The following is a 72,089-nucleotide window of genomic DNA, read 5'->3' on the forward strand; positions in this document are numbered from 1 at the left end:
CTGTGGTCATCTCTTCGCTGCTGTGGTCGTCTCCTCGCTGCTGTGGTCATCTCTTCGCTGCTGTGAACGTCTCCTTGTTGCTGTGGTCATCTCTTAGCTGCTGTGGTCGTCTCCTCGCTGCTGCGGTCATCTTTTTGCTGTGGTCGTCTCCTCGCTGCTGTGATCGTCTCCTCGCTGCTGTGGTCATCTCTTCGCTGCTGTGATCGTCTCCTCGCTGCTGTGGTCATCTCCTTGTTGCTGCGGTTGTCTTCACGTTGCTGTGATTTTCTCTTTGCTGCTATGGTCATCTCTTCGCTGCTGTGATCGTCTCCTCGCTGCTGTGATCGTCTCCTCGTTGCTGTGATCGTCTCTTCGCTGCTGTGATCGTCTCTTCGCTGCTGTGATCGTCTCTTCGCTGCTGTGATCGTCTCTTCGCTGCTGTGATCGTCTCCTCGCTGCTGCGACCGTCTCCTCGCTGCTGTGACCGTCTCCTCGCTGCTGTGATCTTCTCCTCGTTGCTGCGACCGTCTCCTCGCTGCTGCGACCGTCTCCTCGCTGCTGTGATCGTCTCCTCGCTGCTGTGATCTTCTCCTCGCTGCTGTGATCGTCTCCTCGCTGCTGTGATCGTCTCTTCGCTGCTGTGACCGTCTCCTTGTTGTTGTCATCGTCTCCTCGCTGCTGTGATCGTCTCCTCGCTGCTGCGATCGTCTCCTCGCTGCTGCGATCTTCTCCTCGCTGCTGCGATCGTCTCCTCGCTGCTGCGATCGTCTCTTCGCTGCTGTGATCGTCTCTTCGCTGCTGTGATCGTCTCCTCGCTGCTGTGATCGTCTCTTCGCTGCTGTGATCGTCTCCTCGCTGCTGTGATCGTCTCCTCGCTGCTGTGATCATCTCTTCGCTGCTGTGACCGTCTCCTTGTTGTTGTCATCGTCTCCTCGCTGCTGTGATCGTCTCTTCGCTGCTGTGATATACTGGGTGTATTTCTGCTTCCAGCTCAGTATCCGCCCAGCACTCGCTGTTCCCATCGATCAGACCGCGGAGAACAACCAGCGCCGGTTACAAACTACGCACAGACTGAGACCTCTGTGGGATTTGGGATTCAACCTGATAAGTGTCTGATAGTGAAACACACAATAGAAACTTATGGCTTTTATAGAAACGTATGGCTTTTATTAGCTGTTAACGCTTTAGTTGCTGGACGGCGTGTCCCTCAGTATTAGGCTCATGGCTTGGCTCCATATAACGTCACGTGTCGTCTACTTCCCGCTATAGAAATACTTGTAGGTGTCGTCGGACATGAGGCTGTCCGTGTCGTTGAAGGTGTCGCTCTCTCCAGACTGGTTGGCATCTTTCAGCCTCATCAGGCGGCTCTGGAGTCTTTCCTGATCGCGCTTCAGCTCGGAGTAGGAGCGCGAGAAGGTGTGGAAGATGGAGGTGGCGGGGAACGCCATGATCAAGATACCACTGAGGATGCTGCTGAGGGCCACCACCTGACCCGGGATACTTCTGGGCACCATGTCGCCGTAGCCAACTGTGGTCATGGAGATGATGGCCCACCAGTAGGACGCGGGCACGCTGGTGAATTCCTGGCATCGGCCCATTTCATTCTCCGCCAAGTGGACGAGAGGAGCAAAAAGCGTAACGGCCACGCACAGGAAGAGCAAGAGGAGGCCGAACTCCCGGGTGCAGCGGCGCACAGTGAGCCCCAGAGTCTGCAGGCCCAGCGAGTGACGGGCGAGACGCATGACATACAGGATCCTCAAGGCGCGAAGAACCCGCAGCAAAAGCCCGATCTTCTCCAGGTATGAGTTGCTGCCCGGCTTCTCCAGAGTTTTCTGCTCGTCCTCCACAATGAGAGACACGTAGTACGGTAAGATGGCCAGCACGTCGATGATGTTCAGCGGACCCCGGAAGAACTCGCACTTACTCTTGGCCTGGACGAACCTCAGTAAGAACTCTAGAGAGAACCAGGCCACGCAGACCGTCTCGATGATGAAGATGTTGTAGCATTTCTGAGAACATTCACCCTGGAGCAGAAAGAGAAGAAAGAGCGCTCAGTACAAGGGCAAAGCCAAAGAATGCAAGTCGTAGAAGAGGCATGTAACTGTCTGCCATTATATACTCCTATCCAGCACTGTCACCAGTTTCCCCCTAATCCTCAGCTTTCTCTGAGCTAGTGGGGGAGACGAGCTGCTATGATGTCTCCATACACAGCACACACAGAGATGAGGGATTCCTGCTCTGCTGTCTCCATGTACAACATGTTCAGAAGCAGCAGCAGCAGCATGGAGGACATTATACAGCAGTACTGAGCAGTGAACTGTGAATCCAGCTCTGAGGTGAGATAAAACACTTACTGGAAGCAGCATCATGAAGGACATTATACATCAGTGCTGAGCAGTATATACCAGTGAATTCAGCAGGGGAAGAGAAAACACTAACTGGAAGCAGCATCATAGAGGGCATTATACACTTTATACATCATTACTGAGAAGTGTAGCTGTGAATCCAGCACTGGGGTGAGATAAAACACTTACTGGACAGCAGCATCATGGAGTACTTTATACATCATTACTGAGAAGTGTAGCTGTGAATCCAGCACTGGGGTGAGATAAAACACTTACTGGACAGCAGCATCATGGAGTACTTTATACATCATTACTGAGAAGTGTAGCTGTGAATCCAGCACTGGGGTGAGATAAAACACTTACTGGAAGCAGCATCATGAAGGACATTATACATCAGTGCTGAGCAGTATATACCAGTGAATTCAGCAGGGGAAGAGAAAACACTAACTGGAAGCAGCATCATAGAGGACATTATACACTTTATACATCATTACTGAGAAGTGTAGCTGTGAATCCAGCACTGGGGTGAGATAAAACACTTACTGGACAGCAGCATCATGGAGTACTTTATACATCATTACTGAGAAGTGTAGCTGTGAATCCAGCACTGGGGTGAGATAAAACACTTACTGGACAGCAGCATCATGGAGTACTTTATACACTTTATACATCATTACTGAGAAGTGTAGCTGTGAATCCAGCTCTGAGGTAAGATAAAACACTTACTGGAAGCAGCATCATGGAGTACTTTATATACTTTATACATCATTACTGAGAAGTGTAGCTGTGAATCCAGCACTTGGGTGAGATAAAACAATTACTGGACAGCAGCATAGTGGACATTATACAGCAGTACTGAGCAGTATAGCTCTCAAAACAGTGCTGGGGTGAGATAAAACGCTTACTGGAAGCAGCATCATGGAGGACATTATACATCAGTACTGAGCAGTATAGCTGTGAATCTAGCACTAGGGAGAGATAAAGCCACAGAAAACAGCATGGAGAACATTGCACAGCACTACTGAGCAGCATAACTATAATTACACCTCTGAGGTGAGATAGAACTGATGATGGAGGCGACGGGCGGTCACCAGATACTGATGATGGAGGAGCCAGGTGATCACCAGATACTGATGATGGAGGAGCCAGGTGATCACCAGATACTGATGATGGAGGTGACGGGCGGTCACCAGATACTGATGATGGAGGAGCCAGGTGATCACCAGATACTGATGATGGAGGTGACGGGCGGTCACCAGACACTGATGATGGAGGAGCCAGGTGATCACCAGATACTGATGATGGAGGTGATGGGCGGTCACCAGATACTGATGATGGCGGTGACGGGCGGTCACCAGATACTGATGATGGAGGAGCCAGGTGATCACCAGATACTGATGATGGAGGTGACGGGCGGTCACCAGATACTGATGATGGAGGTGATGGGCGGTCACCAGATACTGATGATGGAGGAGCCAGGTGATCACCAGATACTGATGATGGAGGTGACGGGCGGTCACCAGATACTGATGATGGAGGTGACGGGCGGTCACCAGATACTAATGATGGAGGTGACGGGCGGTCACCAGATACTGATGATGGAGGTGACGGGCAGTCACCAGATACTGATGATGGAGGTGACATAAGGTCACCAGATACTGATGATGGAGGTGACGGGTGGGCACCAGATACTGATGATGGAGGTGACGGGCGGTCACCAGATACTGATGATGGAGGTGACGGGCGGTCACCAGATACTGATGATGGAGGTGACGGGCGGTCTCCAGATATTGATGATGGAGGTGACGGGCGGTCACCAGATACTGATGATGGAGGTGACGGGCAGTTACTAGATACTGATGATGGAGGGGATGGGTGGTCACCAGATACTGATGATGGAGGTGAAGGGCGGTCACCAGATACTGATGATGGAGGGGACAGGCTGTCACCAGACACTGAGGATGGAGGCGACGGGCGGTCACCACATACTGGTGATGGAGGTGACAGGCGGTCACCAGATACTGATGATGGAGGTGACAGGCGGTCACCAGATACTGATGATGGAGGTGACAGGCTGTCACCAGATACTGATGATGGAGGTGACGGGCGGTCACCAGATACTGATGATGGAGGTGACAGGCGGTCACCAGATACTGATGATGGAGGGGACGGGCGGTCACCAGATACTAATGATGGAGGTGACGGGCGGTCACCAGATACTGAGGATGGAGGCGACGGGCGGTCACCAGATACTGATGATGGAGGGGACAGGCAGTCACCAGATACTGATGATGGAGGAGACGGGCGGTCACTAGATACTGATGCTGGAGGGGACGGGTGGTCACCAGATACTGATGATGGAGGGGACGGGCGGTCACCAGATACTGATGATGGAGGGGACGGGCGGTCACCAGATACTGATGCTGGAGGGGACGGGCGGTCACCAGATACTGATGATGGAGGTGACGGGCGGTCACCAGATACTGATGATGGAGGTGACGGGCGGTCACCAGATACTAATGATGGAGGTGACGGGCGGTCACCAGATACTGATGATGGAGGTGACGGGCAGTCACCAGATACTGATGATGGAGGTGACATAAGGTCACCAGATACTGATGATGGAGGTGACGGGTGGGCACCAGATACTGATGATGGAGGTGACGGGCGGTCACCAGATACTGATGATGGAGGTGACGGGCGGTCACCAGATACTGATGATGGAGGTGACGGGCGGTCTCCAGATATTGATGATGGAGGTGACGGGCGGTCACCAGATACTGATGATGGAGGTGACGGGCAGTTACTAGATACTGATGATGGAGGGGATGGGTGGTCACCAGATACTGATGATGGAGGTGAAGGGCGGTCACCAGATACTGATGATGGAGGGGACAGGCTGTCACCAGACACTGAGGATGGAGGCGACGGGCGGTCACCACATACTGGTGATGGAGGTGACAGGCGGTCACCAGATACTGATGATGGAGGTGACAGGCGGTCACCAGATACTGATGATGGAGGTGACAGGCTGTCACCAGATACTGATGATGGAGGTGACGGGCGGTCACCAGATACTGATGATGGAGGTGACAGGCGGTCACCAGATACTGATGATGGAGGGGACGGGCGGTCACCAGATACTAATGATGGAGGTGACGGGCGGTCACCAGATACTGAGGATGGAGGCGACGGGCGGTCACCAGATACTGATGATGGAGGGGACAGGCAGTCACCAGATACTGATGATGGAGGAGACGGGCGGTCACTAGATACTGATGCTGGAGGGGACGGGTGGTCACCAGATACTGATGATGGAGGGGACGGGCGGTCACCAGATACTGATGATGGAGGGGACGGGCGGTCACCAGATACTGATGCTGGAGGGGACGGGCGGTCACCAGATACTGATGATGGAGGTGACGGGCGGTCACCAGATACTGATGATGGAGGGGACGGGCGGTCACCAGATACTGATGGGATTTACATTTCTCTTTTCTTCGCTCATTCTTTGGTTTGATAACAATGATCTATTAACCCTTGAATTCCTGGAAGCTTCTGACTCTGCAGTATTTATTCCTTACCTGCCTAAGACTTTTGCACAGTCCTGTACACATACACACATCATTGTGTAGCCTGGCATAGAAACACATTACTAGCGCAGCGCCCCTAGTGGGCAAAGGCTCCGACATGAGGTTTTGACTGCGGGGAACAAGGATCAGCGAAGGAGGGTAATGAAGAGCAGTAGCAGGATGATGGGGGTTGCACTTGCGGTTATTTTCGGATGGGCTGAGCACAGGATTCGGGGGACGTTTATCATCAGATGTCAGATGGAGATGAAATCTCTTCATTAGGACAAGAGAGGAATCTGGGATTTGTCGCCGCCCCTGTGGTCAGGTCTGGAGGCCGCGCGGCCGTCATTAGCGTCAGATGTCACTCGGGGTTGACAAGTTTCTCGCATCTTCACATCTGTCCGGAGATTTTTCTTCCTCCACCGACCGATGAGATTGAGATTTCACAGAAAAAAGTCTCATCCATAAATGAATCCAGATGACCGTCCGCAGTGTGCAAAGGGTTAATACAGGCGCCCAAAGAGGTGCGCAGCAGATGTCACATCTCCCTGCACCCGGGACGACTGCGGGCACATCTCCCTAACCTCCCAGAGCTGCATCAAAAGGAGAAGCAGAACAGTGACTGCAGCTCTGGAGGTGACTGGAGGATAAGACACAATGTAACAGGAGAATAGTGACTGCAGCTCTGGAGGTGACCGGAGGATAAGACACGATGTAACAGCAGAATAGTGACTGCAGCTCTGGAGGTGACTGGAGGATAAGACATGATGTAACAGCAGAATAGTGACTGCAGCTCTGGAGGAGACTGAAGGATAAGACACGATGTAACAGCAGAATAGTGACTGCAGCTCTGGAGGTGACCGGAGGATAAGACACGATGTAACAGCAGAATAGTGACTGCAGCTCTGGAGGTGACTGGAGGATAAGACATGATGTAACAGCAGAATAGTGACTGCAGCTCTGGAGGAGACTGAAGGATAAGACACGATGTAACAGCAGAATAGTGAGTGCAGCTCTGGAGGTGACTGGAGGATAAGACACGATGTAACAGCAGAATAGTGACCGCAGCTCTGGAGGTGACTGAAGGATAAGACATGCTGTAACAGCAGAATAGTGACCGCAGCTCTGGAGGTGACTGAAGGATAAGACACGATGTAACAGCAGAACAATGACTGCAGCTCTGGAGGTGACTGAAGGATAAGACACGATGTAACAGCAGAACAGTGACTGCAGCTCTGGAGGTGACTGGAGGATAAGACATGATGTAACAGCAGAATAGTGACTGCAGCTCTGGAGGATAAGACACAATGTAACAGCAGAACAGTGACTGCAGCTCTGGAGGATAAGACACAATGTAACAGCAGAACAGTGACTGCAGCTCTGGAGGTGACTGAAGGATAAGACATGATGTAACAGCAGAATAGTGAGTGCAGCTCTGGAGGTGACTGGAGGATAAGACATGATGTAACAGCAGACAAGTGACTGCAGCTCTGGAGGTGACTGGAGGATAAGACATGATGTAACAGCAGAAGAGTGACTGCAGCTCTGGAGGTGACTGAAGGATAAGACACGATGTAACAGCAGAACAGTGACTGCAGCTCTGGAGGTGACTGGAGGATAAGACATGATGTAACAGCAGAATAGTGACTGCAGCTCTGGAGGAGACTGGAGGATAATACTGATGTAACAGCAGAATAGTGACTGCAGCTCTGGAGGTGACTGGAGAATAAGACATGATGTAACAGCAGAATAGTGACTGCAGCTCTGGTGGTGACTGGAGGAGAAGACATGATGTAACAGCAGAATAGTGACTGCAGCTCTGGAGGTGACTGGAGGATAAGACATGATGTAATAGTAGAATAGTGACTGCAGCTCTGGAGGTGACTGGAGAATAAGACATGATGTAACAAAAGAACAGTGACTGCAGCTCTGGAGGTGACTGGAGAATAAGACATGATGTAAAAGCAGAATAGTGACCGCAGCTCTTGAGGTGACTGGAGGATAAGACCTGATGTAACAGCAGAATAGTGACTGCAGCTCTGGAGGTGACTGGAGGATAACATATGATATAAACAGCAGAATAGTGAGTGCAGCTCTGGAGGTGACTGGAGGATAAGACATGATGTAACAGCAGAATAGTGAGTGCAGCTCTGGAGGTGACTGGAGGATAAGACATGATGTAACAGCAGAATAGTGGCTGCAGCTCTGGAGGTGACTGGAGGATAAGACACGATGTAACAGCAGAATAGTGACCGCAGCTCTGGAGGTGACTGGAGGGTAAGACGTGATGTAACAGCAGAATAGTGACTGCAGCTCTGGAGGTGACTGGAGGATAAGACACCATGTAACAGCAGAATAGTGACCGCAGCTCTGGAGGTGACTGGAGGATATGCTGCTATGTAACAGCAGAACAGTGAGTGCAGCTCTGGAGGTGACTGGAGGATAAGACATGATGTAACAGCAGAATAGTGAGTGCAGCTCTGTAGGTGACTGGAGGATAAGACAATGTAACAGCAGAATAGTGAGTGCAGCTCTGTAGGTGACTGGAGGATAAGACAATGTAACAGCAGAATAGTTAGTGCAGCTCTGGAGGTGACTGGATGATAAGACACAATGTAACAGCAGAATAGTGACTGCAGCTCTGGAGGATAAGACACAATGTAACAGCAGAACAGTGACTGCAGCTCTGGAGGATAAGACACAATGTAACAGCAGAACAGTGACTGCAGCTCTGGAGGTGACTGAAGGATAAGACATGATGTAACAGCAGAATAGTGACTGCAGCTCTGGAGGTGACTGGAGGATAAGACATGATGTAACAGCAGACAAGTGACTGCAGCTCTGGAGGTGACTGGAGGATAAGACATGATGTAACAGCAGAAGAGTGACTGCAGCTCTGGAGGTGACTGAAGGATAAGACACGATGTAACAGCAGAACAGTGACTGCAGCTCTGGAGGTGACTGGAGGATAAGACATGATGTAACAGCAGAATAGTGACTGCAGCTCTGGAGGAGACTGGAGGATAATACTGATGTAACAGCAGAATAGTGACTGCAGCTCTGGAGGTGACTGGAGAATAAGACATGATGTAACAGCAGAATAGTGACTGCAGCTCTGGTGGTGACTGGAGGAGAAGACATGATGTAACAGCAGAATAGTGACTGCAGCTCTGGAGGTGACTGGAGGATAAGACATGATGTAATAGTAGAATAGTGACTGCAGCTCTGGAGGTGACTGGAGAATAAGACATGATGTAACAACAGAACAGTGACTGCAGCTCTGGAGGTGACTGGAGAATAAGACATGATGTAAAAGCAGAATAGTGACCGCAGCTCTTGAGGTGACTGGAGGATAAGACCTGATGTAACAGCAGAATAGTGACTGCAGCTCTGGAGGTGACTGGAGGATAACATATGATATAAACAGCAGAATAGTGAGTGCAGCTCTGGAGGTGACTGGAGGATAAGACATGATGTAACAGCAGAATAGTGAGTGCAGCTCTGGAGGTGACTGGAGGATAAGACATGATGTAACAGCAGAATAGTGGCTGCAGCTCTGGAGGTGACTGGAGGATAAGACACGATGTAACAGCAGAATAGTGACCGCAGCTCTGGAGGTGACTGGAGGGTAAGACGTGATGTAACAGCAGAATAGTGACTGCAGCTCTGGAGGTGACTGGAGGATAAGACACCATGTAACAGCAGAATAGTGACCGCAGCTCTGGAGGTGACTGGAGGATATGCTGCTATGTAACAGCAGAACAGTGAGTGCAGCTCTGGAGGTGACTGGAGGATAAGACATGATGTAACAGCAGAATAGTGAGTGCAGCTCTGTAGGTGACTGGAGGATAAGACAATGTAACAGCAGAATAGTGAGTGCAGCTCTGTAGGTGACTGGAGGATAAGACAATGTAACAGCAGAATAGTTAGTGCAGCTCTGGAGGTGACTGGATGATAAGACACAATGTAACAGCAGAATAGTGACCGCAGCTTTGGAGGTGACTGGAGGATAAGACACCATGTAACAGCAGAATAGTGGCTGCAGCTCTGGAGGTGACTGGAGGATAAGACACGATGTAACAGTAGAATAGTGACTGCAGCTCTGGAGGTGACTGGAGGATAAGACACGATGTAACAGCAGAATAGTGACTGCAGCTCTGGAGGTGACTGTAGGATAAGACATGATGTAACAGCAGAATAGTGAGTGCAGCTCTGGAGGTGACTGGAGGATAAGACATGATGTAACAGCAGAATAGTGAGTGCAGCTCTGTAGGTGACTGGAGGATAAGACACGATGTAACAGCAGAATAGTGAGTGCAGCTCTGTAGGTGACTGGAGGATAAGACATGATGTAACAGCAGAATAGCGACTGCAGCTCTGGAGGTGACTGGAGGATAAGACATGATGTAACAGCAGAATAGTGAGTGCAGCTCTGTAGGTGACTGGAGGATAAGACATGATGTAACAGCAGAATAGTGAGTGCAGCTCTGTAGGTGACTGGAGGATAAGACATGATGTAACAGCAGAATAGCGACTGCAGCTCTGGAGGTGACTGGAGGTTAAGACACAATGTAACAGCAGAATAGTGACTGCAGCTCTGGAGGTGACTGTAGGATAAGACTTGATGTAACAGCAGAATAGTGAGTGCAGCTCTGGAGGTGACTGGAGGATAAGACACGATGTAAAAGCAGAATAGTGAGTGCAGCTCTGTAGGTGACTGGAGGATAAGACATGATGTAACAGCAGAATAGTGAGTGCAGCTCTGTAGGTGACTGGAGGATAAGACATGATGTAACAGCAGAATAGTGACTGCAGCTCTGGAGGTGACTGGAGGATAAGACATGATGTAACAGCAGAATAGTGAGTGCAGCTCTGGAGGTGACTGGAGGATAAGACAATGTAACAGCAGAATAGTGAGTGCAGCTCTGTAGGTGACTGGAGGATAAGACACAATGTAACAGCAGAATAGTGAGTGCAGCTCTGGAGGTGACTGGATGATAAGACACAATGTAACAGCAGAATAGTGACCGCAGCTTTGGAGGTGACTGGAGGATAAGACACCATGTAACAGCAGAATAGTGGCTGCAGCTCTGGAGGTGACTGGAGGATAAGACATGATGTAACAGTAGAATAGTGACCGCAGCTCTGGAGGTGACTGGAGGATAAGACATGATGTAACAGTAGAATAGTGACTGCAGCTCTGGAGGTGACTGGAGGATAAGACACAATGTGACAGCAGAATAGTGACTGCAGCTCTGGAGGTGACTGTAGGATAAGACATGATGTAACAGCAGAATAGCGACTGCAGCTCTGGAGGTGACTGGAGGATAAGATGTGATGTAACAGTAGAATAGTGACTGCAGCTCTGGAGGTGACTGGAGGATAAGACATGATGTAACAGCAGAATAGTGACTGCAGCTCTGGAGGTGACTGGAGGATAAGACACCATGTAACAGCAGAATAGTGGCTGCAGCTCTGGAGGTGACTGGAGGATAAGACATGATGTAACAGCAGAATAGTGACTGCAGCTCTGGAGGTGACTGGAGGATAAGACACCATGTAACAGCAGAATAGTGGCTGCAGCTCTGGAGGTGACTGGAGGATAAGACACCATGTAACAGCAGAATAGTGACTGCAGCTCTGTAGGTGACTGGAGGATAAGACATGATGTAACAGCAGAATAGTGACTGCAGCTCTGGAGGTGACTGGAGGATAAGACATGATGTAACAGCAGAATAGTGAGTGCAGCTCTGTAGGTGACTGGAGGATAAGACAATGTAACAGCAGAATAGTGAGTGCAGCTCTGTAGGTGACTGGAGGATAAGACACAATGTAACAGCAGAATAGTGAGTGCAGCTCTGGAGGTGACTGGATGATAAGACACAATGTAAAAGCAGAATAGTGACCGCAGCTTTGGAGGTGACTGGAGGATAAGACACCATGTAACAGCAGAATAGTGACTGCAGCTCTGGAGATGACTGGAGGATAAGACATGATGTAACAGCAGAATAGTGAGTGCAGCTCTGGAGGTGACTGGAGGATAAGACATGATGTAACAGCAGAATAGTGAGTGCAGCTCTGTAGGTGACTGGAGGATAAGACACTATGTAACAGCAGAATAGTGAGTGCAGCTCTGTAGGTGTCTGGAGGATAAGACACCGTGTAACAGGAGAATAGTGAGTGCAGCTCTGGAGGTGACTGGAGGATAAGACACCATGTAACAGCAGAATAGTGGCTGCAGCTCTGGAGGTGACTGGAGGATAAGACACGATGTAACAGTAGAATAGTGACTGCAGCTCTCGAGGTGACTGGAGGATAAGACACAATGTAACAGCAGAATAGTGACTGCAGCTCTGGAGGTGACTGGAGGATAAGACATGATGTAACAGCAGAATTGTGACTGCAGCTCTGGAGGTGACTGGAGGATAAGATGTGATGTAACAGTAGAATAGTGACTGCAGCTCTGGAGGTGACTGGAGGATAAGACATGATGTAACAGCAGAATAGTGACTGCAGCTCTGGAGGTGACTGGAGGATAAGACATGATGTAACAGCAGAATAGTGACTGCAGCTTTGGAGGTGACTGGAGGATAAGACACCATGTAACAGCAGAATAGTGGCTGCAGCTCTGGAGGTGACTGGAGGATAAGACATGATGTAACAGTAGAATAGTGACTGCAGCTCTGGAGGTGACTGGAGGATAAGACACGATGTAACAGCAGAATAGTGACTGCAGCTCTGGAGGTGACTGGAGGGTAAGACATGATGTAACAGCAGAATAGTGACTGCAGCTCTGGAGGTGACTGGAGGATAAGACACGATGTAACAGCAGAATAGTGACTGCAGCTCTGGAGGTGACTGGAGGATAAGACATGATGGAACAGCAGAATAGTGACTGCAGCTCTGGAGGTGACTGGAGGATAAGACACGATGTAACAGCAGAATAGTGACTGCAGCTCTGGAGGTGACTGGAGGATAAGACCTGATGTAACAACAGAATAGTGACTGCAGCTCTGGAGGTGACTGGAGGATAAGACATGATGTAACAGTAGAATAGTGACTGCAGCTCTGGAGGTGACTGGAGGATAAGACATGATGTAACAGCAGAATAGTGACTGCAGCTCTGGAGGTGGCTGGAGGATAAGACACGATGTAACAGCAGAATAGTGACCGCAGCTCTGGAGGTGACTGGAGGATAAGACACGATGTAACAGCAGAATAGTGACCGCAGCTCTGGAGGTGACTGGAGGATATGCTGCGATGTACCTGGGAGATGAGGTGACTCCTGCGTCGTCCCTGGAATCTGATCCCCGCGATCAGTATCGGTTTCCCCGGACACAGGACTGCGCGGTGATATCTGCGGATGACGGCGCTCGCGGTTCTTGTGTGATGTAAGTGGAGCAGACGCCGGCCGTGGAGTATACGGGTGTGTGCCCACCATCAGGAGCCGCTGCGGCCCCCACACTGCGGAGCACCCCACCCCGGCGGAGCCACCAGGGAAATGGACCGGCTGCGGTGTGGAGACGCTCCTGTGCCCGCGGGTGATCCACTACACTGTCCACAGCCTTAAAGGAGCCGCAGCATCCACCGACCGCTCAGAGTCCTTCTCAGGGCCGCCATCCGCAGCCAGATTCTGAGCCGCCATCATGATACCATAATGTCAGCGGATGGCATCATAAATAACCCACAGCAGCGCAGAGGATTTCAGAGGTGTATGGAGACTGCAGTGAGGACCAGACATGAAATATTCAGGACGGATGAAATCAGAGAAATCAATTTACTGATCCGAAAGCGAAAACCCTGAGTGATCGCCGGACTAATTAATTAAGGCGTAAGGGAAACATATCGCCGCCCGCGACACCCGGCTGATGGCGGCCAGAAATGGAAACCGCAACCGGATCCGTCAGCGGGAAGCAGTGATGTAATAATATAGAGTTACAGCCCAGCTCCAGTGCCAGAAATCCTCTGTGCTGCTGCCGCTCCAGGGAAAGTATTATATTACTATACCCCTGAAATCCTCTGTGCTGCTGCCGCTCCAGGGAAAGTATTATATTACTATGCCCCTGAAATCCTCTGTGCTGCCGCCGCTCCAGGGAAAGTATTATATTACTATACCCCTGAAATCCTCTGTGCTGCTGCCGCTCCAGGGAAAGTATTATATTACTATGCCCCTGAAATCCTCTGTGCTGCCGCCGCTCCAGGGAAAGTATTATATTACTATACCCCTGAAATCCTCTGTGCTGCCGCCGCTCCAGGGAAAGTATTATATTACTATACCCCTGAAATCCTCTGTGCTGCTGCCGCTCCAGGGAAAGTATTATATTACTATGCCCCTGAAATCCTCTGTGCTGCTGCCGCTCCAGGGAAAGTATTATATTACTATGCCCCTGAAATCCTCTGTGCTGCTGCCGGTCCAGGGAAAGTATTATATTACTATGCCCCTGAAATCCTCTGTGCTGCTGCCGCTCCAGGGAAAGTATTATATTACTATGCCCCTGAAATCCTCTGTGCTGCTGCCGCTCCAGGGAAAGTATTATATTACTATGCCCCTGAAATCCTCTGTGCTGCTGCCGGTCCAGGGAAAGTATTATATTACTATGCCCCTGAAATCCTCTGTGCTGCTGCCGGTCCAGGGAAAGTATTATATTACTATACCCCTGAAATCCTCTGTGCTGCCGCCGCTCCAGGGAAAGTATTATATTACTATGCCCCTGAAATCCTCTGTGCTGCTGCCGCTCCAGGGAAAGTATTATATTACTATGCCCCTGAAATCCTCTGTGCTGCTGCCGCTCCAGGGAAAGTATTATATTACTATGCCCCTGAAATCCTCTGTGCTGCCGCCGCTCCAGGGAAAGTATTATATTACTATACCCCTGAAATCCTCTGTGCTGCCGCCGGTCCAGGGAAAGTATTATATTACTATACCCCTGAAATCCTCTGTGCTGCTGCCGCTCCAGGGAAAGTATTATATTACTATGCCCCTGAAATCCTCTGTGCTGCCGCCGCTCCAGGGAAAGTATTATATTACTATACCCCTGAAATCCTCTGTGCTGCCGCCGCTCCAGGGAAAGTATTATATTACTATACCCCTGAAATCCTCTGTGCTGCTGCCGCTCCAGGGAAAGTATTATATTACTATGCCCCTGAAATCCTCTGTGCTGCTGCCGCTCCAGGGAAAGTATTATATTACTATGCCCCTGAAATCCTCTGTGCTGCTGCCGGTCCAGGGAAAGTATTATATTACTATGCCCCTGAAATCCTCTGTGCTGCTGCCGCTCCAGGGAAAGTATTATATTACTATGCCCCTGAAATCCTCTGTGCTGCTGCCGCTCCAGGGAAAGTATTATATTACTATGCCCCTGAAATCCTCTGTGCTGCTGCCGGTCCAGGGAAAGTATTATATTACTATGCCCCTGAAATCCTCTGTGCTGCTGCCGGTCCAGGGAAAGTATTATATTACTATACCCCTGAAATCCTCTGTGCTGCCGCCGCTCCAGGGAAAGTATTATATTACTATGCCCCTGAAATCCTCTGTGCTGCTGCCGCTCCAGGGAAAGTATTATATTACTATGCCCCTGAAATCCTCTGTGCTGCTGCCGCTCCAGGGAAAGTATTATATTACTATGCCCCTGAAATCCTCTGTGCTGCCGCCGCTCCAGGGAAAGTATTATATTACTATGCCCCTGAAATCCTCTGTGCTGCTGCCGGTCCAGGGAAAGTATTATATTAATATGCCCCTGAAATCCTCTGTGCTGCTGCCGCTCCAGGGAAAGTATTATATTACTATGCCCCTGAAATCCTCTGTGCTGCCGCCGCTCCAGGGAAAGTATTATATTACTATGCCCCTGAAATCCTCTGTGCTGCTGCCGCTCCAGGAAAGTATTATATTACTATGCCCCTGAAATCCTCTGTGCTGCTGCCGGTCCAGGGAAAGTATTATATTACTATGCCCCTGAAATCCTCTGTGCTGCTGCCGGTCCAGGGAAAGTATTATATTACTATGCCCCTGAAATCCTCTGTGCTGCTGCCGCTCCAGGAAAGTATTATATTACTATGCCCCTGAAATCCTCTGTGCTGCTGCCGGTCCAGGAAAGTATTATATTACTATGCCCCTGAAATCCTCTGTGCTGCTGCCGGTCCAGGGAAAGTATTATATTACTATGCCCCTGAAATCCTCTGTGCTGCTGCCGCTCCAGGAAAGTATTATATTACTATGCCCCTGAAATCCTCTGTGCTGCTGCCGGTCCAGGAAAGTATTATATTACTATGCCCCTGAAATCCTCTGTGCTGCTGCCGCTCCAGGAAAGTATTATATTACTATGCCCCTGAAATCCTCTGTGCTGCTGCCGGTCCAGGGAAAGTATTATATTACTATGCCCCTGAAATCCTCTGTGCTGCTGCCGCTCCAGGGAAAGTATTATATTACTATGCCCCTGAAATCCTCTGTGCTGCTGCCGCTCCAGGAAAGTATTATATTACTATGCCCCTGAAATCCTCTGTGCTGCTGCCGGTCCAGGGAAAGTATTATATTACTATGCCCCTGAAATCCTCTGTGCTGCCGCCGCTCCAGGGAAAGTATTATATTACTATGCCCCTGAAATCCTCTGTGCTGCTGCCGCTCCAGGGAAAGTATTATATTACTATGCCCCTGAAATCCTCTGTGCTGCCGCCGGTCCAGGGAAAGTATTATATTACTATGCCCCTGAAATCCTCTGTGCTGCTGCCGGTCCAGGGAAAGTATTATATTACTATGCCCCTGAAATCCTCTGTGCTGCTGCCGCTCCAGGGAAAGTATTATATTACTATGCCCCTGAAATCCTCTGTGCTGCTGCCGGTCCAGGGAAAGTATTATATTACTATGCCCCTGAAATCCTCTGTGCTGCTGCCGGTCCAGGGAAAGTATTATATTACTATGCCCCTGAAATCCTCTGTGCTGCTGCCGGTCCAGGAAAGTATTATATTACTATGCCCCTGAAATCCTCTGTGCTGCTGCCGGTCCAGGAAAGTATTATATTACTATGCCCCTGAAATCCTCTGTGCTGCTGCCGCTCCAGGAAAGTATTATATTACTATGCCCCTGAAATCCTCTGTGCTGCTGCCGCTCCAGGGAAAGTATTATATTACTATACCCCTGAAATCCTCTGTGCTGCTGCCGCTCCAGGAAAGTATTATATTACTATGCCCCTGAAATCCTCTGTGCTGCTGCCGGTCCAGGAAAGTATTATATTACTATGCCCCTGAAATCCTCTGTGCTGCTGCCGCTCCAGGGAAAGTATTATATTACTATGCCCCTGAAATCCTCTGTGCTGCTGCCGCTCCAGGAAAGTATTATATTACTATGCCCCTGAAATCCTCTGTGCTGCTGCCGCTCCAGGGAAAGTATTATATTACTATGCCCCTGAAATCCTCTGTGCTGCTGCCGGTCCAGGGAAAGTATTATATTACTATGCCCCTGAAATCCTCTGTGCTGCTGCCGCTCCAGGAAAGTATTATATTACTATGCCCCTGAAATCCTCTGTGCTGCTGCCGCTCCAGGAAAGTATTATATTACTATGCCCCTGAAATCCTCTGTGCTGCTGCCGGTCCAGGGAAAGTATTATATTACTATGCCCCTGAAATCCTCTGTGCTGCTGCCGCTCCAGGGAAAGTATTATATTACTATGCCCCTGAAATCCTCTGTGCTGCTGCCGGTCCAGGGAAAGTATTATATTACTATGCCCCTGAAATCCTCTGTGCTGCCGCCGCTCCAGGGAAAGTATTATATTACTATGCCCCTGAAATCCTCTGTGCTGCTGCCGGTCCAGGGAAAGTATTATATTACTATGCCCCTGAAATCCTCTGTGCTGCTGCCGCTCCAGGGAAAGTATTATATTACTATGCCCCTGAAATCCTCTGTGCTGCCGCCGCTCCAGGGAAAGTATTATATTACTATGCCCCTGAAATCCTCTGTGCTGCTGCCGCTCCAGGAAAGTATTATATTACTATGCCCCTGAAATCCTCTGTGCTGCTGCCGCTCCAGGAAAGTATTATATTACTATGCCCCTGAAATCCTCTGTGCTGCTGCCGGTCCAGGGAAAGTATTATATTACTATGCCCCTGAAATCCTCTGTGCTGCTGCCGGTCCAGGGAAAGTATTATATTACTATGCCCCTGAAATCCTCTGTGCTGCTGCCGCTCCAGGAAAGTATTATATTACTATGCCCCTGAAATCCTCTGTGCTGCTGCCGCTCCAGGAAAGTATTATATTACTATGCCCCTGAAATCCTCTGTGCTGCCGCCGCTCCAGGGAAAGTATTATATTACTATGCCCCTGAAATCCTCTGTGCTGCTGCCGCTCCAGGGAAAGTATTATATTACTATGCCCCTGAAATCCTCTGTGCTGCCGCCGCTCCAGGGAAAGTATTATATTACTATGCCCCTAAAATCCTCTGTGCTGCCGCCGGTCCAGGGAAAGTATTATATTACTATGCCCCTGAAATCCTCTGTGCTGCTGTGGATCCTGCCCCTCTCACTCTGTGTGTGACCTCCCACAGGATTGTCACACTGTTCTCCTGAAATACTCTGTGCTGCTGTGAAATTTGCTACTTGCACTTAGTAGTCTGTTGCCTACCATTACATCTGCTTTGTTGCTCCTGAAATACTCTGTACCTCTGCTGTGTCTGGGGTTATTGGTAGTGTGACATTTGCTTTCGATGATTGACATTTTACAGTAATATAAGGCCAATGCCCCACTATCAGTATTCGGTCAGTATTCGGTCAGTATTCGGTCAGTATCTGGTCAGTATTCGGTCAGTATCTGGTCAGTATTCTGTCAGTATTCGGTCAGTATCTGGTCAGTATCTGGTCAGTATTCGGTCAGTATTTTTTCTCAGGAGCCAAAACCAGGTGAGGAACAATCAGAGAAAGGGTCTAATAGAAACAAGTCACCAATTCTACATTTATCACCCACTCCATTTAGATACACGGCTCAGCAGACAGTATCACACAGGACAGGATTAGATACACGGCTCAGCAGACAGTATCACACAGGAGAGGATTAGATACACGGCTCAGCAGACAGTATCACACAGGAGAGGATTAGATACATGGCTCAGCAGACAGTATCACACAGGATAGGATTAGATACATGGCTCAGCAGACAGTATCACACAGGATAGGATTAGATACACAGCTCAGCAGATAGTATCACACAGGAGAGGATTAGATACACGGCTCAGCAGACAGTATCACACAGGATAGGATTAGATACACGGCTCAGCAGATAGTATCACACAGGATAGGATTAGATACACGGCTCAGCAGATAGTATCACACAGGATAGGATTAGATACACAGCTCAGCAGATAGTATCACACAGGATAGGATTAGATACATGGCTCAGCAGACAGTATCACACAGGATAGGATTAGATACACAGCTCAGCAGACAGTATCACCCAGGAGAGGATTAGATACACGGCTCAGCAGGCAGTATCACACAGGAGAGGATTAGATACACGGCTCAGCAGGCAGTATCACACAGGATAGGATTAGATACACGGCTCAGCAGACAGTATCACACAGGAGAGGATTAGATACACGGCTCAGCAGACAGTATCACACAGGAGAGGATTAGATACACGGCTCAGCAGACAGTATCACACAGGAGAGGATTAGATACACGGCTCAGCAGACAGTATCACACAGGAGAGGATTAGATACACGGCTCAGCAGACAGTATCACACAGGATAGGATTAGATACACGGCTCAGCAGACAGTATCACACAGGAGAGGATTAGATACACGGCTCAGCAGACAATATCACACAGGAGAGGATTAGATACACGGCTCAGCAGACAGTATCACACAGGATAGGATTAGATACATGGCTCAGCAGACAGTATCACACAGGATAGGATTAGATACATGGCTCAGCAGACAGTATCACACAGGATAGGATTAGATACATGGCTCAGCAGACAGTATCACACAGGATAGGATTAGATACATGGCTCAGCAGACAGTATCACACAGGATAGGATTAGATACATGGCTCAGCAGACAGTATCACACAGGATAGGATTAGATACATGGCTCAGCAGACAGTATCACACAGGATAGGATTAGATACACAGCTCAGCAGACAGTATCACACAGGATAGGATTAGATACATGGCTCAGCAGACAGTATCACACAGGATAGGATTAGATACATGGCTCAGCAGACAGTATCACACAGGATAGGATTAGATACACGGCTCAGCAGACAGTATCACACAGGATAGGATTAGATACATGGCTCAGCAGACAGTATCACACAGGATAGGATTAGATACATGGCTCAGCAGACAGTATCACACAGGATAGGATTAGATACACGGCTCAGCAGACAGTATCACACAGGATAGGATTAGATACCCGGCTCAGCAGACAGTATCACACAGGATAGGATTAGATACACGGCTCAGCAGACAGTATCACACAGGAGAGGATTAGATACACGGCTCAGCAGACAGTATCACACAGGAGAGGATTAGATACACGGCTCAGCAGACAGTATCACACAGGATAGGATTAGATACCCGGCTCAGCAGACAGTATCACACAGGATAGGATTAGATACACGGCTCAGCAGACAGTATCACACAGGATAGGATTAGATACACCTCTCAGCAGACAGTATCACACAGGAGAGGATTAGATACACGGCTCAGCAGACAGTATCACACAGGATAGGATTAGATACATGGCTCAGCAGACAGTATCACACAGGATAGGATTAGATACATGGCTCAGCAGACAGTATCACACAGGATAGGATTAGATACACGGCTCAGCAGACAATATCACACAGGAGAGGATTAGATACACGGCTCAGCAGACAGTATCACACAGGAGAGGATTAGATACACGGCTCAGCAGACAGTATCACACAGGATAGGATTAGATACCCGGCTCAGCAGACAGTATCACACAGGATAGGATTAGATACACGGCTCAGCAGACAGTATCACACAGGAGAGGATTAGATACACGGCTCAGCAGACAGTATCACACAGGAGAGGATTAGATACACGGCTCAGCAGACAGTATCACACAGGATAGGATTAGATACCCGGCTCAGCAGACAGTATCACACAGGATAGGATTAGATACACGGCTCAGCAGACAGTATCACACAGGATAGGATTAGATACACCTCTCAGCAGACAGTATCACACAGGAGAGGATTAGATACACGGCTCAGCAGACAGTATCACACAGGAGAGGATTAGATACACGGCTCAGCAGACAGTATCACACAGGAGAGGATTAGATACACGGCTCAGCAGACAGTATCACACAGGATAGGATTAGATACCCGGCTCAGCAGACAGTATCACACAGGAGAGGATTAGATACACGGCTCAGCAGACAGTATCACACAGGAGAGGATTAGATACACGGCTCAGCAGACAGTATCACACAGGAGAGGATTAGATACCCGGCTCAGCAGACAGTATCACACAGGATAGGATTAGATACACAGCTCAGCAGACAGTATCACACAGGAGAGGATTAGATACACGGCTCAGCAGAGAGTATCACACAGGAGAGGATTAGATACACGGCTCAGCAGACAGTATCACACAGGAGAGGATTAGATACACGGCTCAGCAGACAGTATCACACAGGATAGGATTAGATACCCGGCTCAGCAGACAGTATCACACAGGATAGGATTAGATACACGGCTCAGCAGACAGTATCACACAGGATAGGATTAGATACACCTCTCAGCAGACAGTATCACACAGGAGAGGATTAGATACACGGCTCAGCAGACAGTATCACACAGGAGAGGATTAGATACCCGGCTCAGCAGACAGTATCACACAGGAGAGGATTAGATACACGGCTCAGCAGACAGTATCACACAGGAGAGGATTAGATACACGGCTCAGCAGACAGTATCACACAGGAGAGGATTAGATACACGGCTCAGCAGACAGTATCACACAGGAGAGGATTAGATACATGGCTCAGCAGACAGTATCACACAGGATAGGATTAGATACCCGGCTCAGCAGACAGTATCACACAGGATAGGATTAGATACAAGCTCAGCAGACAGTATCACACAGGAGAGGATTAGATACACGGCTCAGCAGACAGTATCACACAGGATAGGATTAGATACACGGCTCAGCAGACAGTATCACACAGGAGAGGATTAGATACACAGCTCAGCAGACAGTATCACACAGGAGAGGATTAGATACACGGCTCAGCAGACAGTATCACACAGGAGAGGATTAGATACATGGCTCAGCAGACAGTATCACACAGGATAGGATTAGATACCCGGCTCAGCAGACAGTATCACACAGGATAGGATTAGATACAAGCTCAGCAGACAGTATCACACAGGAGAGGATTAGATACACGGCTCAGCAGACAGTATCACACAGGATAGGATTAGATACACGGCTCAGCAGACAGTATCACACAGGAGAGGATTAGATACACGGCTCAGCAGACAGTATCACACAGGATAGGATTAGATACAAGCTCAGCAGACAGTATCACACAGGAGAGGATTAGATACACGGCTCAGCAGACAGTATCACACAGGATAGGATTAGATACACGGCTCAGCAGACAGTATCACACAGGATAGGATTAGATACACAGCTCAGCAGACAGTATCACACAGGATAGGATTAGATACCCGGCTCAGCAGACAGTATCACACAGGAGAGGATTAGATACACGGCTCAGCAGACAGTATCACACAGGAGAGGATTAGATACATGGCTCAGCAGACAGTATCACACAGGAGAGGATTAGATACACGGCTCAGCAGACAGTATCACACAGGAGAGGATTAGATACACGGTTCAGCATACAGTAGCACACAGGAGAGGATTAGATACACGGCTCAGCAGACAGTATCACACAGGAGAGGATTAGATACACAGCTCAGCAGACAGTATCACACAGGAGAGGATTAGATACACGGCTCAGCAGACAGTATCACACAGGAGAGGATTAGATACACAGCTCAGCAGACAGTATCACACAGGATAGGATTAGATACACGGCTCAGCAGACAGTATCACACAGGATAGGATTAGATACACGGCTCAGCAGACGGTATCACACAGGATAGGATTAGATATACGGCTCAGCAGACAGTATCACACAGGATAGGATTAGATACACGGCTCAGCAGACGGTATCACACAGGATAGGATTAGATATACGGCTCAGCAGACAGTATCACACAGGATAGGATTAGATACACGGCTCAGCAGACAGTATCACACAGGATAGGATTAGATACACGGCTCAGCAGTCAGTATCGCACAGGAGAGGATTAGATACACGGTTCAGCATACAGTATTACACAGGATAGGATTAGATACACGGCTCAGCAGACAGTATCACACAGGAGAGGATTAGATACACGGCTCAGCAGACAGTATCACACAGGAGAGGATTAGATACATGGCTCAGCAGACAGTATCACACAGGATAGGATTAGATACACGGCTCAGCAGACAGTATCACACAGGAGAGGATTAGATACACGGCTCAGCAGACAGTATCACACAGGATAGGATTAGATACACGGCTCAGCAGACAGTATGACACAGGAGAGGATTAGATACACGGCTCAGCAGACAGTATCACACAGGAGAGGATTAGATACACGGCTCAGCAGACAGTATCACCCAGGAGAGGATTAGATACACGGCTCAGCAGGCAGTATCACACAGGAGAGGATTAGATACACGGCTCAGCAGGCAGTATCACACAGGAGAGGATTAGATACACGGCTCAGCAGACAGTATCACACAGGAGAGGATTAGATACACAGCTCAGCAGACAGTATCACACAGGAGAGGATTAGATACACGGCTCAGCAGACAGTATCACCCAGGAGAGGATTAGATACACGGCTCAGCAGGCAGTATCACACAGGAGAGGATTAGATACACGGCTCAGCAGACAGTATCACACAGGAGAGGATTAGATACACGGCTCAGCAGACAGTATCACACAGGATAGGATTAGATACACGGCTCAGCAGACAGTATCACACAGGAGAGGATTAGATACACGGCTCAGCAGACAGTATCACACAGGATAGGATTAGATACACGGCTCAGCAGACAGTATCACACAGGAGAGGATTAGATACACGGCTCAGCAGACAGTATCACACAGGAGAGGATTAGATACACAGCTCAGCAGACAGTATCACACATGATAGGATTAGATACACAGCTCAGCAGGCAGTATCACACAGGAGAGGATTAGATACACGGCTCAGCAGACAGTATCACACAGGAGAGGATTAGATACACAGCTCAGCAGACAGTATCACACATGATAGGATTAGATACACGGCTCAGCAGGCAGTATCACACAGGAGAGGATTAGATACACGGCTCAGCAGACAGTATCACACAGGAGAGGATTAGATACACGGCTCAGCAGACAGTATCACACAGGAGAGGATTAGATACACGGCTCAGCAGACAGTATCACACAGGATAGGATTAGATACACAGCTCAGCAGACAGTATCACACAGGAGAGGATTAGATACACGGCTCAGCAGACAGTATCACCCAGGAGAGGATTAGATACACGGCTCAGCAGGCAGTATCACACAGGAGAGGATTAGATACACGGCTCAGCAGACAGTATCACACAGGATAGGATTAGATACACAGCTCAGCAGACAGTATCACACAGGATAGGATTAGATACACGGCTCAGCAGACAGTATCACACAGGAGAGGATTAGATACACGGCTCAGCAGACAGTATCACACAGGATAGGATTAGATACACGGCTCAGCAGACAGTATCACACAGGATAGGATTAGATACACGGCTCAGCAGACAGTATCACACAGGAGAGGATTAGATACACGGCTCAGCAGACAGTATCACACAGGATAGGATTAGATACACGGCTCAGCAGACAGTATCACCCAGGAGAGGATTAGATACACGGCTCAGCAGACAGTATCACACAGGAGAGGATTAGATACACAGCTCAGCAGACAGAATCACACAGGAGAGGATTAGATACACGGCTCAGCAGACAGTATCACACAGGAGAGGATTAGATACACGGCTCAGCAGACAGTATCACACAGGAGAGGATTAGATACACGGCTCAGCAGACAGTATCACACAGGAGAGGATTAGATACACGGCTCAGCAGTCAGTATCACACAGGATAGGATTAGATACACGGCTCAGCAGACAGTATCACACAGGAGAGGATTAGATACACGGCTCAGCAGACAGTATCACACAGGATAGGATTAGATACACGGCTCAGCAGACAGTATCACACAGGAGAGGATTAGATACACGGCTCAGCAGACAGTATCACGCAGGATAGGATTAGATACACGGCTCAGCAGACAGTATCACACAGGATAGGATTAGATACAGTCTCTTGTACTGGATGTACTTGTAGATCACAGACTAAATGCAGCTCCACGTCAATCAGCGGCTTCTAAAGCCATCGGGATATTGTCATATATTGTGAGGTGTGAACTCGCGGGAGGGACGTGATACGACCACTTTAGTGAGATCTCACCTGCAGTCCATAGAAATGACGCCGAGCTAGAAAAGGTACAAAGAAAAGCAAAACCAGAGGATACCAGGGGGCGCTCCCTCTGCCTGGAGAAAGACAGCTGCAATCTCCAGAGGATACCAGGGGGCGCTCCCTCTGCCTGGAGAAAGACAGCTGCAATCTCCAGAGGATACTAGGGGGCGCTCCCTCTGCCTGGAGAAAGACAGGTGCAATCTCCAGAGGATACTAGGGGGCGCTCCCTCTGCCTGGAGAAAGACAGGTGCAATCTCCAGAGGATACCAGGGGGGCGCTCCCTCTGCCTGGAGAAAGACAGCTGCAATCTCCAGAGGATACCAGGGGGCGCTCCCTCTGCCTGGAGAAAGACGGGTGCAATCTCCAGAGGATACCAGGGGGCGCTCCCTCTGCCTGGAGAAAGACAGCTGCAATCTCCAGAGGATACCAGGGGGCGCTCCCTCTGCCTGGAGAAAGACAGGTGCAATCTCCAGAGGATACTAGGGGGCGCTCCCTCTGCCTGGAGAAAGACAGGTGCAATCTCCAGAGGATACCAGGGGGGCGCTCCCTCTGCCTGGAGAAAGACAGCTGCAATCTCCAGAGGATACCAGGGGGCGCTCCCTCTGCCTGGAGAAAGACAGGTGCAATCTCCAGAGGATACTAGGGGGCGCTCCCTCTGCCTGGAGAAAGACAGGTGTAATCTCCAGAGGATACTAGGGGGCGCTCCCTCTGCCTGGAGAAAGACAGGTGCAATCTCCAGAGGATACCAGGGGGCGCTCCCTCTGCCTGGAGAAAGACAGGTGCAATCTCCAGAGGATACCAGGGGGCGCTCCCTCTGCCTGGAGAAAGACAGCTGCAATCTCCAGAGGATACCAGGGGGCGCTCCCTCTGCCTGGAGAAAGACAGGTGCAATCTCCAGAGGATACCAGGGGGCGCTCCCTCTGCCTGGAGAAAGACAGCTGCAATCTCCAGAGGATACCAGGGGGCGCTCCCTCTGCCTGGAGAAAGACAGGTGCAATCTCCAGAGGATACTAGGGGGCGCTCCCTCTGCCTGGAGAAAGACAGGTGCAATCTCCAGAGGATACCAGGGGGGCGCTCCCTCTGCCTGGAGAAAGACAGCTGCAATCTCCAGAGGATACCAGGGGGCGCTCCCTCTGCCTGGAGAAAGACAGGTGCAATCTCCAGAGGATACCAGGGGGCGCTCCCTCTGCCTGGAGAAAGACAGCTGCAATCTCCAGAGGATACCAGGGGGCGCTCCCTCTGCCTGGAGAAAGACAGGTGCAATCTCCAGAGGATACTAGGGGGCGCTCCCTCTGCCTGGAGAAAGACAGGTGCAATCTCCAGAGGATACCAGGGGGGCGCTCCCTCTGCCTGGAGAAAGACAGCTGCAATCTCCAGAGGATACCAGGGGGCGCTCCCTCTGCCTGGAGAAAGACAGGTGCAATCTCCAGAGGATACTAGGGGGCGCTCCCTCTGCCTGGAGAAAGACAGGTGTAATCTCCAGAGGATACTAGGGGGCGCTCCCTCTGCCTGGAGAAAGACAGGTGCAATTTTCTGAGGATACCAGATGGGGGCGCTCCCTCAGCCAGGAGAAAGACAGGTGCAATCTCCAGAGGATACCAGGGGGCACTCCTTCCGCCTGGAGAAAGACAGGTGCAATTTTCTGAGGATACCAGGTGGGGGCGCTCCCTCAGCCAGGAGAAACAGGTGCAATCTTATGCAACTCACTCACCCTGTCCTCCTCAGCGCGGAGGTCCGGCATGGTGCTGATACACAGGTTGATGGCCGTGGTGGCCACGAAGATGATGGACAGACAGGCGAACACCTTCCCGGGGAGTCCCGACTGCGGGTTCTCCACCATGTCCCGCAGTCCGCTCATGCACTGGCCCACGGTGGAGTGGTCCTCCAGCACACAGATAGTCTCCCGCGTCAGTTGCGCCTCCTCCTCCTTGTTGATCTCGGCCAGGTCCTCCAGCTTCTGGAAGAGCTTCCGTAGGCAGCAACGCTCCAGGCTGGACTCCTCGATGCCCCAGTACAGCAGCTCCTCCTGGAAGGACAGGGCGCACATCTCCCGCAGCAGCCGCAGCTTCCCCGCCGCCATGAAGCTGACGATCATACTGAACGCACACGGGTTCCTGTCGAAGAAGAACTCATTGGTGTCTTCATCAAAGTCATCGCAGACCTGGATGATCTCGTCGTAGCTGCTGCAGAACCTCAGCCTCCCAAGTCGGGTCATGGGGAAGTCGTCCAGCGTGCTCCAAGGCAGGAGGTAGCGGATGCCGCCCACATTAATCACAATCTCCTGCTTAAAGTCGCTCGTGTACAGATCGTCGGGGTCGTAGATTCTCTTCGCCCGCTGGTACTTCACGCCCTTCAGCGTCTGCGAATCTGCGGCCACCGGGAAGAAGTGGTTGAGCGTGCTGCTGGACGTGTAGCTCAGGTTGCTGTAGTCGTGCTCGTTACCCCCAGATATTATAGGCATCTCGGCCCAAGAGCTGACACTTCACACAGAGAACTGCAAGAGAGGAAGACATTACTGAGAAGGGAGGCTGAGAGTACTGATGGTGTATCTAAGCCTATCCTGTGTGATACCATGTGCTGAGCTGTGTATCTAAGCCTATCCTCTGCTATACTGACTACTGAGCCGTGTATCAAATCCTACAGTAGGGTTCAAAATACCAGCAGTCCAATATGGCTGACCGGATTAATCACTATATTTGGTATAAATTCTATCACCACATGTTAAACAATTTACCAGTCGGTGCAGTAGATTGTAAGAAAACCCCCAGACTCCGCATTCATGATCTGCAGGTTTCTGACTCTGTGTATGTGAATAATTAATTGTACGGGGGGTGTTCAATATAATATCAGTGTGGAGGTCAATCAGTGAGGTCAATCATTCTGTGAAGAAACAGGTGTGAATCAGGTGGCCCTTATATAGAGGTGAAGCAGCACATGTTGGACATGCATTTCTCCTTGAAAGCCGGAGAAATATGGGTCGTTGGAGACATTGTTCAGAAGAGCAGCGGACTTTGATACTCTGATTATAAAGTTGATTTGAGAGGGTAAAACTTATAAAGAAGTGCAGACAATGATCGTCTGTTCAGTTAAAATGATCTCCAATGCTTTATAATGGAAAGAAAAACCAGAGAGACGCGGAAGAAAATGGAAGACTACCATTCGAATGGATGGAAGAATAGCCAGAATGGCAAAGGCTCGGCCAATGATCAGCTCCAAAAGGATCACAGACAGTCTCCAGTTACCTGTGAGGACTGTGACAGTTAGGAGACGCCTGTGTGAAGCTAATCTCTGAGCAAGAAGTCCCCGCAAAGTCCCACTGTAAAAAAAAGACATGTACTGAAGCAGATACAATTTGCCAAAGAACACAATAACTGGCCTAAAGAGAAATGGAGAAACATGTTGTGGACTGATGAAAGTAAAATTGTTCATTTTGGATCCAAGGGCCGCAGACAGTTTGTCAGACGACCCTCAAACTCTGCATTCAGCCACAATACACCCTGCAGACAGTGAAGCATGGTGGAAGCATCAGGATATGGGTATGTTTCTCTTACTATGGTGCCGGACCTATTTACCGCATACCAGGGATCATAGACCAGTTTGCATATATAAAATACTTGAAGAGGTCATGTTGCCTTACGCTGAAGAGGAGATGCCCCTGAAATGGGTGTTTCACCAAGACAACGACCCTAAACACACCTGTAAATGAGCAAAATCTTGGTTCCAGTCCAACAAAATTGAGGTTATGGAGTGGCCAGCCCAATCCCCAGACCTTAATCCGGTAGAACACTTGTGGGGTGACATCAAAAATGCCGTTTCTGAGGCAAAAGCAACAAATGCCAAAAAATGTGGGATGTAGTGAAATCATCCTGGGCTGGAATAACAGATGACAGGGGCCAGAATTGGATTGACTCTATGCAACATAGATGTGAAGCAGCTCTAAAAAACTGTGGATATATAAGTAAATATCAGGATAGTGATTCACAGGATGCTAAATCCTCAAAGAAGAGACATATTGTGAGTTTGTAAAGACAAATGCAGACACTGCTATATTGTAGAACAGAACAATGGTCATTTTTTGATATTTCGTTTAAAATAGTTACAAATTATCTACATTTCTCTTCATGTTGTGAATTAGAAAACAGCGAGAAATGTTCCCAATGCTGGAAATAACAACTAGGAGAAAGATTCTGTGATAACTCATGTTTGTGAACAGACGGCTATTATTTTGGACACTACTGTATGTATGATACTGTCTGCTGAGCCGTGTATCTAATCCTATCCTGTGTGATACTGTCTGCTGAGCCGTGTATCTAATCCTCTCCTGTGTGATACTGTCTGCTGAGCCGTGTATCTAATCCTGTCCTGTGTGATACTGTCTGCTGAGCCGTGTATCTAATCCTATCCTGTGTGATACTGTCTGCTGAGCCGTGTATCTAATCCTATCCTGTGTGATACTGTCTGCTGAGCCATGTATCTAATCTTATCCTGTGTGATACTGTCTGCTGAGCCGTGTATCTAATCCTGTCCTGTGTGATACTGTCTGCTGAGCTGTGTATCTAATCCTGTCCTGTGTGATACTGTCTGCTGAGCCGTGTATCTAATCCTCTCCTGTGTGATACTGACTGCTGAGCCGTGTATCTAATCCTATCCTGTGTGATACTGTCTGCTGTGTATCTAATCCTCTCCTGTGTGATACACACAGCACCACTTTCCCATCATGTAATCTGACAGTATTTCTCTATAAATGACATGCACAGTACTGGCTGATGCCCTGGGTAGTAGTAGTAGTAGATGATGGGGGTGATGGTAGGTTCTCTCACCAGGTAAGTGCACTTGTCTTCTCCGCTCCTCTTCATCCATCTCCTCTCTGGCGGCTGCCAGCAGAATACAGGGAATTAGTGGAGCGCTCGTCTGTCGTCTCCTCCTCCTCTCACTGTCGCCTCCTACAACATTTCCCTCCTGCCCTTCATTTCCTCCTCCTGCACCTTTGTCCCTCCTGCCCCTCTCTTCCTTTCTCCTTGCCCCTCTCTCCTTCCTGCCCCTCTCCCTTCTTCCTGCCCCTCTCTCCCTTCCTCCTACCCCTCTCTCCCTTCCTCCTACCCCTCTCTCCCTTCCTCCTGCCCCTCTCTCCTTTCCTCCTGCCCCTCTCTCACCTCCTCCTGCCTCTCTCTCTCCTTCTGCCCCTCTCTCCCTTCCTCCTTCCCCTCTCTCCCTTCCTCCTTCCCCTCTCTCCCTTCCTCCTACCCTTCTCTCCCTTTCTCCTGCCCCTCACTCCATTCCTCATTCCCCTCTCTCACCTCCTCCTGCCCCTTTCTCTCTCCTCCTGCCCCTCTCTCTCTCCTCCTGCCCCTCTCTCCCTTCCTCCTGCCCCTCTCTCCCTTCCTCCTGCCCCTCTCTCCTTTCCTCCTGCCCCTCTCTCACCTCCTCCTGCCTCTTTCTCTCCTTCTGCCCCTCTCTCACTTCCTCCTTCCCCTCTCTCCCTACCTCCTTCCCCTCTCTCCCTTCCTCCTTCCCCTCTCTCACCTCCTCCTGCCTCTCTCTCTCCTTCTGCCCCTCTCTCCCTTCCTCCTTCCCCTCTCTCCCTTCCTCCTACCCTTCTCTCCCTTCCTCTTGCCCCTCACTCCATTCCTCATTCCCCTCTCTCACCTCCTCCTGCCCCTCTCTCTCTCTCCTCCTGCCCCTCTCTCCCTTCCTCCTGCCCCTCTCTCCTTTCCTCCTGCCCCTCTCTCACCTCCTCCTGCCTCTCTCTCTCCTTCTGCCCCTCTCTCCCTTCCTCCTTCCCCTCTCTCCCTTCCTCCTTCCCCTCTCTCCCTTCCTCCTTCCCCTCTCTCCCTTCCTCCTGCCCCTCTCTCCCTCCTCCTTCCCCTCTCTCCCTTCCTTCTGCCCCTCTCCCTCCTCCTGCCCATCTCTCCCTTCTCCTGCCCCTCTCCCTCCTCCTGCCCATCTCTCCCTTCCTCCTTCCCCTCTCCCCTCTCCCTCCTGCCCCTCTCTCCCTTCCTCCTACCCTCTCTCCCTTACTCCTGCCCCTCTCTCCTTTCCTCCTGACCCTCTCTCCCTTCCTCCTGCCTCTCTCTCCCTCATCCTACCCCTCTCTCCCTTCCTCCTGCCCCTCTCTCTCTGCTCCTGTCCCTCTCTCCCTTCCTCCTTCCCCTCTCTCCTTTCCTCCTGCCCCTCTCTCCCTTCCTCCTGCCTCTCTCTCTCCCTCATCCTACCCCTCTCTCCCGTCCTCCTGCCCCTCTCTCTCTGCTCCTGCCCCTCTCTCCCTTCCTCCTACCCCTCTCTCCCTTCCTCCTTCCCCTCTCTCCTTCCCTCCTGCCCCTTTCTCACCTCCTCCTGCCCCTCTCTCCCTTCCTCCTTCCCCTCTCTCCCTTCCTCCTGCCCCTCTCTCCCTCCTCCTTCCCCTCTCTCCCTTCCTTCTGCGCCTCTCCCTCCTCCTGCCCCCTCTCCCTTCTCCTGCCCCTCTCTCCCTCCTCCTGCCCATCTCCCTCTCCTCTTTCTCCTCTCTCCCTTCCGCCTGCCCCTCTCTCCCTTCCTTCTTCCCCTCTTTCCCTTCATCCTGCCCCTCTCTCCCTCCTTCTTCCCCTCTCTCCCTTCCTCCTGCCCCTCTCCCTTCCTCCTTCCCCTCTCTCCCTTCCTCCTTCCCCTCTCTCCCTTCCTCCTTCCCCTCTCTCCCTTCCTCCTTCCTCTCTGTCCCTTCCCCCTTCCTCTTTCCCCTCTCTACTTTCCTCCTGCCCCTCTCTCCCCTCCTCCTGACCCTCTGTCCCTTCCTCCTTCCCCTCTCTTCTTTCCTCCTGCCCCTCTCTCCCTCCTCCTTCCCCTCTCTCCTTCCCCCTGCCCCTCTCTCCCTTCCCCTCTCTCCCTTCCTCCTGCCCTCTCCCTCTCCTCCTTCCCCTCTATCCGTCCTCCTTCCCCTCTCTCCCTTCCTCCTGCCCCTCTCCCTCTCCTCTTTCTCCTCTCTCCCTTCCGCCTGCCCCTCTCTCCCTTCCTCCTTCCCCTCTTTCCCTTCATCCTTCCCCTCTCTCCCTTCCTCCTGCCCCTCTTTCCCTCCTCCTTCCCCTCTCTCCCTTCCTCCTGCCCCTTTCTCCCTTCCTCCTTCCCCTCTCTCCCTTCCTCCTGCCTCTCTCCCTCTCCTCCTTGCCCTTTCTCCCTCCTCCTTCCCCTCTGTCCCTTCCTCCTTCCCCTCTCTCCCTTCCTCCTGCCTCTCTCTCCCTCTCCTCCTTGCCCTCTCTCCCTTCTCCTTCCTCTCTGTACCTTCCTCCTGCCCCTCTCTCCCTTCCTCCTTCCCCTCTCCCTCTTGCACCATCTCCCTTCTCCTGCCCCTTTCTCACTCCTCCTGCACCTCTCTCCCTTCCTCCTTCCCCTCGCTCTTCCTCCTGCTCCTCTCTCCCCTCCTTCTGCCCCTCTCTCCCTTCCTCCTGCCCCTCTCTTCCCTCCTTCTTCCCCTCTCTCCCTTCCTCCTGCCCCTCTCTCCCTTCCTCCTGCCCCTCTCTCCCCTCCTCATTCCCCTCTCTCCCTTCATCCTGCCCCTCTCTCCTTTCCCCCTGCCCCTCTTTCCATTCCTCCTACCTCTCCCTTCCCCCTGCACCTCTCTCCCTTCCTCCTGCCCCTCTCCCCTCCTCCTGCCCCTCTCCCTCTCCTACTTCCCCTCTCTCCCTTCTTCCTGCCCCTCTCTCCCCTCCTCCTTCCCCTCTTTCCCTTCCTTCTGCCTCTCAACCTTCCTGCTTCCCCTCCCTTCCTGCTTCCCCTCTCTCCCTTTCCTCCTTCCTCTCTCTCCCTTCCTCCTGCCCCTCTCTCCCCTCCTCCTTCCCCTCTCTCCCTCCTCCTTCCCCTCTCTCCCTTCCTCCTGCCCCTCTCTTCCTTCCTCCTGCCCCTCTCTCCTTTCCTCCTTCCCCTCTCTCTCTCCTCCTGCCCCTCTCTCCCTTCCTCCTGCCCCTCTCTCCCTTCCTCCTGCCCCTCTCTCCTTTCCTCCTGCCCCTCTCTCACCTCCTCCTTCCCCTCTCTCCCTTCCTCCTGCCCTGCTCTCCCTCTCCTCCTGTCCCTCTCTCCCTCCTCCTTCCCCTCTTTCCCTTCCTCCTGCCCATGTCTCCCTCCTCCTTCACCTCTCTCCCTTCTTTCTGCCTCTCTCCCTTTCCTCCTTCCCCTCTCTCCCTTCCTCCTGCCCCGCTCTCCCTCTCCTCCTGTCCCTCTCTCACTCCTCCTGCCCATCTCTGTGCCCCCTGTGTTTTGGGCTCCTCTCCAGCATTTTCTTAGATTGTCAGCTCTTGTGCTCAGCTCGCTCTGCCATATCTAGGATTTTCCCACGTTGCTGCCACTTGAGGCAGCGGCGCCTGTGGTCACGTGACATAAATGCGGCTCATCGCAACGTAAACGTGGCAAATGGAAATCTCGCCGTTCGGATTCTCGGCGACTTTCGGTCGCGGTTGCCATCATTAAATGCGAAGTCATGGAAGGAAGAGGGACAAATGAGGCGACGACTGTGCACAAAAAGTAAGTGCCCCCCTGTGCCTCCTCCTTCCGTGCGTCTGGTTACGTCTCCCGCGTCCTCGGAGGATAATTAGAAGATCAGAATAATCTGCAGATTTCTCACCGGGGACAGAATTTACCTGCTTCTACCTCCAGGAATCGCCTCCCCTCCCCCACCGCCTGCTTCACTACAAAATGCTTCATCAACTTCACCCCTGACTCCAGGATACGCGACTCTGACTCCAGGATACGCGTCCCCTGAGAGCGGGCGCTCCGTCAGCATGGCCCTGTGTCTGTGCTGCGCTCCATGGACGCTCCGTGTCTGAGAGAGAACAGCAGAAGATGAGGAGCCAAGAGCTGATCCGAGACCCCGGCTCATACATAACGTACGGGAGACTAAAGACCCCGCATCCCTGAAGACCCCGCATCCCTGAAGACCCCGCATCCCTGCCCACAATCTGCACAGATTACCGCTAACCTCATCATATCACTAAATATCCTGCAAGAACTACAAGAACTCCAGCTGCAACTACCATTCCTAGCATCCTCACAGAAACACCTGCAAAGTATATTACACTGAAGCTCCCCCTAGTGGTGGCTGCAGACAGGATCTTATCATGTATCTCTATATACAGGGAGCTCCCCCTAGTGGTGGCTGCAGACAGGATCTTATCATGTATCTCTATATACAGGGAGCTCCCCCTAGTGGTGGCTGCAGACAGGATCTTATCATGTATCTCTATATACAGGGAGCTCCTCCTAGTGGTGGCTGCAGACAGGATCTTATCATGTATCTCTATATACAGGGAGCTCCCCCTAGTGGTGGCTGCAGACAGGATCTTATCATGTATCTCTATATACAGGGAGCTCCTCCTAGTGGTGGCTGCAGACAGGATCTTATCATGTATCTCTATATACAGGGAGCTCCCCCTAGTGGTGGCTGCAGACAGGATCTTATCATGTATCTCTGTATACAGGGAGCTCCCTCTAGTGGTGTCTGCAGACAGAATCTTATCATGTATCTCTGTATACAGGGAGCTCCTCCTAGTGGTGGCTGCAGACAGAATCTTATCCTGTATCTCTGTATACAGGGAGCTCCCTCTAGTGGTGTCTGCAGACAGAATCTTATCATGTATCTCTGTATACAGGGAGCTCCTCCTAGTGGTGGCTGCAGACAGAATCTTATCATGTATCTCTGTATACAGGGAGCTCCCCCTAGTGGAGGCTGCAGACAGAATTTTATCATCTATCTCTGTATACAGGGAGCTCCCCCTAGTGGTGGCTGCAGACAGAATCTTATCATGTATCTCTGTATACAGGGAGCTCCCCATAGTGGTGACTGCAGACAGGATCTTATCATGTGTCTCTGTATACAGGGAGCTCCCCCTAGTGGTGGCTGCAGACAGGATCTTATCATGTATCTCTGTATATAGGGAGCTCCTCCTAGTGGTGACTGCAGACAGGATCTTACCATGTGTCTCTGTATACAGGGAGCTCCCCCTAGTGGTGACTGCAGACAGCATCTTATCATGTATCTCTGTATACAGGGAGCTCCCCCTAGTGGTGACTGCAGACAGGATCTTATCATGTATCTCTGTATACAGGGAGCTCCCCCTAGTGGTGGCTGCAGACAGGATCTTATCATGTATCTCTATATACAGGGAGCTCCCCCTAGTGGTGGCTGCAGACAGGATCTTATCATGTATCTCTATATACAGGGAGCTCCCCCTAGTGGTGGCTGCAGACAGGATCTTATCATGTATCTCTGTATATAGGGAGCTCCTCCTAGTGGTGGCTGCAGAAAGAACCTTATCATGTATCTCTGTATATAGGGAGCTCCCCCTAGTGGTGGCTGCAGACAGGATCTTATCATGTATCTCTGTATACAGGGAGCTCCCCCTAGTGGTGACTGCAGACAGGATCTTATCATGTATCTCTGTATACAGGGAGCTCCCCCTAGTGGTGACTGCAGACAGGATCTTATCATGTATCTATGTATACAGGGAGCTCCTCCTAGTGGTGACTGCAGACAGGATCTTATCATGTATCTCTGTATATAGGGAGCTCCCCCTAGTTGTGGCTGCAGACAGAATCTTATCATATATCTCTGTATACAGGGAGCTCCCCCTAGTGGTGACTGCAGACAGAATCTTATCATGTATCTCTGTATACAGAGAGCTCCCCCTAGTGGGGGCTGCAGACAGGATCTTATCATGTATCTCTGTATACAGGGAGCTCCCCCTTGTGGTGGCTGCAGACAGGATCTTATCATGTATCTCTGTATAGAGGGAGCTCCTCCTAGTGGTGACTGCAGACAGAATCTTATCATGTATCTCTGTATACAGAGAGCTCCCCCTAGTGGGGGCTGCAGACAGGATCTTATCATGTATCTCTGTATACAGGGAGCTCCCCCTAGTGGTGGCTGCAGACAGGATCTTATCATGTATCTCTGTATATAGGGAGCTCCTCCTAGTGGTGGCTGCAGACAGGATCTTACCATGTATCTCTGTATAGAGGGAGCTCCCCCTAGTGGTGGCTGCAGACAGGATCTTATCATGTATCTCTGTATACAGGGAGCTCCCCCTAGTGGTGGCTGCAGACAGGATCTTATCATGTATCTCTGTATATAGGGAGCTCCTCCTAGTGGTGGCTGCAGACAGGATCTTATCATGTATCTCTGTATACAGGGAGCTCCCCCTAGTGGTGGCTGCAGACAGGATCTTATCATGTATCTCTGTATACAGGGAGTTCCCCCTAGTGGTGACTGCAGACAGGATCTTATCATGTATCTATGTATACAGGGAGCTCCTCCTAGTGGTGACTGCAGACAGGATCTTATCATCTATCTATGTATACAGGGAGCTCCTCCTAGTGGTGACTGCAGACAGGATCTTATCATGTATCTCTGTATATAGGGAGCTCCCCCTAGTCGTGGCTGCAGACAGAATCTTATCATATATCTCTGTATACAGGGAGCTCCCCCTAGTGGTGACTGCAGACAGAATCTTATCATGTATCTCTGTATACAGAGAGCTCCCCCTAGTGGGGGCTGCAGACAGGATCTTATCATGTATCTCTGTATACAGGGAGCTCCCCCTAGTGGTGGCTGCAGACAGGATCTTATCATGTATCTCTGTATACAGGGAGCTCCTCCTAGTGGTGACTGCAGACAGAATCTTATCATGTATCTCTGTATACAGAGAGCTCCCCCTAGTGGGGGCTGCAGACAGGATCTTATCATGTATCTCTGTATACAGGGAGCTCCCCCTAGTGGTGACTGCAGACAGGATCTTATCATGTATCTCTGTATACAGGGAGCTCCCCCTAGTGGTGACTGCAGACAGGATCTTATCATGTATCTATGTATACAGGGAGCTCCTCCTAGTGGTGACTGCAGACAGGATCTTATCATGTATCTCTGTATATAGGGAGCTCCCCCTAGTGGGGGCTGCAGACAGGATCTTATCATGTATCTCTGTATACAGGGAGCTCCCCCTAGTGGTGGCTGCAGACAGGATCTTATCATGTATCTCTGTATACAGGGAGCTCCTCCTAGTGGTGGCTGCAGAAAGAACCTTATCATGTATCTCTGTATATAGGGAGCTCCCCCTAGTGGTGGCTGCAGACAGGATCTTATCATGTATCTCTGTATACAGGGAGCTCCCCCTAGTGGTGACTGCAGACAGGATCTTATCATGTATCTCTGTATACAGAGAGCTCCCCCTAGTGGGGGCTGCAGACAGGATCTTATCATGTATCTCTGTATACAGGGAGCTCCCCATAGTGGTGGCTGCAGACAGGATCTTATCATGTATCTCTGTATACAGGGAGCTCCTCCTAGTGGTGGCTGCAGAAAGAACCTTATCATGTATCTCTGTATATAGGGAGCTCCCCCTAGTGGTGACTGCAGACAGGATCTTATCATGTATCTCTGTATACAGGGAGCTCCCCCTAGTGGTGACTGCAGACAGGATCTTATCATGTATCTATGTATACAGGGAGCTCCTCCTAGTGGTGACTGCAGACAGGATCTTATCATGTATCTCTGTATATAGGGAGCTCCCCCTAGTCGTGGCTGCAGACAGAATCTTATCATATATCTCTGTATACAGGGAGCTCCCCCTAGTGGTGACTGCAGACAGAATCTTATCATGTATCTCTGTATACAGAGAGCTCCCCCTAGTGGGGGCTGCAGACAGGATCTTATCATGTATCTCTGTATACAGGGAGCTCCCCGTAGTGGTGGCTGCAGACAGGATCTTATCATGTATCTCTGTATACAGGGAGCTCCTCCTAGTGGTGACTGCAGACAGAATCTTATCATATATCTCTGTATACAGAGAGCTCCCCCTAGTGGGGGCTGCAGACAGGATCTTATCATGTATCTCTGTATACAGGGAGCTCCCCCTAGTGGTGGCTGCAGACAGGATCTTATCATGTATCTCTGTATATAGGGAGCTCCTCCTAGTGGTGGCTGCAGACAGGATCTTACCACGTATCTCTGTATACAGGGAGCTCCCCCTAGTGGTGGCTGCAGACAGGATCTTATCATGTATCTCTGTATACAGGGAGCTCCCCCTAGTGGTGGCTGCAGACAGGATCTTATCATGTATCTCTGTATATAGGGAGCTCCTCCTAGTGGTGGCTGCAGACAGGATCTTATCATGTATCTCTGTATACAGGGAGCTCCCCCTAGTGGTGGCTGCAGACAGGATCTTATCATGTATCTCTGTATACAGGGAGCTCCCCCTAGTGGTGACTGCAGACAGGATCTTATCATGTATCTCTATATACAGGGAGCTCCCCCTAGTGGTGGCTGCAGACAGGATCTTATCATGTATCTCTGTATACAGGGATCTCCCCCTAGTGTTGGCTGCAGACAGAATCTTATCATGTATCTCTGTATACAGGGAGCTCCCCCTAGTGGTGGCTGCAGACAGGATCTTATCATGTATCTCTGTATACAGGGAGCTCCCCCTAGTGGTGGCTGCAGTCTGGATCTTATCATGCATCTCTATATACAGGGAGCTCCCCCTAGTGGTGACTGCAGACAGGATCTTATCATGTATCTCTGTATACAGGGAGCTCCCCCTAGTGGTGACTGCAGACAGGATCTTATCATGTATCTCTGTATACAGGGAGCTCCTCCTAGTGGTGGCTGCAGACAGGATCTTATCATGTATCTCTGTATACAGGGAGCTCCCCCTAGTGGTGGCTGCAGACAGGATCTTATCATGTATCTCTGTATACAGGGAGCTCCCCCTAGTGGTGACTGCAGACAGAATCTTATCATGTATCTCTGTATACAATGAGCTCCCCCTAGTGGTGGCTGCAGTCAGGATCTTATCATGTATCTCTGTATACAGGGAGCTCCCCCTAGTGGTGACTGCAGACAGAATCTTATCATGTATCTCTGTATACAAGGAGCTCCCTCTAGTGGTGTCTGCAGACCGGATCTTATCATGTACCTCTGTATAAAGGGAGCTCTCCCTAGTGGTGGCTGCAGACAGGATCTTATCATGTATCTCTGTATACAGGGAGATCCCCCTAGTGGTGGCTGCAGACAGAATCTTATCATGTATCTCTGTATGTAGGGAGCTCCCCCTAGTGGTGACTGCAGACAGGATCTTATCATGTATCTCAGTATACAGGGAGCTCCCCCTGGTGGTGACTGCAGACAGAATCTTATCATGTATCTCTGTAGACAGGGAGCTCCCCCTAGTGGTGTCTACAGAAAGGATCTTATCATGTATCTCTGTATACAGGGAGCTCCCCCTAGTGGTGGCTGCAGACAGAATCTTATCATGTATCTCTGTATGTAGGGAGCTCCCCCTAGTGGTGACTGCAGACAGGATCTTATCATGTATCTCAGTATACAGGGAGCTCCCCCTGGTGGTGACTGCAGACAGGATCTTATCATGTATCTCGGTATACAGGGAGCTCCCCCTAGTGGTGGCTGCAGACAGGATCTTATCATGTATCTCTGTATACAGGGAGCTCCCCCTAGTGGTGGATGCAAACAGGATCTTGTCATTATCTCTGTATACAGGGAGCTCCCCCTAGTGGTGACTGCAGACAGGATCTTATCATGTATCTATGTATACAGGGAGCTCCTCCTAGTGGTGACTGCAGACAGGATCTTATCATGTATCTCTGTATATAGGGAGCTCCCCCTAGTGGGGGCTGCAGACAGGATCTTATCATGTATCACTGTATACAGGGAGCTCCCCCTAGTGGTGGCTGCAGACAGGATCTTATCATGTATCTCTGTATACAGGGAGCTCCTCCTAGTGGTGGCTGCAGAAAGAACCTTATCATGTATCTCTGTATATAGGGAGCTCCCCCTAGTGGTGGCTGCAGACAGGATCTTATCATGTATCTCTGTATACAGGGAGCTCCCCCTAGTGGAGACTGCAGACAGGATCTTATCATGTATCTCTGTATACAGAGAGCTCCCCCTAGTGGGGGCTGCAGACAGGATCTTATCATGTATCTCTGTATACAGGGAGCTCCCCCTAGTGGTGGCTGCAGACAGGATCTTATCATGTATCTCTGTATACAGGGAGCTCCTCCTAGTGGTGGCTGCAGAAAGAACCTTATCATGTATCTCTGTATATAGGGAGCTCCCCCTAGTGGTGGCTGCAGACAGGATCTTATCATGTATCTCTGTATACAGGGAGCTCCCCCTAGTGGTGACTGCAGACAGGATCTTATCATGTATCTCTGTATACAGGGAGCTCCCCCTAGTGGTGACTGCAGACAGGATCTTATCATGTATCTATGTATACAGGGAGCTCCTCCTAGTGGTGACTGCAGACAGGATCTTATCATGTATCTCTGTATATAGGGAGCTCCCCCTAGTCGTGGCTGCAGACAGAATCTTATCATATATCTCTGTATACAGGGAGCTCCCCCTAGTGGTGACTGCAGACAGAATCTTATCATGTATCTCTGTATACAGAGAGCTCCCCCTCGTGGGGGCTGCAGACAGGATCTTATCATGTATCTCTGTATACAGGGAGCTCCCCCTAGTGGTGGCTGCAGACAGGATCTTATCATGTATCTCTGTATACAGGGAGCTCCTCCTAGTGGTGACTGCAGACAGAATCTTATCATATATCTCTGTATACAGAGAGCTCCCCCTAGTGGGGGCTGCAGACAGGATCTTATCATGTATCTCTGTATACAGGGAGCTCCCCCTAGTGGTGGCTGCAGACAGGATCTTATCATGTATCTCTGTATATAGGGAGCTCCTCCTAGTGGTGGCTGCAGACAGGATCTTACCATGTATCTCTGTATACAGGGAGCTCCCCCTAGTGGTGGCTGCAGACAGGATCTTATCATGTATCTCTGTATACAGGGAGCTCCCCCTAGTGGTGGCTGCAGACAGGATCTTATCATGTATCTCTGTATATAGGGAGCTCCTCCTAGTGGTGGCTGCAGACAGGATCTTATCATGTATCTCTGTATACAGGCAGCTCCCCCTAGTGGTGGCTGCAGACAGGATCTTATCATGTATCTCTGTATACAGGGAGCTCCCCCTAGTGGTGACTGCAGACAGGATCTTATCATGTATCTCTATATACAGGGAGCTCCCCCTAGTGGTGGCTGCAGACAGGATCTTATCATGTATCTCTGTATACAGGGATCTCCCCCTAGTGGTGGCTGCAGACAGAATCTTATCATGTATCTCTGTATACAGGGAGCTCCCCCTAGTGGTGGCTGCAGACAGGATCTTATCATGTATCTCTGTATACAGGGAGCTCCCCCTAGTGGTGGCTGCAGTCTGGATCTTATCATGCATCTCTGTATACAGGGAGCTCCCTCTAGTGGTGACTGCAGACAGGATCTTATCATGTATCTCTGTATACAGGGAGCTCCCCCTAGTGGTGACTGCAGACAGGATCTTATCATGTATCTCTGTATACAGGGAGCTCCTCCTAGTGGTGGCTGCAGACAGGATCTTATCATGTATCTCTGTATACAGGGAGCTCCCCCTAGTGGTGGCTGCAGACAGGATCTTATCATGTATCTCTGTATACAGGGAGCTCCCCCTAGTGGTGACTGCAGACAGGATCTTATCATGTATCTCTGTATACAGGGAGCTCCCCCTAGTGGTGGCTGCAGTCAGGATCTTATCATGTATCTCTGTATACAGGGAGCTCCCCCTAGTGGTGACTGCAGACAGAATCTTATCATGTATCTCTGTATACAAGGAGCTCCCTCTAGTGGTGTCTGCAGACCGGATCTTATCATGTACCTCTGTATAAAGGGAGCTCTCCCTAGTGGTGGCTGCAGACAGGATCTTATCATGTATCTCTGTATACAGGGAGATCCCCCTAGTGGTGGCTGCAGACAGGATCTTATGTATCTCTGTATACAGGGAGCTCCCCCTAGTGGAGGCTGCAGACCGCATCTTATCATGTACCTCTGTATACAGGGAGCTCTCCCTAGTGGAGGCTGCAGACAGAATCTTATCATGTATCTCTGTAGACAGGGAGCTCCCCCTAGTGGTGTCTACAGAAAGGATCTTATCATGTATCTCTGTATACAGGGAGCTCCCCCTAGTGGTGGCTGCAGACAGAATCTTATCATGTATCTCTGTATGTAGGGAGCTCCCCCTAGTGGTGACTGCAGACAGGATCTTATCATGTATCTCAGTATTCAGGGAGCTCCCCCTGGTGGTGACTGCAGACAGGATCTTATCATGTATCTCGGTATACAGGGAGCTCCCCCTAGTGGTGGCTGCAGACAGGATCTTATCATGTATCTCTGTATACAGGGAGCTCCCCCTAGTGGTGGATGCAAACAGGATCTTGTCATTATCTCTGTATACAGGGAGCTCCCCCTAGTGGAGGCTGCAGACAGAATATTATCATCTATCTCTGTATACAGGGAGCTCCCCCTAGTGGTGACTGTAGACAGAATCTTTTCATGTATCTATGTATACAGGGAGCTCCCCCTAGTGATGACTGCAGACAGAATCTTATCATGTATCTCTGTATACAGGGAGCTCCCACTAGTGGAGGCTGCAGACAGAATCTTATCATGTGTCTCTGTATACAGGGAGCTCCCCCTAGTGGTGGCTGCAGACAGAATCTTATCATGTATCTCTGTATACAGGGAGCTCCCCCTAGTGGTGGCTGCAGACAGAATCTTATCATGTATCTCTGTATACAGGGAGCTCCCCCTAGTGGTGACTGCAGACAGAATCTTATCATGTATCTCTGTATACAGAGAGCTCCCCCTAGTGGAGGCTGCAGACAGAATCTTATCATGTATCTCTGTATACAGGGAGCTCCCCCTAGTGGTGGCTGCAGACAGAATCTTATCATGTATCTCTGTATACAGGGAGCTCCCCCTAGTGGTGACTGCAGACAGAATCTTATCATCTATCTCTCTATACAGGGTGCTCCCCCTAATGGAGGCTGCAGACAGAATATTATCATGTATCTCGGTATACAGGGAGCTCCCCCTAGTGGTGACTGCAGACAGAATCTTATCATGTATATCTGTACACAGGGAGCTCCCCCTAGTAGTGGCTGCAGACAGGATCTTATCATGTATATCTGTATACAGGGAGCTCCCCCTAGTGGTGGCTGCAGACAGGATCTTATCATGTATCTCTGTATACAGGGAGCTCCCCCTAGTGGTGGATGCAGACAGGATCTTATCATGTATATCTGTATACAGGGAGCTCCCCCTAGTGGTGGCTGCAGGCAGGATCTTATCATGTATATCTGTATACAGGGAGCTCCCCCTAGTGGTGGCTGCAGACAGGATCTTATCATGTATTTCTGTATACAGGGAACTCCCCCTAGTGGTGGATGCAGACAGGATCTTATCATTATCTCTGTATACAGGGAGCTCCCCCTAGTGGAGGCTGCAGACAGAATTTTATCATCTATCTCTGAGTACAGGGAGCTCCCCCTACTGGTGGCTGCAGACAGAATCTTATCATGTATCTCTCTATACAGGGAGCTCCCCCTAGTGGTGACTGCAGACAGGATCTTATCATGTGTCTCTGTATACAGGGAGCTCCCCCTAGTGGTGACTGCAGACAGAATCTTATCATGTATCTCTGTATACAGGGAGCTCCCCCTAGTGGAGGCTGCAGACAGAATTTTATCATCTATCTCTGTATACAGGGAGCTCCCCCTAGTGGTGGCTGCAGACAGAATCTTATCATGTATCTCGGTATACAGGGAGCTCCCCCTAGTGGTGACTGCAGACAGGATCTTATCATGTGTCTCTGTATACAGGGAGCTCCCCCTAGTGGTGACTGCAGACAGAATCTTATCATGTATCTCTGTACACAGGGAGCTCCTCCTAGTGGTGGCTGCAGACAGGATCTTATCATGTATCTCTGTATACAGGGAGCTCCCCCTAGTGGTGACTGCAGACAGAATCTTATCATGTATCTCTGTACACAGGGAACTCCTCCTAGTGGTGACTGCAGACAGGATCTTATCATGTGTCTCTGTATACAGGGAGCTCCCCTAGTGGTGACTGCAGACAGAATCTTATCATGTATCTCTGTACACAGGGAGCTCCCCTAGTGGTGGCTGCAGACAGGATCTTATCATGTATCTCTGTATACAGGGAGCTCCCCCTAGTGGTGGCTGCAGACAGGATCTTATCATGTATCTCTGTACACAGGGAAATCCTCCTAGTGGTGGCTGCAGACAGGATCATATCATGTAGCTCTGTATACAGGGAGCTCCCCCTAGTGGTGGCAGCAGACAGAATCTTATCATGTATCTCTGTATACAGGGAGCTCCCCCTAGTGGTGACTGCAGACAGGATCTTATCATGTGTCTCTGTATACAGGGAGCTCCCCCTAGTGGTGACTGCAGACAGGATCTTATCATGTATCTCTGTATACAGGGAGCTCCCCCTAGTGGTGACTGCAGACAGGATCTTATCATCTATCTCTGTATACAGGGAGCTCCCCCTAGTGGTAGCTGCAGACAGGATCTTATAATTTATCTCTGTATACAGGGAACTCCCCCTAGTGGTGGCTGCAGAAAGGATCTTAAAATGTATCTCTGTATACAGGGAGTTCCCCCTAGTGGTGGCTGCAGACAGAATCTTAAAATGTATCTCTGTATACAGGGAGCTCCCCCTAGGGGTGGCTGCAGACAGAATCTTAAAATTTATCTCTGTATACAGTGAGCTCCTCCTAGTGGTGGCTGCAGACAGGATCTTATCATGTATCTCTGTATACAGGGAGCTCTCCCTAGTGGTGGCTGCAGAGAGGATCTTATCATGTATCTCTGTATACAGGGAACTCCCCCTAGTGGTGACAGCAGACAGAATCTTATCATGTATCTCTGTATACAGGGAGCTCCCCCTAGTGGTGGCTGCAGACAGAATCTTAAAATGTATCTCTGTATACAGGGAGCTCCCCCTAGTGGTGGCTGCAGACAGAATCTTAAAATGTATCTCTGTATACAGGGAGCTCCCCCTAGTGGTGGCTGTAGACAGGATCTTATCATGTATCACTGTATACAGGGAGCTCCCCCTAGTGGTGACTGCTGATTGGAGCTTATCATGTATCTCTGTATACAGGGAGCTCCTCCTAGTGGTGGCTGCACACAGAATCTTATCATGTATCTCTGTATACAAGGAGCTTCCCCTACTGGTGGCGGCTGACAGAATCTTATAATTTATCTGTGTATACAGGGAGCTCCCCCTAGTGGTGGCGGCTGACAGAATCTTATAATTTATCTCTGTATACAGGGAGTTCCCCGTTGTGGTTACTGCAGACAGGATCTTATCATGTATCTCAGTATACAGGGAGCTCCCCCTAGTGGTGACTGCAGACAGGATCTTATCATGTATCTCTGTATACAGGGAGCTCCCCCTAATGGTGGCTGCAGCCAGAATCTTAACATGTATCTCTGTATCCAGGGAGCTCCCCCTAGTGGTGGCTGCAGAGAGGATCTTATCATGTTTCTCTGTATACAGGGAGCTCCCCCTAGTGGTGGCTGCAGACAGAATCTTATCATGTATCTCTGTATACAGGGAGCTCCCCCTAGTGGTGACAGCAGACAGAATCTTATCATGTATCTATGTATATAGGGAGCTCCCCCTAGTGGTGGCTGCAGACAGAATCTTATCATGTATCTCTGTATACAGGGAGCTCCTCCTAGTGGTGGCTGCAGATAGAATCTTAAAAAGTATCTCTGTATACAGGGAGCTCCCCCTAGTGGTGGCTGCAGACAGGATCTTATCATGTATCTCTGTATACAGGGAGCTCCTCCTAGTGGTGGCTGCAGACAGGATCTTATCATGTATCTCTGTATACAGGGAGCTCCCCCTAGTGGTGGCTGCAGACAGGATCTTATCATGTATCTCTGTATACAGGGAGCTCCCCCTAGTGGTGACTGCAGACAGGATCTTATCATGTATCTCGGTATACAGGGAGCTCCCCCTAGTGGTGGCTGCAGTCAGGATCTTATCATGTATCTCTGTATACAGGGAGCTCCCCCTAGTGGTGACTGCAGACAGAATCTTATCATGTATCTCTGTATACAAGGAGCTCCCTCTAGTGGTGTCTGCAGACCGGATCTTATCATGTACCTCTGTATAAAGGGAGCTCTCCCTAGTGGTGGCTGCAGACAGGATCTTATCATGTATCTCTGTATACAGGGAGATCCCCCTAGTGGTGGCTGCAGACAGGATCTTATGTATCTCTGTATACAGGGAGCTCCCCCTAGTGGAGGCTGCAGACCGCATCTTATCATGTACCTCTGTATACAGGGAGCTCTCCCTAGTGGAGGCTGCAGACAGAATCTTATCATGTATCTCTGTAGACAGGGAGCTCCCCCTAGTGGTGGCTACAGAAAGGATCTTATCATGTATCTCTGTATACAGGGAGCTCCCCCTAGTGGTGGCTGCAGACAGAATCTTATCATGTATCTCTGTATGTAGGGAGCTCCCCCTAGTGGTGACTGCAGACAGGATCTTATCATGTATCTCAGTATTCAGGGAGCTCCCCCTGGTGGTGACTGCAGACAGGATCTTATCATGTATCTCGGTATACAGGGAGCTCCCCCTAGTGGTGGCTGCAGACAGGATCTTATCATGTATCTCTGTATACAGGGAGCTCCCCCTAGTGGTGGATGCAAACAGGATCTTGTCATTATCTCTGTATACAGGGAGCTCCCCCTAGTGGAGGCTGCAGACAGAATATTATCATCTATCTCTGTATACAGGGAGCTCCCCCTAGTGGTGACTGTAGACAGAATCTTTTCATGTATCTATGTATACAGGGAGCTCCCCCTAGTGATGACTGCAGACAGAATCTTATCATGTATCTCTGTATACAGGGAGCTCCCACTAGTGGAGACTGCAGACAGAATCTTATCATGTATCTCTGTATACAGGGAGCTCCCCCTAGTGGTGGCTGCAGACAGAATCTTATCATGTATCTCTGTATACAGGGAGCTCCCCCTAGTGGTGGCTGCAGACAGAATCTTATCATGTATCTCTGTATACAGGGAGCTCCCCCTAGTGGTGACTGCAGACAGAATCTTATCATGTATCTCTGTATACAGAGAGCTCCCCCTAGTGGAGGCTGCAGACAGAATCTTATCATGTATCTCTGTATACAGGGAGCTCCCCCTAGTGGTGGCTGCAGACAGAATCTTATCATGTATCTCTGTATACAGGGAGCTCCCCCTAGTGGTGACTGCAGACAGAATCTTATCATCTATCTCTCTATACAGGGTGCTCCCCCTAATGGAGGCTGCAGACAGAATATTATCATGTATCTCGGTATACAGGGAGCTCCCCCTAGTGGTGACTGCAGACAGAATCTTATCATGTATATCTGTACACAGGAAGCTCCCCCTAGTAGTGGCTGCAGACAGGATCTTATCATGTATATCTGTATACAGGGAGCTCCCCCTAGTGGTGGCTGCAGACAGGATCTTATCATGTATCTCTGTATACAGGGAGCTCCCCCTAGTGGTGGATGCAGACAGGATCTTATCATGTATATCTGTATACAGGGAGCTCCCCCTAGTGGTGGCTGCAGACAGGATCTTATCATGTATATCTGTATACAGGGAGCTCCCCCTAGTGGTGGCTGCAGACAGGATCTTATCATGTATTTCTGTATACAGGGAACTCCCCCTAGTGGTGGATGCAGACAGGATCTTATCATTATCTCTGTATACAGGGAGCTCCCCCTAGTGGAGGCTGCAGACAGAATTTTATCATCTATCTCTGAGTACAGGGAGCTCCCCCTACTGGTGGCTGCAGACAGAATCTTATCATGTATCTCTCTATACAGGGAGCTCCCCCTAGTGGTGACTGCAGACAGGATCTTATCATGTGTCTCTGTATACAGGGAGCTCCCCCTAGTGGTGACTGCAGACAGAATCTTATCATGTATCTCTGTATACAGGGAGCTCCCCCTAGTGGAGGCTGCAGACAGAATTTTATCATCTATCTCTGTATACAGGGAGCTCCCCCTAGTGGTGGCTGCAGACAGAATCTTATCATGTATCTCGGTATACAGGGAGCTCCCCCTAGTGGTGACTGCAGACAGGATCTTATCATGTGTCTCTGTATACAGGGAGCTCCCCCTAGTGGTGACTGCAGACAGAATCTTATCATGTATCTCTGTACACAGGGAGCTCCTCCTAGTGGTGGCTGCAGACAGGATCTTATCATGTATCTCTGTATACAGGGAGCTCCCCCTAGTGGTGACTGCAGACAGAATCTTATCATGTATCTCTGTACACAGGGAACTCCTCCTAGTGGTGACTGCAGACAGGATCTTATCATGTGTCTCTGTATACAGGGAGCTCCCCTAGTGGTGACTGCAGACAGAATCTTATCATGTATCTCTGTACACAGGGAGCTCCCCTAGTGGTGGCTGCAGACAGGATCTTATCATGTATCTCTGTATACAGGGAGCTCCCCCTAGTGGTGGCTGCAGACAGGATCTTATCATGTATCTCTGTACACAGGGAAATCCTCCTAGTGGTGGCTGCAGACAGGATCTTATCATGTAGCTCTGTATACAGGGAGCTCCCCCTAGTGGTGGCAGCAGACAGAATCTTATCATGTATCTCTGTATACAGGGAGCTCCCCCTAGTGGTGACTGCAGACAGGATCTTATCATGTGTCTCTGAATACAGGGAGCTCCCCCTAGTGGTGACTGCAGACAGGATCTTATCATGTATCTCTGTATACAGGGAGCTCCCCCTAGTGGTGACTGCAGACAGAATCTTATCATCTATCTCTGTATACAGGGAGCTCCCCCTAGTGGTAGCTGCAGACAGGATCTTATAATTTATCTCTGTATACAGGGAACTCCCCCTAGTGGTGGCTGCAGAAAGGATCTTAAAATGTATCTCTGTATACAGGGAGTTCCCCCTAGTGGTGGCTGCAGACAGAATCTTAAAATGTATCTCTGTATACAGGGAGCTCCCCCTAGGGGTGGCTGCAGACAGAATCTTAAAATTTATCTCTGTATACAGTGAGCTCCTCCTAGTGGTGGCTGCAGACAGGATCTTATCATGTATCTCTGTATACAGGGAGCTCTCCCTAGTGGTGGCTGCAGAGAGGATCTTATCATGTATCTCTGTATACAGGGAACTCCCCCTAGTGGTGACAGCAGACAGAATCTTATCATGTATCTCTGTATACAGGGAGCTCCCCCTAGTGGTGGCTGCAGACAGAATCTTAAAATGTATCTCTGTATACAGGGAGCTCCCCCTAGTGGTGGCTGCAGACAGAATCTTAAAATGTATCTCTGTATACAGGGAGCTCCCCCTAGTGGTGGCTGTAGACAGGATCTTATCATGTATCACTGTATACAGGGAGCTCCCCCTAGTGGTGACTGCTGATTGGAGCTTATCATGTATCTCTGTATACAGGGAGCTCCTCCTAGTGGTGGCTGCACACAGAATCTTATCATGTATCTCTGTATACAAGGAGCTTCCCCTACTGGTGGCGGCTGACAGAATCTTATAATTTATCTGTGTATACAGGGAGCTCCCCCTAGTGGTGGCGGCTGACAGAATCTTATAATTTATCTCTGTATACAGGGAGTTCCCCGTTGTGGTTACTGCAGACAGGATCTTATCATGTATCTCAGTATACAGGGAGCTCCCCCTAGTGGTGACTGCAGACAGGATCTTATCATGTATCTCTGTATACAGGGAGCTCCCCCTAATGGTGGCTGCAGCCAGAATCTTAACATGTATCTCTGTATCCAGGGAGCTCCCCCTAGTGGTGGCTGCAGAGAGGATCTTATCATGTTTCTCTGTATACAGGGAGCTCCCCCTAGTGGTGGCTGCAGACAGAATCTTATCATGTATCTCTGTATACAGGGAGCTCCCCCTAGTGGTGACAGCAGACAGAATCTTATCATGTATCTATGTATATAGGGAGCTCCCCCTAGTGGTGGCTGCAGACAGAATCTTATCATGTATCTCTGTATACAGGGAGCTCCTCCTAGTGGTGGCTGCAGATAGAATCTTAAAAAGTATCTCTGTATACAGGGAGCTCCCCCTAGTGGTGGCTGCAGACAGGATCTTATCATGTATCTCTGTATACAGGGAGCTCCCCCTAGTGGTGGCGGCTGACAGAATCTTATAATTTATCTCTGTATACAGGGAGCTCCCCCTAGTGGTGGCGGCTGACAGAATCTTAAAATTTATCTCTGTATACAGGGAGCTCCCCTTAGTGGTGGCGGCTGACAGAATCTTATAATTTATCTCTGTATACAGGGAGCTCCCCCTAGTGGTGGCTGCAGCCAGAATCTTATCGTGTATCTCTGTATACAGGGAGCTCCTCCTAGTGGTGACTGCAGACAGAATCTTATCATGTATCTCTGTATACAGGGAGCTCCCCCTAGTGGTGACTGTAGACAGGCTCTTATCATGTATCTCTGTATACAGGGAGCTCCCCCTAGTGGTGGCTGCAGACAGAATCTTATCATGTATCTCTGTATACAGGGAGCTCCCCCTAGTGGAGGCTGCAGACAGAATCTTATCATGTATCTCTATATACAGGGAGCTCCCCCTAGGGGTGGCTGCAGACAGAATCTTATCATATATCTCTGTATACAGGGAGCTCCCCCTAGTGGCGGCTGCAGATAGGATCTTATCATGTATCTCTGTATACAGGGAGCTCCCCCTAGTGGTGGCTGCAGACAGAATCTTATCATGTATCTGTATACAGGGAGCTCCCCCTAGTGGTGGCTGGAGACGGGATCTTATCATGAATCTCTGTATACAGGGAGCTCCTCCTAGTGGTGACTGCAGACAGAATCTTATAATTTATCTCTGTACACAGGGAGCTCCCCCTAGTGGTGGCTGCAGACAGGATCTTATCGTGTATCTCTGTATACAGGGAGCTCCACCTAGTGGTGACTGCAGACAGGATCTTATCATGTATCTCTGTATACAGGGAGCTCCCCCTAGTGGTAGCTGCAGACAGGATCTTATCGTGTATCTCTGTATACAGGGATCTCTCCCTAGTGGTGGCTGCAGACAGGATCTTATCATGTATCTCTGTATACAGGGAGTTCGCCCCTAGTGGAGGCTGCAGACAGAATCTTATCATGTATCTCTATATACAGGGAGCTCCCCCTAGTGGTGGCTGCAGACATGATCTTATCGTGTATCTCTGTATACAGGGAACTCCCACTAGTGGTGGCTGCAGACAGGATCTTATCGTGTATCTCTGTATACAGGGAACTCCCCCTAGTGGTGGCTGCAGACAGGATCTTATCATGTATCTCTGTATACAGGGAGTTCGCCCCTAGTGGAGGCTGCAGACAGAATCTTATCATGCATCTCTATATACAGGGAGCTCCCCCTAGTGGTGCCTGCAGACATGATCTTATCATGCATCTCTGTATACAGGGAACACCCCCTAGTGGTAACTGCAGACAGGATCGTATCATATATCTCTGTATACAGGGAGCTCCCCCTAAAGGTGACTGCAGACAGAATCTTATCATGCATCTCTGTATACAGGAAACTCCCCCTAGTGGTGGCTGCAGACAGGATCTTATCATAAATCTCTGTATACAGGGAGTTAGCCCCTAGTGGAGGCTGAAGACAGAATCTTATCATGTATCTCTATATACAGGGAGCTCCCCCTAGTGGTGGCTGCAGACATGATCTTATCATGTATCTCTGTATACAGGGAGCTCCTCCTAGTGGTAACTGCAGACAGGATCGTATCATATATCTCTGTATACAGGGAGCTCCCCCTAGTGGTGACTGCAGACAGAATCTTATCATGCATCTCTGTATACAGGGAACTCCCCCTAGTGGTGGCTGCAGACAGAATCTTATCATGTATCTCTATATACAGGGAGCTCCCCATAGTGCTGACTGCAGATAGGATCTTATCATGTATCTCTGTATACAGGAAGCTCCCCCTAGTGGTGGCTGGAGACAGGATCTTATCATGTATCACTCTATACAGGGAGCTCCTCCTAGTGGTGGCTGCAGACATAATCTTATCATGAATCTCTGTATACAGTGAGCTGCCCTTTGTGGTTACTGCAGACAGGATCTTATCATGTATCTCTGTATACAGGGAGCTCCCCCTAGTGGTGGCTGGAGACAGGATATTATCATGTATCGCTGTATAAAGGGAGCTTCTCCTAGTGGTGGCTGCAGACAGGATCTTAACATGTATCTCTTTATACAGGGAGCTCTCCCTAGTGGTGACTGCAGACAGAATCTTATCATGTATCTCTGTATACAGGGAGCTCCCCCTAGTGGTGGCTGCAGGCAGGATCTTATCATGTATCTCTGTATACAGGGAGCTTCTCCTAGTGGTGACTGCAGACAGGATCTTAACATGTATCTCTTTATACAGGGAGCTCCCCCTAGTGGTGACTGCAGACAGGATCTTATCATGTATCTCTGTATACAGGGAGCTCCTCCTAGTGGTGGCTGCAGACAGAATCTTATCATGTATCTCTGTATACAGGGAGCTCCCCCTAGTGGTGGCTGCTGACAGAATCTTAATATGTATCTCTGTATACAGAGAACTCCCCCTAGTGGTGGCTGCAGACAGAATCTTAAAATGTATCTCTGTATACAGGGATCTCCTCCTAGCGATGGCTGCAGACAGGATCTTATCAAGTATCAATGTATACAGGGAGCTCCCCCTAGTGGTGGCTGCAGATAGGATCTTATCATGTATCTTTATATACAGGGAGCTCCCCCTAGTGGTGGCTGCAGACAGAATCTTATCATGTATCTCTGTATACAGGGAGCTCCCCCTAGTGGTGGCTGCAGACATAATCGTATCATGTACCTCTCTATACAGAGAGCTCCCCCTAGTGGTGGCTGCAGACAGAATCTTATCATGTATCTGTTTATAAAAGGAGCTCCCCCTAGTGGTGGCTGCAGACAGGATCTTATCATGTATCTCTGTATACAGGGAGCTCCCCCTAGTGGTGGCTGCAGACAGAATCTCATCATGTATCTCTGTATACTGGGAGGTCCCCCTAGTGGTGGCTGCAGACAGAATCTTATCATGCATCTCTGTATACAGGGAGCTCCCTCTAGTGGTGTCTGCAGACCGTATCTTATCATGTACCTCTGTATACAGGGAGCTTCCCCTAGAAGAGGCTGCAGACAGAATCTTATCATGTATCTCTGTAGACAGGGAGCTCCCCCTAGTGGTGTCTGCAGAAAGGATCTTATCATGTACCTCTGTATACAGGGAGTTCCCCCTAGTGGAGGCTGCAGTCAGAATCTAATCATGTATCTCTGTATACAGGGAGCTCCCCCTAGTGGAGGCTGCAGACAGGATCTTATCATATGTCTATGTATACAGGGAGCTCCCCCTAGTGGTGGCTGCAGATAGGATCTGATCATGTATCTCTGTATGCAGGGAGCTCCACCTAGTGATGGCTGCACACAGGATCTTATCACGTATCTCTGTATACAGGAAGCTCCCCCTAGTGGTGGCTGCAGACAGGATCTTATGATGCATCTCTGTATATAGGGAGCTCCCCCTAGTGGTGGCTGCAGACAGGATCTTATCATGTTTCTCTGTATACAGGGAGCTCCCCCTAGTGGTGGTTGCAGACAGGATCTTATCATGTATCACTGTATACAGGGAGCTCCCCCTAGTGGTGGCTGCAGACGGGATCTTATCATGAAACTCTGTATATAGGGAGCTCCCCTTGTGGTGGCTGCAGACAGAATCTTATCATGTTTCTCTGTATACAGGGAGCTCCCCCTTGTGGTGGCTGCAGACAGGATCTTATCATGCATCTCTGTATATAGGGAGCTCCCCCTAGTGGTGGCTGCAGACAGGATCTTATCATGCATCTTTGTATATAGGGAGCTCCCCCTAGTGGTGGCTGCAGACAGGATCTTATCACGTATCTCTGTATACAGGAAGCTCCCCCTAGTGGTGGCTGCAGACAGGATCTTATGATGCATCTCTGTATATAGGGAGCTCCCCCTAGTGGTGGCTGCAGACAGGATCTTATCATGTTTCTCTGTATACAGGGAGCTCCCCCTAGTGGTGGTTGCAGACAGGATCTTATCATGTATCTCTGTATACAGGGAGCTCCCCCTAGTGGTGACTGCAAACAGGATCTTATCATGTATCTCTGTATACAGGGAGGTCCCCCTAGTGTTGGCTGCAGACAGGATCTGATCATGTATCTCTGTATACAGAGAGCTCCCCCTAGTGGTGACTGCAGACAGGATCTTATCATGTATCTCTGTATACAGGGAGTGCCCCCTAATGGTGACTGCAGACAGGATCTTATCATGTATCTCTGTATATAGGGAGCTCCTCCTAGTGGTGGCTGCAGACAAAATGTTAGCATGTATCTCTGTATACAGGGAGCTCCCCCTAGTGGTGACTGCAGACAGAATCGTATCATGTATCTCTGTATACAGGAAGCTCCCCTAGTGGTGGCTGCAGACAGGATCTTATCATGTATCTCTGTATACAGGGAGCTCCCCCTAGTGGTGACTGCAGACAGGATCTTATCATGTATCTCTGTATACAGGGAGCTCCAACTAGTGGTGGCTGCAGACAGGATCTTATCATGTATCTCTGTATACAGGGAGCTCCCCCTAATGGTGACTGCAGACAGAATCTTATCATGTATCTCTGTATACAGGGAGCTCCACCTAGTGGTGGCTGCAGACGGAATCTTATCATGTATCTCTGTATACAGGGAGCTCCTCCTAGTGGTGGCTGCACACAGGATCTTATCATGTATCTCTGTATACAGGGAGCTCCCCCTAGTGGTGACTGCAGACAGGATGTTATCATGTATCTCTGTATACAGGGAGCTCCCCCTAGTGGTGGCTGCAGACAGGATCTTATCATGTATCTCTGTATACAGGGAGCTCCCCCTAGTGGTGACTGCAGACAGGATCTTATCATGTATCTCTGTATACAGGGAGCTCCACCTAGTGGTGGCTGCTGACAGGATCTTATCATGTATCTCTGTATACAGGGAGCTCCCCCTAGTGGTGACTGCAGACAGGATCTTATCATGTATCTCTGTATACAGGGAGCTCCACCTAGTGGTGGCTGCAGACGGAATCTTATCATGTATCTCTGTATACAGGGAGCTCCAACTAGTGGTGGCTGCAGACAGGATCTTATCATGTATCTCTGTATACAGGGAGCTCCCCCTAGTGGTGACTGCAGACAGAATCTTATCATGTATCTCTGTATACAGGGAGCTCCACCTAGTGGTGGCTGCAGACGGAATCTTATCATGTATCTCTGTATACAAGGAGCTCCCCCTAGTGGTGGCTGCAGACAGGATCTTATCATGTATCTCTGTATACAGGGAGCTCCCCCTAGTGGTGACTGCAGACAGGATCTTATCATGTATCTCTGTATACAGGGAGCTCCACCTAGTGGTGGCTGCAGACAGGATCTTATCATGTATCTCTGTGTACAGGGAGCTCCCCCTAGTGGTGACTGCAGACAGGATCTTATCATGTATCTCTGTATACAGGGAGCTCCACCTAGTGGTGACTGCAGACAGAATCTTATCATGTATCTCTGTATACAGGGAGCTCCACCTAGTGGTGGCTGCAGACAGGATCTTATCATGTATCTCTGTATACAGGGAGGTCCCCCTAGTGGTGACTGCAGACAGGATCTTATCATGTATCTCTGTATACAGGGAGCTCCACCTAGTGGTGGCTGCAGATGGAATCTTATCATGTATCTCTGTATACAGGGAGCTCCCCCTAGTGCTGGCTGCAGACAGGATCTTATCATGTATCTCTGCATACAGGGCGCTCCCCCTAGTGCTGGCTGCAGACAGGATCTTATCATGTATCTTTGTATACAGGGAGCTCGCCCTAGTGGTGACTGCAGAAAGAACCTTATCATGTATCTCTGTATACAGGGAGCTTCTCCTAGTGGTGACTGCAGACAGGATCTTATCATGTATCTCTTTATACAGGGAGCTCCCCCTAGTGGTGACTGCAGACAGGATCTTATCATGTATCTCTGTATACAGGGAGCTCCTCCTATTGGTGGCTGCAGACAGAATCTTATCATGTATCTCTGTATACAGGGAACTCCCCCTAGTGGTGGCTGCTGACAGAATCTTAAAATGTATCTCTGTATACAGAGAACTCCCCCTAGTGTTGGCTGCAGACAGAATCTTAAAATGTATCTTTGTATACAGGGAGCTCCTCCTAGCGTTGGCTGCAGACAGGATCTTATCAAGTATCAATGTTTACAGGGAGCTCCCCCTAGTGGTGGCTGCAGATAGGATCTTATCATGTATCTTTATATACAGGGAGCTAGCCCTAGTGGTGGCTGCAGACAGAATCTTATCATGAATCTCTGTATACAGGGAGCTCCCTCTAGTGGTGTCGGCAGACCGGATCTTATCATGTACCTCTGTATACAGGGAGCTCCCCCTAGTGGTGGCTGCAGACAGAATCTTATCATGTATCTCTGTAGACAGGGAGCTCCCCCTAGTGGTGTCTGCACCCAGGATCTTATCATTTACCTCTGTATACAGGGAGCTCCCCCTAGTGGAGGCTGCAGACAGAATCTTATCATGTTTCTCTGTATACAGGGAGCTCCCCCTAGTGGTGGCTGCAGACATAATCTTATCATGTACCTCTGTATACAGAGAGCTCCCCCTAGTGGTGGCTGCAGACAGAATCTTATCATGTATCTCTATATAAAAGTAGCTCCCCCTAGTGGTGGCTGCAGACAGGATCTTATCATGTATCTCTGTATACAGGGAGCTCCCCCTAGTGGTGGCTGCAGACAGAATCTCATCATGTATCTCTGTATACAGGGAGCTCCCCCTAGTGGTGGCTGCAGACAGAATCTTATCATGTATCTCTGTATACAAGGAAGCTCCTCCTAGTGGTGGCTGCAGGCAGAATCTTATAATGTATCTCTGTATACAGGGAGCTCCCCCTAGTGGTGACTGCAAACAGGATCTTATCATGAATCTCTGTACACAGGGAGATCCCCCTAGTGGTGGCTGCAGAGAGGATCTTATCATTTATCTCTGTATGCAGGGAGCTCCCCCTAGTGGAGGCTGCAGACAGAATCTTATCATGTATCTCTATAAACAGGGAGCTCCCCCTAGTGGTGGCTGCAGACAGAATCTTATCATGTATCTCTGTATACAGGGAGCTCCCCCTAGTGGTGACTGCAGACAGGATCTTATCATGTATCTCTGTATACAGGGAGCTCCCCCTAGTGGTGGTTGCAGACAGGATCTTATCATGTATCTCTGTATACAGGGAGCTCCCCCTAGTGGTGACTGCAAACAGGATCTTATCATGTATCTCTGTATACAGGGAGCTCCCCCTAGTGGTGACTGCAGACAGGATCTTATCATGAAACTCTGTATATAGGGAGCTCCCCCTAGTGGTGGCTGCAGACAGAATCTTATCATGCATCTCTGTATATAGGGAGCTCCCCCTAGTGGTGGCTGCAGACAGGATCTTATCATGTTTCTCTGTATACAGGGAGCACCCCCTTGTGGTGGCTGCAGACAGGATCTTACCATGCATCTCTGTATATAGGGAGCTCCCCCTAGTGGTGGCTGCAGACAGGTTGTTATCATGCATCTTTGTATATAGGGAGCTCCCCCTAGTGGTGGCTGCAGACAGGATCTTATCATGTATCTCTGTATACAGGAAGCTCCCCCTAGTGGTGGCTGCAGACAGGATCTTATGATGCATCTCTGTATATAGGGAGCTCCCCCTAGTGGTGGCTACAGACAGGATCTTATCATGTTTCTCTGTATACAGGGAGCTCCCCCTAGTGGTGGCTGCAGACAGAATCTTATCATGCATCTCTGTATATAGGGAGCTCCCCCTAGTGGTGGCTGCAGACAGGATCTTATCATGTATCTCTGTATACAGGGAGCTCCCCCTAGTGGTGGCTGCAGACAGGATCTTATCATGCATCTCTGTATATAGGGAGCTCCCGCTAGTGGTGGCTGCAGACTGGATATTATCATGTTTCTCTGTATACAGGGAGCTCCCCCTAGTGGTGGCTGAAGACAGGATATATCATCTATCTCTGCATACAGGGAGCTCCCCCTAGTGGTGGAGGCTGATAGAATCTTATAATTTATCTCTGTACACAGGGAGCTCCCCCTAGTGGTGGCGGCTGACAGAATCTTATAATTTATCTCTGTATACAGTGAGCTCCCCCTAGTGGTGGCTGCAGACAGGATCTTATCGTGTAACTCTGTATGCAGGGAGCCCCTCCTAGTGGTGGCTGCAGGCAGAATCTTATAATGTATCTCTGTATACAGGGAGCTCCCCCTAGTGGTGACTGCAAACAGGATCTTATCATGAATCTCTGTATACAGGGAGCTCCCCCTAGTCGTGACTGCAGACAGGAACTTATCATGTATCTCTGTACACAGGGAGCTCCCCCTAGTGGTGGCTGCAGACAGGATCTTTTCAATTATCTCTGTATGCAAGGAGCTCCCCCTAGTGGAGGCTGCAGACAGAATCGTATCATGTATCTCTGTATACAGGGAACTCCCCCTAGTGGTGGCTGCAGACAGGATCTCATCATGTATCTCTGTATACAGGGAGCTCCCCCTAGTGGTGACTGCAGACATAATCTTATCATGTATCTCTGTATACAGGGAGCTCCACCTAGTGGTGGCTGCAGACAGAATCTTATCATGTATCTCTGTATACTGGGAGCTCCCCCTAGTGGTGGCTGCAGACAGGATCTTATCATGTATCTCTGTACACAGGGAACTCCTCCTAGTGGTGGCTGCAGACAGAATCTTATCATGTATCTCTGTACACAGGGAGCTCCCCCTAGTGGTGGCTGCAGACAGAATCTTATCATGTACCTCTGTATACAGGGAGCTCCCCCTAGTGGTGACCACAGACAGAATCTTATCATGTATCTCTGTATACAGGGAGCTCCCCCTAGTGGAGGCTGCAGACAGAATCTTATCATCTATCTCTGTATACAGGGAACTCCTCCTAGTGGTGGCTGCAGACAGAATCTTATCATGTATCTCTGTACTCAGGTTGCTCCCCCTAGTGGTGGCTGCAGACATAATCTTATCATGTATCTCTGTATACAGGGAGCTCCCCCTAGTGGTGACTGCAGACAGGATCTTATCATGTATCTCTGTATACAGGGAGCTCCCCCTAGTTGTGACTGCAGACAGGATCTTATCATCTATCTCTGTATACAGTGAGCTCCACCTAGTCGTGACTGCAGACAGGATCTTATAATTTATCTCTGTATACAGGGAACTCCCCCTAGTGGTGGCTGCAGAAAGGATCTTAAAATGTGTCTCTGTATACAGGGAGCTCCCGCTAGTGGTGTCTGCAGAAAAAATCTTAAAATGTATCTCTGTATACAGGGAGCTCCCCCTAGTGGTGGCTGCAGACAGTATCTTAAAATGTATCTCTGTATACAGGGAGCTCCCCTAGTGGTGGCTGCAGACTGAATGTTAAAATGTATCTCTGTATACAGGGAGTTCCCCCTAGTGGTGGCTGCAGACAGAATCTTAAATTATATCTCTGTATACAGGGAGCTCCCCCTAGTGGTGGCTGCAGACAGAATCTTAAAATGTATCTCTGTATACAGGGAGCTCCCCCTAGTGGTGGCGGCTGACAGAATCTTATAATTTATCTCTGTATACAAGGAGCTCCCCCTAGTGGTGGCGGCTGACAGAATCTTATAATTTATCTCTGTATACAGGGAGCTCCCCCTAGTGGTGTCGGCTGACAGAATCTTATAATTCATCTCTGTATACAGGGAGCTCCCCCTAGTGGTGGCGGCTGGCAGAATCTTATATTTATCTCTGTATACAGGGAGCTCCCCCTAGTGGTGGCGGCTGACAGAATCTTATAATTTATCTCTGTATACAGGGAGCTCCCCCTAGTGGTGGCTGCAGAGAGGATCTTATTATGTATCTCTGTATACAGGGAGCTCCCCCTAGTGGTGGCTGCAGACAGAATCTTATCATGTATCTCTGTATACAGGGAGCTCCTCCTAGTGGTGGCTGCAGACAGAATCTTAAAATGTATCTCTGTATAAAGGGAGCTCCCCCTAGTGGTGGCTGCAGACAGAATCTTATCATGTATCTCTGTATACATGGAGCTCCTCCTAGTGGTGGCTGGAGACAGAATCTTAAAATGTATCTCTGTATAAAGGGAGCTCCCCCTAGTGGTGGCTGCAGACAGAATCTTAAAATGTATCTCTGTATACAGGGAACTCCCTCTAGTGGTGGCTGCAGACAGGATCTTATCATGTATCTCTGTATACAGGGAGCTCCCCCTAGTGGTGGCGGCTCACAGAATCTTATAATTTATCTCTGTATACAGGGAGCTCCCTCTAGTGGTGGCGGCTGACAGAATCATAAAATTTATCTCTGTATACAGGGAGCTCCCCCTAGTGGTGGCGGCTGACAGAATCTTATAATTTATCTCTGTATACAGGGAGCTCCCCCTAGTGGTGGCTGCAGCCAGAATCTTATCGTGTATCTCTGTATACAGGGAGCTCCTCCTAGTGGTGACTGCAGACAGAATCTTATCATGTATCTCTGTATACAGGGAGCTCCCCCTAGTGGTGACTGTAGACAGGATCTTATCATGTATCTCTGTATACAGGGAGCTCCCCCTAGGGGTGGCTGGAGACAGGATCTTATCATGCATCTCTGTATACAGGGAGCTCCTCCTAGTGGTGACTGCAGACAGAATCTTATCATATATCTCTGTATACAGGGAGATCCCCCTAGTGGTGGCTGCAGACAGGATCTTATCAGATATCTCTGTATACAGGGAGCTCCCCCTAGTGGCGGCTGCAGATAGAATCTTATCATGTATCTCTGTATACAGGGAGCTCCCCCTAGTGGTGACTGCAGACAGAATCTTATCATGTATCTCTGTATACAGGGAGCTCCCCCTAGTGGTGGCTCGAGGTGGGATCTTATCATGAATCTCTGTATACAGGGAGCTCGCCCTAGTGGTGGCTGCAGACAGAATCTTATCATGTATCTCTGTATACAGGGAGCTCCCCCTAGTGGTGGCTGCAGACAGGATCTTATCATGTATCTCTGTATACAGTGAACTCCCCCTAGTGGTGGCGGCTGACAGAATCTTATAATTTATCTCTGTATACAAGGAGCTCCCCCTAGTGGTGGCGGCTGACAGAATCTTATAATTTATCTCTGTATACAGGGAGCTCCCCCTAGTGGTGGCGGCTGACAGAATCTTATAATTCATCTCTGTATACAGGGAGCTCCCCCTAGTGGTGGCGGCTGACAGAATCTTTTATTTATCTCTGTATACAGGGAGCTCCCCCTAGTGGTGGCGGCTGACAGAATCTTATAATTTATCTCTGTATACAGGGAGCTCCTCCTAGTGGTGGCTGCAGACAGAATCTTAAAATGTATCTCTGTATAAAGGGAGCTCCCCCTAGTGGTGGCTGCAGACAGAATCTTATCATGTATCTCTGTATACAGGGAGCTCCTCCTAGTGGAGGCTGGAGACAGAATCTTAAAATGTATCTCTGTATAAAGGGAGCTCCCCCTAGTGGTGGCTGCAGACAGAATCTTAAAATGTATCTCTGTATACAGGGAGCTCCCCCTAGTGGTGGCTGCAGACAGGATCTTATCATATATCTCTGTATACAGGGAGCTCCCCCTAGTGGTGGCGGCTGACAGAATCTTATAATTTATCTCTGTATACAGGGAGCTCCCTCTAGTGGTGGCGGCTGACAGAATCATAAAATTTATCTCTGTATACAGGGAGCTCCCCCTAGTGGTGGCGGCTGACAGAATCTTATAATTTATCTCTGTATACAGGGAGCTCCCCCTAGTGGTGGCTGCAGCCAGAATCTTATCGTGTATCTCTGTATACAGGGAGCTCCTCCTAGTGGTGACTGCAGACAGAATCTTATCATGTATCTCTGTATACAGGGAGCTCCCCCTAGTGGTGACTGTAGACAGGATCTTATCATGTATCTCCGTATACAGGGAGCTCCCCCTAGGGGTGGCTGGAGACAGGATCTTATCATGCATCTCTGTATACAGGGAGCTCCTCCTAGTGGTGGCTGCAGACAGAATCTTATCATATATCTCTGTATACAGGGAGATCCCCCTAGTGGTGGCTGCAGACAGGATCTTATCAGATATCTCTGTATACAGGGAGCTCCCCCTAGTGGCGGCTGCAGATAGGATCTTATCATGTATCTCTGTATACAGGGAGCTCCCCCTAGTGGTGGCTGCAGACAGAATCTTATCATGTATCTCTGTATACAGGGAGCTCCCCCTAGTGGTGGCTCGAGGCGGGATCTTATCATGAATCTCTGTATACAGGGAGCTCCTCCTAGGGGTGGCTGCAGACAGAATCTTATCATGTATCTCTGTATACAGGGAGCTCCCCTTAGTGGAGGCTGCAGACTGAATGTTATCATGTATCTCTGTATATAGGGAGCTCCTCCTAGTGGTGACTGCAGACAGAATCTTATAATTTATCTCTGTATACAGGGAGCTCCCCCTAGTGGTGGCTGCAGACAGGATCTTATCGTGTATCTCTGTATACAGGGAGCTCCCCCTAGTGGTAGCTGCAGACAGGATCTTATCGTGTATCTCTGTATACAGGGAACTCCCCCTAGTGGTGGCTGCAGACAGTATCTTATCATATATCTCTGTATACAGGGAGTTCGCCCCTAGTGGAGGCTGCAGACAGAATCTTATCATGTATCTCTATATACAGGGAGCTCCCCCTAGTGGTGGCTGCAGACAGGATCTTATCATGTATCTCTGTATACAGGGAGCTCCTCCTAGTGGAAACTGCAGACAAGATCGTATCATATATCTCTGTATACAGGGAGCTCCCCCTAGTGGTGACTGCAGACAGAATCTTATCATGCATCTCTGTATACAGGGAACTCCCCCTAGTGGTGGCTGCTGACAGAATCTTATCATGTATCTCTATATACAGGGATCTCCCCCTAGTGGAGGCTGCAGACAGAATCTTATCATGTATCTCTGTATACAGGGAGCTCCCCCTAGTGGTGGCTGCAGACAGAATCTTATCATGTATCTATGTATACAGGGAGCTCCCCCTAGTGGTGGCTGCAGATAGGATCTTATCAAGTATCAATGTATACAGGGAGCACCCCCTAGTGGTGGCTGCAGACAGAATCTTATCATGAATCTCTGTAGACTGGGAGCTCCCCCTAGTGGTGTCTGCACACAGGATCTTATCTTGTACCTCTGTATACAGGGAGCTCCCCCTAGTGGAGGTTGCAGACAGAATCTTATCATGTATCTCTGTATACAGGGAGCTCCCCCTAGTGGTGGCTGCAGACAGAATCTTATCATGAATCTCTGTATACAGGGAGCTCCCTCTAGTGGTGTCTGCAGACCGGATCTTATCATGTACCTCTGTATACAGGGAGCTCTCCCTAGTGGAGGCTGCAGACAGAATCTTAAAATGTATCTCTGTAGACTGGGAGCTCCCCCTAGTGGTGTCTGCAAACAGGATCTTATCATGTACCTCTGTATACAGGGAGCTCCCCCTAGTGGAGGCTGCAGACAGAATCTTATCTTGTATCTCTGTATACAGGGAGCTCCCCCTAGCGGTGGCTGCAGACATAATCTTATCATGTACCTCTGTATTCAGGGAGCTCGCCTTAGTGGTGGCTGCAGACAGAATCTTATCATGTATCTCTGCATAAAGGAGCTCCCCCTAGTGGTGGCTGCAGACAGAATGTTATCATGTATCTCTGTATACAGAGAGCTCCCTCTAGCGGTGGCTGCAGACAGAATCTTATCATGTACCTCTGTATGCAGGGAGCTCCACCTAGTGGTGTCTGCGGAAAGGATCTTATCATGTAACTCTGTATACAGGGAGCTCCCCCTAGTGGAGGCTACACACAGAATCTTATCATGTTTCTCTGTATACAGGGAGCTCCCCCTAGTGGTGGCTGCAGACAGGATCTTATCATGTGTCTCTGTATACAGGGAGCTCGCCCTAGTGGTTGCTGCTGATAGGATCTTATCATGTATCTCTGTATACAGGGAGCTCCCCTAGTGGTGGCTGCAGACAGGATCTTATCATGTGTCTCTGTATACAGGGAGCTCCCCCTAGTGGTGGCTGCAGACAGGATCTTATCATGTGTCTCTGTATACAGTGAGCTCGCCCTAGTGGTGGCTGCAGAGAGGATCTTATCATGTATCTCTGTATACAGGGAGCTCCCCCTAGTGGTGGCTGCAGACAGGATCTTATCATGAATCTCTGTATATAGGGAGCTCCCCCTAGTGGTGGCTGCAGACAAAATCTTATCATGCATCTGTGTATATAGGGAGCTCCCCCTAGTGGTGGCTGCAGACAGGATCTTATCATGTTTCTCTGTATACAGGGAGCTCCCCCTTGTGGTGGCTGCAGACAGGATCTTATTATGCATCTCTGTATATAGGGAGCTCCCCCTAGTGGTGGCTGCAGACAGGATCTTATCATGTATCTCTGTATACAGGGAGCTCCCCCTAGTGGTGACTGCAGACAGGATCTTATCATGTATCTCTGTATACAGGGAGCTCCCCTTAGTGGTGGCTGCAGACAGTATCCTATCATGCATCTCTGTATATAGGGAGCTCCCCCTAGTGGTGGCTGCAGACAGGATCTTATCATGTTTCTCTGTATACAGGGAGCTCCCCTTAGTGGTGGCTGCAGACAGGATCTTATCATGTATCTCTGTATACAGGGATCTCCCGCTAGTGGTGGCTGCAGACAGGATATTATCATGTTTCTCTGTATACAGGGAGCTCCCCTAGTGGTGGCTGCAGACAGGATCTATCAACTATCTCTGTATACAGGGAGCTCCCCTAGTGGTGGCAGAAGACAGGATCTATCATCTATATCTGTATACAGGGAGCTCCCCCTAGTGGTGGCAGCTGACAGAATCTTATAATTTATCTCTGTACACAGGGAGTTCCCCCTAGTGGTGGCGGCTGACAGAATCTTATAATTTATCTCTGTATACAGGGAGCTCCCCCTAGTGGTGGCGGCTGACAGAATCTCATAATTTATCTCTGTATACAGTGAGCTCCCCCTAGTGGTGGCTGCAGACAGGATCTTATCGTGTATCTCTGTATGCAGGGAGCTCCCCTAGTGGAGGCTGCAGACAGAATCTTATCATGTATCTCTATATACAGGGAGCTTCCCCTAGTGGTGGCTGCAGACAGAATCTTATCATGCGTCTCTGTATATAGGGAGCTCCCGCTTGTGGTGGCTGCAGACGGAATCTTATAATTTATCTCTGTATACAGGGAGCTCCCCCTAGTGGTGGCTGCAGACAGTATCTTATTATCTATCTCTGTTTACAGGGAGCTCTCCCTAGTGATGGCTGGAGACAGGATCTTATCATGTATCTCTGTATACAGGGAGCTCCTCCTAGTGGTGGCTGCAGACAGAATCTTATCATGTATCTCTGTATACAGGGAGCTCCCCCTAGTGGTGGCTGCAGACAGGATCTTATCATGTATCTCTGTATACAGGGAGCTCCCCCTAGTGGTGGCTGCAGAGAGGATCTTATCATGTATCTCTATATACAGGGAGCTCCCCCTAGTGGTGACATCAGACAGAATCTTATCATGTATCTCTGTATACAGGGAGCTCCCCCTAGTGGTGGCTGCAGACAGGATCTTATCATATGTTTCCGTATACAGGGAGCTCGCCCTAGTGGTTGCTGCCGATAGGATCTTATCATGTATCTCTGTATACAGGGAGCTCCACCTAGTGGTGGCTGCAGACAGGATCTTATCATGTATCTCTGTATACAGGGAGCTCCCCCTAGTGGTGGCTGCAGACAGGATCTTATCATGAATCTCTGTATATAGGGAGCTCCCCCTAGTGGTGGCTGCAGACAGAATCTTATCATGCATCTCTGTATATAGGGAGCTCCCCCTAGTGGTGGCTGCAGACAGGATCTTATCATGTTTCTCTGTATACAGGGAGCTCTCCCTAGTGGTGGCTGCAGACAGGATCTTATCATGCATCTCTGTATATAGGGAGCTCCCCCTAGTGGTGGCTGCAGACAGGATCTTATCATGCATCTCTGTATGTAGGGAGCTCCGCCTAGTGGTGGCTGCAGACAGGATCTTATCACGTATCTCTGTATACAGGGAGCTCCCCCTAGTGGTGGCTGCAGACAGGATCTTATGAGGCATCTCTGTATATAGGGAGCTCCCGCTTGTGGTGGCTGCGGACAGGATATTATCATGTTTCTCTGTATACAGGGAGCTCCCCCTAGTGGTGGCTGCAGATAGGTTCTTATCATGTATCTCTGTATACAGGGAGCTCCCCCTAGTGGTTGCTGCAGACAGGATCTATCAACTATTTCTGTATACAGGGATCTCCCCGTAGAGGTGGCTGAAGACAGGATCTATCATCTATCTCTGTATACAGGGAGCTCCCCCTAGTGGTGGCGGCTGACAGAATCTTATAATTTATCTCTGTACACAGGGAGCTCCCCCTAGTGGTGACTGCAGACCGTATCTTATCGTGTATCTCTGAATGCAGGGAGCTCCCCCTAGTGGAGGCTGCAGACAGAATCTTATCATGTATCTCTATATACAGGGAGCTCCCCCTAGTGGTGGCTGGAGACAGAATCTTATCATGTATCTCTGTATACAGGAAGCTCCCCCGAGAGGTGGCTGGAGACAGGATCTTATCATGAATCTCTGTATACAGGGAGATCCCCCTAGTGGTGGCTGCAGACAGTATCTTATCATCTATCTCTGTATACAGGGAGCTCCCCCTAGTGATGGCTGCGGACAGGATCTTATCATGTATCTCTGTATACAGGGAGCCCCCCCTAGTGGTGGCTGCAGATAGAATCTTATCATGTATCTCTGTGTACAGGGAGCTCCCCCTAGTGGAGGTTGCAGACAGGATCTTATCATGTATCTCTGTATACAGGGAGCTCTCCCTAGTAGTGAGTGCAGACAGGATCTTATCATGTATCTCTGTATACAGGGAGCTCCCCTTAGTGTTGGCTGCAGACACAATCTTATCATGTATCTCTGTATACAGGGAGCTCCTCCTAGTGGTGGCTGCAGACAGAATCTTATCATGTATCTCTATATACAGGGAGCTCCCCCTAGTGGTGGCGGCAGACAGAATGTTATCATGTATCTCTGTATACAGGGAGCTCCCCCTAGTGGTGACTGCAGACAGAATGTTATCATGTATCTCTGTATACAGGGAGCTCCCCCTAGTGGTGGCAGCAGACAGAATGTTATCATGTATCTCTGTATACAGGGAGCTCCCCCTAGTGGTGACTGCAGACAGAAAGTTATCATTTATCTCTGTATACAGGGAGCTCTCCCTAGTGGTGGCTGCAGACAGGATCTTATCATGTATCTCTGTATACAGGGAGCTCCCCCTAGTGGTGGCTGCAGACAGAATCTTATCGTGTATCTCTGTATACAGGGAGCTCCCCCTAGTGGTGGCTGCAGACAGAATCTTATAATGTATCTCTGTATACAGGGAGCTCCCCCTAGTGGTGACTGCAAACAGGATCTTATCATGAATCTCTGTATACAGTGAGCTCCCCCTAGTGGTGACTGCAGACAGGATCTTATCATGTATCTCTGTATACAGGTATGCAGGGAGCTCCTCCTAGTGGTGGCTGCACACAGAATCTTATTATGTATCTCTGTACGCAGGGACCTCCCCCTAGTGGTGGCTGCAGACAGGATCTTAAAATGTATCTCTGTATACAGGGAGCTCCCCCTAGTGGTGGCTGCAGACAGAATCTTAAAATGTATCTCTGTATACAGCGAGCTCCCCCAAGTGGTGGCTGCAGACAGAATCTTAAAATGTATCTCTGTGTACAGGGAGCTCCCCCTAGTGGTGGCTGCAGACAGGATCTCATCATGTATCTCTTTATACAGGGAGCTCCCCCTAGTGGTGGCTGCAGAGAGGATCTTATCATGTATCTCTGTATACAGGGAACTCCCCCTAGTGGTGACAGCAGACAGAATCTTATCATGTATCTCTGTATACAGGGAGCTCCCCCTAGTGGTGGCTGCAGACAGAATCTTATCATGTATCTCTGTATACAGGGAGCTCCCCCTAGTGGTGGCTGCAGACAGAATCTTAAAATGTATCTCTGTATACAAGGAGCTCCCCCTAGTGCTGGCTGCAGACAGAATCTTATCATGTATCTCTGTATACAGGGAGCTCCCCCTAGTGGTGGCTGCAGACAGAATCTTAAAATGTATCTCTGTATACAAGGAGCTCCCCCTAGTGGTGGCTGCAGACAGAATCTTATCATGTATCTCTGTATACAGGGAGCTCCCCCTAGTGGTGGCGGCTGACAGAATCTTATAATTTATCTCTGTATACAGGGAGTTCCCCCTTGTGGTGGCAGCTGACAGAATCTTATAATTTATCTCTGTATACAGGGAGCTCCCCTTAGTGGTGGCGGCTGACAGAATCTTATAATTTATCTCTGTATACTGGGAGCTCCCCCTAGTGGTGGCTGCAGCCAGAATCTTATCATGTATGTCTGTATACAGGGAGCTCCCCCTAGTGGTGGCTGCAGAGAGGATCTTATCATGTATCTCTGTATGCAGGGAGCTCCCCCTAGTGGTGGCTGCAGACAGAATCTTATAACGTATCTCTGTATACAGGGAGCTCCCCCTAGTGGTGACTGCAAACAGGATCTTATCATGAATCTCTGTATTCAGGGAGCTCCCCCTAGTGGTGACTGCAGACAGGATCTTATCATGTATCTCTGTATACAGGGAGCTCCCCCTAGTGGTGGTTGCAGACAGGATCTTATCATGTATCTCTGCATACAGGGAGCTCCCCCTAGTGGTGACTGCAAACAGGATCTTATCATGTATCTCTGTATACAGGGAGATCCCCCTAGTGGTGGCTGCAGACAGGATCTATTCATGTGTCTCTGTATACAGGGAGGTCCCCCTAGTGGTGACTGCAGACAGGATCTTATCATGTATCGCTGTATACAGGGAACTCCCCCTAGTGGTGACTGCAGACATGATCTTATCATGTATCTCTGTAAATAGGGAGCTCCTCCTAGTGGTGGCTACAGACAAAATGTTATCATGTATCTCTATATACAGGGAGCTCCCCCTAGTGGTGACTGCAGACAGAATCTTATCATGTATCTCTGTATATAGGGAGCTCCTCCTAGTGGTGGCTGCAGACAGAATCTTATAATGTGTCTCTGTATACAGGGAGCTCCCCCTAGTGGTGACTGCAGACAGAATCTTATCATGTATCTCTGTATATAGGGAGCTCCCCCTAGTGGTGACTGGAGACAGAATCGTATCATGTATCTCTGTATACAGGGAGCTCCCCCTAGTGGTGGCTGCAGACAGGATCTTATCATGTATCTCTGTATACAGGGAGCTCCCCCTAGTGGTGACAGCAGACAGGATCTTATCATGTATCTCTGTATACAGGGAGCTCCAGCTAGTGGTGGCTGCAGACAGGATCTTATCATGTATCTCTGTATACACGGAGCTCCCCCTAGTGCTGGCTGCAGACAGGATCTTATCATGTATCTCTGCATACAGGGAGCTCCCCCTAGTGGTGGCTGCAGACTGGATCTTATAATTTATCTCTGTATACAGGAAACTCCCCCTAGTGGTGGCTGCCGAAAGGATCTTAAAATGTATTTCTGTTTACAGGGAGCTCCCCCTAGTGGTGACTGCAGACAGAATCTTATCATGTATCTCTGTATACTGGGAGCTCCCCCTTGTGGTGGCTGCAGACAGGATCTTATCATGTATCTCTGTATACAGGGAGCTCCCTCTAGTGGTGACTGCAGACAGGATCTTATCATGTATCTCTATATACAGGGAGCTCCCCCTAGTGGTGACTGCAGACAGGATCGTATCATGTATCTCTGTATACAGGGAGCTCCTCCTAGTGGTGGCTGCAGACAGAATCTTATCATCTATCTCTGAATACAGGGAACTCCTCCTAGTGGTGGCTGCACACAGAATCTTATTATGTATCGCTGTACACAGGGAGCTCCCCCTAGTGGTGGCTGCAGACAGGATCTTATAATTTATCTCTGTATACAGGGAACTCCCCCTAGTGGTGGCTGCAGAAAGGATCTTAAAATGTATCTGTGTATACAGGGAGCTCCCCCTAGAGGTGGCTGCAGACAGAATCTTAAAATGTATCTCTGTATACAGGGAGCTCCCGCTAGTGGTGGCTGCAGACAGAATCTTAAAATGTATCTCTGTATACAGGGAGCTCCCCCTAGTGGTGGCTGCAGACAGGATCTTATCATGTATCTCTGTATACAGGGAGCTCCCCCTAGTGGTGACAGCAGACAGGATCTTATCATGTTTCTCTGTATACAGGGAGCTCCCCTTAGTGGTGGCTGCAGACAGGATCTTATCATGTATCTCTGTATACAGGGAGCTCCCGCTAGTGGTGGCTGCAGACAGGATATTATCATGTTTCTCTGTATACAGGGAGCTCCCCTAGTGGTGGCTGCAGACGGGATCTATCAACTATCTCTGTATTCAGGGAGCTCCCCTAGTGGTGGCTGAAGACAGGATCTATCATCTATCTCTGTATACAGGGAGCTCCCCCTAGTGGTGGCAGCTGACAGAATCTTATAATTTATCTCTGTACACAGGGAGTTCCCCCTAGTGGTGGCGGCTGACAGAATCTTATAATTTATCTCTGTATACAGGGAGCTCCCCCTAGTGGTGGCGGCTGACAGAATCTCATAATTTATTTCTGTATACAGTGAGCTCCCCCTAGTGGTGGCTGCAGACAGGATCTTATCGTGTATCTCTGTATGCAGGGAGCTCCCCTAGTGGAGGCTGCAGACAGAATCTTATCATGTATCTCTATATACAGGGAGCTCCCCCTAGTGGTGGCTGCAGACAGAATCTTATCATGCGTCTCTGTATATAGGGAGCTCCCGCTTGTGGTGGCTGCAGACGGAATCTTATAATTTATCTCTGTATACAGGGAGCTCCCCCTAGTGGTGGCTGCAGACAGAATCTTATCATGCGTCTCTGTATATAGGGAGCTCCCGCTTGTGGTGGCTGCAGACGGAATCTTATAATTTATCTCTGTATACAGGGAACTCCCCCAAGTGGTGGCTGCAGAAAGGATCTTAAAATGTATCTCTGTATACAGGGAGCTCCCCCTAGTGGTGGCTGCAGACAGAATCTTAAAATGTATCTCTGTATACAGGGAGCTCCCCCTAGTGGTGGCTGCAGACAGAATCTTAAAATGTATCTCTGTATACAGGGAGCTCCCCTAGTGGTGGCTGCAGACAGAATCTTAAAATGTATCTCTGTATACAGGGAGCTCCCCCTAGTGGTGGCTGCAGACAGGATCTTATCATGTATCTCTGTATACAGGGAGCTCCCCCTAGTGGTGGCTGCAGAGAGGATCTTATCATGTATCTCTGTATACAGGGAGCTCCCCCTAGTGGTGACAGCAGACAGAATCTTATCATGTATCTCTGTATACAGGGAGCTCCCCCTAGTGGTGGCTGCAGACAGGATCTTATCATGTGTCTCTGTATACAGGGAGCTCGCCCTAGTGGTTGCTGCCGATAGGATCTTGTCATGTATCTCTGTATACAGGGAGCTCCACCTAGTGGT

At 49.6% G+C, this 72,089-nt stretch overlaps 1 protein-coding gene across 1 annotated transcript; it reads right to left on the minus strand.

Annotated features, from left to right (window-relative positions):
• Window positions 1-1,126: 1,126 nt before the first annotated feature.
• On the minus strand, window positions 1,127-30,468 carry KCNG4 (potassium voltage-gated channel modifier subfamily G member 4). Its single transcript, XM_073659959.1, has 3 exons — window positions 30,313-30,468; window positions 27,204-27,986; window positions 1,127-2,003 (listed from the first exon to the last, which is right to left on the minus strand). The coding sequence occupies exons 2-3, from the start codon at window positions 27,951-27,953 to the stop codon at window positions 1,233-1,235; spliced, it is 1,521 nt and encodes a 506-aa protein (XP_073516060.1). The 5' UTR covers window positions 27,954-27,986; window positions 30,313-30,468; the 3' UTR covers window positions 1,127-1,232.
• Between the last annotated feature and the right edge of the window lie 41,621 nt (window positions 30,469-72,089).

Source organism: Phyllobates terribilis, unplaced genomic scaffold, assembly GCF_046119375.1.
Source record: "Phyllobates terribilis strain yellow unplaced genomic scaffold, ASM4611937v1 Scaffold_14__1_contigs__length_39327217, whole genome shotgun sequence".
Lineage (NCBI taxonomy): Eukaryota > Metazoa > Chordata > Amphibia > Anura > Dendrobatidae > Phyllobates > Phyllobates terribilis.

Coding starts and splice junctions, on each gene's coding strand:
- KCNG4 (XM_073659959.1), bottom strand. CDS start 27,953: ATGCCTATAATATCTGGGGGTAACGAGCACGACTACAGCAACCTGAGC. Junction 2,004..27,203: donor TCCGCGCTGAGGAGGACAGG/GTGAGTGAGTTG, acceptor TTTCTGCTCCAG/GGTGAATGTTCTCAGAAATG.